Genomic DNA, 72,089 nt, shown 5'->3' on the forward strand with positions numbered 1-72,089 from the left:
TGCATTTAAAAAAAACTTTTTTTTTTCAATGTAATTTCATAGAGATCCTGGTAAAAATGACATTCCCTATTGGGTCATGGTCATTTGAAATTCTTGTTGTAAAGTAAGTTTTTACCTTTTCTTTCCGCAGACATTTTAGATCAAATACACTCGCTAGTACCATGTTGCTGTTATAATAAAACATCACATTCTAAGATAATTGTTTTGTATTACCAGAACAGTATTTCAATTCAACTACTATTGACATTGTTGAAACATTGAAAAACATGGTTTCCCGGCAGTAACTATCCTCCATGTGAAGTTAAATTCCACTTTAGCAGTTATGTGTGTGTAGGGGGGATGGTTACATGAGGTTTTTTTTCACTTATCTTTTCTTTTCTATATTTTCCAAGTTATCTATGATTTTAAAGAAAGAATCATTTTCATCAGATTCAAATATGCTTTTAAAAATGAAGGTATTTGTGTTAGAAGCTTGGAAAACTGGGCTTGGATCCTCCTTGGTCCTGACTAACTATCATTAAATGTCTTCCCCCTGGGTCTCAGGAGTCTCATCTGAATGTGGTTATGACAGTCTCTGTTCTACCTACTCCCAAAGACTTTTGGTGAGAATCAGACTAGGAGGTGAAGTAAAACCACTTACTATCAATAAAATTCATGAAGCCTATGCTGATGCTGAGATTATAATGAGAGAAATAAGGCAGGAGAAGGAAATTTGATCATCAACACAGACACTGGCCCATTGGATACTGGGGTTGACAATAGGTTATTTTTATTTATTTATTTATTTTACGGTACGTGGGCCTCTCACTGTTGTGGCCTCTCCCATTGCAGAGCACAGGCTCCGGACGCGCAGGCTCAGCGGCCATGGCTCACGGGCCCAGCCGCTCCGCGTCATGTGGGATCTTCCCGGACCGGGGCATGAACCCGTGTCCCCTGCATCGGCAGGCGGACTCTCAACCACTGCGCCACCAGGGAAGCCCGACAATAGGTTATTTTAAATTATGGCACTGAACTTTCCTTTCTTCTGGAAACAATTTTTGTGTATTCCTTGAAGGCAAGAGGTCAAAAACTGGAAACCAGTACATGTATTTGGATGATCCACTCACAGTTAACCTGTATAGTATTTTTTAAAATTCACCTCCTTAGTCAGTTAAAAAAAGGAAGATGAGGGACTTCCCTGGTGGTTCAGAGGTTAAGACTGCACTTCCACTGCACGGGGCATGGGTTGGATCCCTGGTGTGGGACCGCATGCCTGTGCAGCGTGGCAAGAAAAAAAAAAAAAAACAGAGGACGATGAGACAAGGAAGAGGGGGTGGTTCTTTGTAGTTCTTCATTCCTTGAGCTGGGAAAGCAGTTGTTCCCTTTTAATAGGCAGGCATGTTCTCTGGTTCTATCCCTGGACTGTAAAATCATTGATAAGACCTGCCAGATCCTGGTGGGCACTGAGCTTGGACTCTGTTGTAGATGTCTGAGATCAAGTTGTCTTTGCATGAAACTCCCCTTTAGCATCTTTCAGCACAATTACCAAGTTTTTGTAGGGCACTGGCCCCTCTGTTGACCATTACACTGTCGATAACTTTGTAGGCTCTTATCTTCTCTTAATAAAGAAGCCATGGGACATCCTAGGTGACGCAGTGTTTAAGAATCCACCTGCCAATGCAGGGGACACGGGTTCGAGCCTTGGTCTGGGAAGATCCCACATGCCGCAGAGCAACTAAGTCTGTGCGCCAACACTACTGAGCCCGCGAGCGACAACTACTGAGCCTGCGAGCCGCAACTACCGAAGCCTGCACGCCTAGAGCCCGTGCTCTGCAACAAGAGAAGCCACCGCAATGAGAAGCCTGCGCGCTGCAACAAAGAGTAGCCCCTGCTCGCCACAACTAGAGAAAGCCCACGCGCAGCAATGAAGACCCAAAGCAGCCAAAAATAAAGAAAGAAGCCACTTATATGTATTAGTTGAATATGTAGAATTGAGGGCTCTGTTGAAAAATAGGATACAATGCATATATGCATAAGACTAAATATTTTACCACTTCAATTTACCACTTCTATAACATGTTACTTTAAGAGCACTCCTATTTAAAAGGACACACTTGTCTTAGTCTGCTCGGGATGCTGTAACAAAAATACAATAGACTGGGTGGCTCAAACAATAGAAATTTATTTTCTTACAATTCTGGAGGCTGGAAATCCAAGATCAGAGTGCTCACATGGTTGGTTTCTGGTGAGGGTTCTCTCCTTGGCTTGCAGAGGAGCTCACACTAAAGACTGAATGTTTGTGCGCCCCAAACTCGTATGTTGAATCTTAATGCCCAGTGTATTTGGGTGGTATTTGGAAGTGGGGCCTTTGGAAGGTGATTACGTCATGGGTGTAGAGCCAACATGAATGGGTTTAGTGCCCTTATAAAAGAGAGTCTAAAGAGCTTCCTTGCCCCTTTCACCACGTGAGAACACAGAGAAAAGATGGCCCTATGTGAACCAGGAAGTGGGTTCTCACCAGACACCAAGTCTGTTGCTCCTTGATCTTGGACTTCTCTGCCCATGGACCAGTGAGAAATAAATGTTTGATGTTGATAAGCCACCCAGTCTTTGGTACTTTTGTTATAGCAGCCCAAATGGACTAAGAAAAGCTCACACGGACTTTCCTCGGTCTGTATTTGGAGAAAGGAATCAAGCTGTCTGGTGTCTCTTCTCACAAGGACAGTAATTCCATTAAACCGGGGCCCCACTCCTTTGACCTAATTACCTCCCAAAGGTGCCATCGCCAGATATTATCACATCGGGGCTTCAACATATGAAATTTGGGAAGATGCAAATATTTAGTCCATAGCACCACTTGAAATGTGTTTCTTGGCATCTACCACTTCTACACTGAATGGGCATTTCTGATCTTGCATATACTATGTTCCCCTCTCTTGTATGTGTCATAAATGATTCATGTACCACAATTTAAAACAGCACCTGAAATAAAATTGAGATTTTTCTAAAGTAAAATCATGGAGGTATTAACAGTTATTAATAGTTATTAATTAATAGTTATATGCGCTCTCACAAAAATGAGATTGGGAGGAAAATAACTGGTTTTATACAGTAAAAAGAGCCTAGCATTCTTTCCGGATTACCTGAAATAGTTAATAAATAAGTGCTTACCCGAAGTTCCCTCTTGACATATAACTGAATAATCAGAAGATGATTTTAATCAGGAGAAAAGTTATCAGGCAGTTTTTGGTTTGGTTTTCCCCTCAACTCGTTCCCTGCTCTTGCAAAAATAAGTAGCTCCTTACCCTGTGCTTTAGACAAAATCCTCCAGTAGAAGAATACAAAAGGCTAAAACTGTGTTTACTTACTTACCTCTCTCACTGTAATTATGGGTTGCTTTTTTTTTGTAGTTTCTTGCTTATAAGTGTAAGTAATGCTCTTTGGTTTTGTTTACATGAAAGAACCATGAGTTTCCAAGTAAGAAATGAAAGGAGGTTATTTCTAAATGCCGAAAATGCTTTTGTCTTTGTTTTCTTGGTGGTAGTGAGAGGTTGAGGGGGTCAGAAAAGTCTTCTTGTTTATTTAATTTTGTAAGTCTAGATTTGGTAATTGATATTGATAATTACCAAATATTGACAATATTTCATATTGATAATTTGGTCATTGACACCAAGTCTATTACTTGGTAATTGATAGAGAAAAGTAAACTGTAAGTAAGAAGCCACTGGTATTTATTTGTTGAATATGTAGAAACTCTATTGAAAACCTAGGATTTGGTATATGAAAGCATTTCTGACAGATTTTGCCCAGTGAAACAGCGGCCAAGCTGTTCTTATTTGCATCTCCAATCTTCTCTTAAAGGTTCCTTTAAAACATTTTTCTTTCATTGAGATTTTCCATGAATATTAGCTGGGAGTATAAAGATAAAAGGGCAGGAAAATACAGCCTCTTTTAAAAAAATGAGATGTAATTTGCTTACCATAAAATTCACCATTTTAAAGTCTACAATTCAGTGATTTCTAGTATATTTACAAGGTTGTGCAACCATCACCACAATCTAATTCTAGAATAGTCTCATCATTTTAAAAAGAAATCCCATGCCCTTTAGCAATCAATCTTCATCTTCCCCCAGTCCCCGGCAACTACTAATCCATTTTCTGTCTCTATGGATTTGCTTATTCTGAATAGTTCACATAAATGAAATCATAAAATATGTCACCTTTTGTGTCTAGCCTCTTTCACTTAGCATAACCCGCCTCCCCAACTCCGCAAAGTGCAGCTTGCAGCATCTTAGTTCCTTCCCTGACCAGGGATTAAACCTCCCAGGGCTCACGGTAGTGAAAGTTCCGAGTCCTAACCACTGGACCACCAGGGAACTGCCGAGCATGATGTTTTTAAGGTTCATCTATACCCTGCTAAACAGTAGCAATCTGATTTTACCAGGGAGGAAATGGAAACATATATTAACTTGCTCTTGGGTGTGAAAGTCACACATTCATTCAACAAATAAGTATGGAGCACTAATCTACCAGGTGAGGTTACAGCATTTGGGGGTGTTGCTGGTGTCACATAAACAAATAAATGGACATCTCATGCAGTATTAAATAGTAATAGGTACAATGGAGAGAAATAAAGCAAAATGAATAGATAGGGGTATTATTTTAGGTAAAGTGGTCAGGGAAGGGCTCTCTGAGGAGGTAACATTGGAGGTGAGACCTGAATGGAAGGAGGGGGCAAGGTTCCCTGAAATGAAATCATTTCAGGCAGAGGGAACAACAAATGCAAAGGCTCTGAGGCAAGAGTGTGTTTGGGGTGTTGGAGGGCGAGGAGAGGAGGGAGGAGAGGAGAGAGGTCAGAAAGTTAGCCTCAGGCAGGTGCAGGGCAGCCCATCTAATGTAAGGGAGTAAGGGAGGTGGAATATCAGGTAATGCCAGCTGGTAGATTTCGTGGTGGAAGAACAAGGAAGTTCTCTCCTGAATGTTTCCATTATCTCAGTGTAACAAAAAGAAAAGTGATAACTGAGAGTGAGGAGGGGGGTGGTGTCAAAATTAAGTTCAGAAAGGGAAGAGAATGAATGCACTGGGTTATTCAGTGGAGTTGTTTGGCAGCATCCAGGAACCACTTGAAGTCTGTGATGTTTTTCTCCAGTCACATTACGCCATTCAAGTATCAGTGCAAAGTATGTGGGAAAGTTAGTTTTAACCAGGGATTGGGGTTTTGCCAAATGAGTAGGACAATGGGAAAGAGGGACAAAAGAGTTGAGGATGTATGCTAGGGACTGATTATACGAAGACCATGCAATCTAAACTGGAAAAGCAAGAAGGGGAGTGATAGACTGGAGGGATAGTGGGATCAAAGTATTGTTGCAGGCAGTGCTATAGGGAGTGAGCTGGAAAACAGGAAGTGGTGTCTGAAGAGTTTGCAGTTATTGGTTATGACAAAGTCTAACATATGACTCTAGGACTGGGTGGCTGAAGTGGGTGAAGGACAAGATTATTAGAGAAGTTCAAGAAAACAATAGGCCAGGGTATTGGGTGGATCCTTTCTGTGAATAATGAAATCACCAAGAGTGATGACAAGAAAAATAGTGGAGAGAAATATTGAGGTAGATGTTAGCAGGAATGAAGGGGAAGTTGGTAGATGACTACAAAAGCAGAGGCAGCAGGTGGTATTTCAAAAGAGCTGTGGAATTTTAGAAGGAAGGGGAAATACTGATCTGGAATTGGCAAAGATGAGCAAAAGTTCACCATGATCAGTGGTTTTGGGGTATATGATTGACCAAATTAGGATTTGAACTAGTTCTATCAGATTTCAGATCATTTCCATTATACCACTCAGAGTTTGGAATTATATAGTTCTTGGACCTAGATTTCAACATTCTCTTGACATCCCTGCAGTGTATATTATTTGGCTGCCCTCAAAGTTGTATTGCTTTAAAACAGTTGCCAGGATCTATTTGAAAAGCTGGATTCCAATTAAAATTTTGAAAGTTCATACAGTGTAATTGGTTAATATGTTGAAGAAACTGGATCCTCTGACCTGTAGCTTCCCATAGTCTGGATTTTGTGATCACATTCCCATGGTGCTATCTAACATGTTTCTCTGTTCTCTGTAATTCCTGGAAATTGGTAATCAGATCTTGATCAGACTCAGGTTTCATTTTGGGTAAGAATACATCATAGGTGGAGTTGTGTACTGGATCAGAGGCCGTGTAGTGTCAGGTTGTCTCTTTCTCCCTTTGTGATGTTAGTAGTCATTGGTGACTTTTGCCTAGGTCTATTCCTAGAGCCCTTATTTCTTTAAGGTAAGAAATGTTGATATTGCATCAAATCTTGTTATTAGAATGACAACTCTGCAAAAGAGCAAATTCCCTTCAACTATGGGTTATCCTGAGGCACAAGTCATTTAGGAAAGACAGGCTATACCAGTTCGCTTTTCAAGGGGCTTATCTGAGGTCTCCTGTAGTTTTAAGGATGCATATATTTTGTCTTTAAAGTATTTAATTGTAGCTTGTCCTACTTTTCAAATTAGATGACACTTACAGGATGCAGTTTCACATTGTGGCTTAATATTTACAGTTAAATGGGAATACATTATAGGATTTAGTTCTAACACCCTTGAAGAGGACTGCACAGAGAAGTATTCCAAATGTTAAACAAGCAGCTTTCCAATGTTCAGCTGCATTTCACAAAAGCTCATAAAATATAAAATCTTTTCTGAAAGGTAACCAACTAAATAATTTATGAAAACAAAGGTTCAAGTCAGTGCAAGTAGAAAATGTCTGTTCTCTTTTTCTATACAAGGAAATATCCCAGGGCTGTAGTGGTTTTGGAATCAGATAGATGGGGTCTGAATTCCCCTTCACTTATTATGGTGACCTTGAGCAAGCTACTCTGCATATCCCAAATATGTAATAAGAGAAGCTGAAATAGTGAATATTCTAAAACATTATAAATTTCTAAATATTAGAAAATACATATGTACTTAGCAAAAGCCTCCTATTTATTACTTTGGTTGGAGGTGTGGGATGAGGTGAAGAATATTACCAATTGCCAGACACTGTTACGAGAAAACTAACAGAAAAAATTGCTCTATTGAGGACATGCCTTCTTTGATTCCCAGGGCAGTGGTGATGTGGTCAGCTTTAGGCTGAAGCACTTTTTATTCAATTATTTATGGAACTGCATGGCAGACCATGTAGGTCTACACCAGAGGATCCCCATAAGGCAGTTTAGAGAGAGAGAACTGGGCAAATGCCAAGTTAAACTTGCCTTTGGTTCCACTAAGAACCAAGAATGGAAGACTGAGTAGCAGTGAGAAATGCACCCTACATTGCCTAGAAAATAACCATAAGATACCTAGATATTTCCCTTCTACTGCTGTTAGACTTAGCCCTCTGCCTCAACCTGCCCTGCCTTTCCCGCCTTTTCCTAGATTCAGTATGACCCCATCTCTAGTTTACCTCCCTGCTTACTAGAGCCCTGTTATCCCATAGTTATTTTATCTTTGTGATAGTGCCGACACATAGTTGTTAATTCATGGGGCAACAGAATGATTTCCAAGTCACTGAGAAGCAAGTACAAACACTGGAAAATATATCCCTACCTCCTAGTTTTCATAGGAATCTGTTGATTAGAAACATATGAAAACTGAGGTAACTGTGGGAATAGGGTAGAAATTGTTAAAACACAAAAAGGATTTTACACAATATAGCTTATGTTCATATCTTGTCACTGTCTTAATTATATGCATATGTAAGTTTTGAGGGCACTGTCTTCTTAGAATTACATTTTTATAAACTTATTGAAGTGTTATGCACATACAGAAAAGTGGGATTTGCATTTCTAAAGTCATTAAATAGTGTCACATAGCTATGACTGCCTACATTGCTGTTGTGACCCAAAATACTTCTTAAAAATTGGGAATTTATGCGTTAGAACATTCTCAACTTTAAAGCAACTTTAAGTTCAGTTGTGCCGTACAGCATCAGACTTAGTTCTGAATCATTCTTAGAACATTGCATAATATTTTATACTGGCCAATGTTTTATAGTTCCTGAACTCAACAAGATGACAAGTTGAATTAAGGATGAAGTTCAACCAAGGCCTACCACCTTACATTTTTCTATTCATTTTAACATAGATATGCAACTTATGGTATTCTTAACAACTGTGTTAACTACAAAGAATAAAAAGATTTTGCAAACAAGAGTTGGAATGGAAACAATTTCTGAGATAGAGATCAAATTGTGTTTATAGACACCATTGGCAGCTTTATCATCAGCCATCTCCTGTGGGAATATTTCACTGGGACATAATTTTATGCCTTGACTATTCATTAAATAGCTTTGGTTCCACAGAATAAAAATAGTGTAGAACTATAAATAGTAATGTATGCAAATTGTAGTGTAACATTTCACTGTATTTTCCTAGATGAGAATTAAGATTATTTAACAAAGTATGTTCTTACACATCACTGAAAGAATTTTAAAACAACAATAGAGTATGGTCTAGTGGAGAGTCAGGCAATAGACTGGAAATTAGTCATTTGCTTCCTTCAAATTAAAGTTGACATTAGTTTTAAAATATTTATTCGTCATGTACAGTGTATAAGATGTTATACTCTATGAAGAATATAAAAGTCAAGTATAAATAGTCTCTGCCCTCAAGGAGTTTATGAATTTTCTTGTATGGGAGATAGGGTGCACCTTGTAAAAAACAAAAAATAATAAACATACTTTGAGTGGGTATGAATAAAGTACTATTGGAGTTTGGAGGAAGAGAGATCGTGTCCATGTGGAAGATCAGAGACGACTTCATGAAGAAAGCAGCTGAATGGAATCTTAGAGGATGGGTAAGATTTCTGCAAATAGAGATGCAGGTAAAATTACTCCAGGATGCAGAGACTAGGTACTAATAAAGGAAGTATAGGTCAAAGCACATTTAGAGGCTGGAGCCTTTGACTGATAGGAAAAAAAAAAAAAAAGGAACTTACATAGATATATATCGTTGAAAATAGGGTCAGTTAAATTCACTCATGCAAGCATTTGTTTATTCAACAAATATTTCTTGAGTACTTACTAGGTGCAAGTACTGTGCTAGGAGTTAGTAGTATACTTATGAGGTACTCGGACAAAGGCCCCTTCTAATACGTAAGCGCTAAAAAGTTTAACTCTGAAATCAGATTGATTCTTATCAACCACAAACAGGTCCACTGCTCTGTGGCAACACAAGGTATTTTACAAATGTTACACAGAACATGGAATTTAATGCTTTTGAGAGTTGGTATTTCCAAATAACATTGTTTCTCAGTTTCAACCCAATTGTTTTTCAACCCAGTTTTAATTAAAACAAAGTGTTAGGTTGACGGGGGAGGCTATATTTGCGCCTCCGTTTTACAAGTTTTGGTTTATGCTACAATTAATTTTGTGTTAGCATGCATTAACAGGAAGGAAGGAAGGAAGGAAGGAAGGGAGGGAGGGAGGGAGGAAGGAAGGAAGGAAGGAAGAAAAAAATAGACTTTAAAAAGAGACACCAGTGGTGATTTTTTTGGGCAGAAGGGTTCTTCCTAATTGAAAAGGAATCTCTGCAAATTTCCTTTAAATGGGCAGCTCCCTGTACAAATTAAAATGATTCGGAACGTTTCTAGAACACACTTCACTAAGTGAGATACACCTGTACTCATACCTTATCCGTCAAAACAATCTGTTTTCTCTCAAGCTAGGACTTGCACTATAGGACACGCCTCGTGCAGTGGTGGCAATGCGGAGGGTGGTGAAGGTGACTGAGTGGCAGCCAGGAGGGCACTTTCCCTTTCTCCGTCTCCCCAACCAGAACTTTGCAGCCTCCAGAGCAGACTCACCCTCCCGCTCCTTCTTTTTCCCGCCTCGACTCTTACTGCAACCCCCCACACCCCTCGGTACGCTCTCTCTGCATCCTTCGGTCTTCCTTAGCTCTCACCCACCTCCCTTCCCCGCCCTCCGCCTTGCCTCGCCCGACGCCCGCAGAGCAGCAGCCGGCAGCCCGCGCGCCCCGTTGCGGCCCGGGGCTCCGGGGCATGCGCTCTGCGGCGTCGCCACCCTCCCCCACCCGTCCCGCGGCAGAGTTATGCCAAGAATGTGAGGAGCCCGCGAGGGCCAGTGTCGGTCATGGGGAGCCGCCGCCGCGAGCGCGGCTTTCTCCCGAGCGGGACTCCGAGCTCTCCCCGCACCAGGGGCGAGCCTGGCTGCTGAGGCGGAGGGGGATGACGGACCCTTTGAGGAAGACGCTGTCCAGGCTCCGGGGGAGGCGGGGTCCTCGTGCCGCCGGGGGGCCCGGGCGCCGGGTGGCCACAGCAGCCACCGTGGCGGCCTCTTCGGCTGCCGAGGGAGATGCCGGGGGTGCTCCGGGCGGACCCCTACGCGAGCGCGCCGGCGGAGCCCGGCCGAGCCTGGAGCGACCGCCGCCGTCGCCTCAGGCGTGGGGTCCTGAGGCGCGGGTCCCGGGAGGGCGGCCGGAGAGGTCGGGGGCGCTCGGGCCTCGGCCGCGCGGCGGGAAGGAGGCCGCACCCTCGGGCCGCGGTCTCACTCGCGCCTCTCTGCACGCTCCGCCGGGGTCCGAGGGCAGCGTGGAGGACGACGCCGACTATTACGAAAACCTGCCCGGCGGCTCCCAGCCCGCGCCGGAGCCTGAGGGGGCGGAGGCGGAGCGGTGGCCCCCGCCTCCCCCGGCCGCTGGCTCCTCCCCAGGGGCGGAGGGCGGCCGTCTGGAGACAGGCAGGCTGCAGACCCAGTTGCGAGAGGCCTATTATCTGCTGATCCAGGCCATGCACGACCTGCCCCCTGACTCGGGCAGGCGGCAGGGCGACCGGGGCAGGGCGGATCGCGGCTGCCCTGCGGGAGCCCGGGCTCCGGGCCAGCCGCCTTACCCCTGCGGCGCGGCGGCCCGCCGAGCCAGCCCCCGAGACTGCGAGCGGGGAGGCGGCGACTGCCCTTGGCAGCAGGTGTCCCCGCCCCGGTCGCCTCCGAGGGAGTCGGGGGGAGGCCGCCCGCGGACTCCTCGGATGCGGCTGTCCTGCAGCAGAAGCCTCGACAGCCTCCGCGTGGGTGCCAAGCCGCCTTCCTTACAGCGGTGGCGGAGCGACAGCTGGATCAGGTGCGGCGCGCGCGGGGAACCGGACGAGCCCCCGCCACGTGGAGGCGGGATGGACGGCTGGAGCGGAGGCAGCTCCCGGGCCGCGGCGCCCTCCGGCCTCCGGCCTCCCAGCTCCGAGGACCCCCGCCGCTCCTCGGGAAGCCGCGGCAAAGAAGACGGACAGGAGGGGCTCCCCTTCCTCAAACCGCCCGCGGTGACAGTCAAGAAGCTGCAGAAGTGGATGTACAAAGGACGCCTGCTGTCTCTGGGAATGAAGGGTCGCGCTCGTAGGACACCCCCCGAAGTCACCCGAGCGCAGGCAACGTCTCCAAATCTGGGCGCTTTGAAAATGCGGGAAAGCCAAGTCGTCTCGGTGCCGCCAGACCAAAGAATTACGCTGACAGGTAGGATACCTTGCAATCAAAATGTGTTTACCGACCGGGCTTCTGTCTTAAGAGCGAAGAAGAAGGTATGGTTTTGCAGACTACGGTACGTGCTGGTGCCAAAGTGAGGGTCACGTCAGTGGCAGCCTAATGCCATTTCCAGGTTACCTAGTATAATGCCTTATCTCGGGTTTGTTTGTTTATTTGTTTGTTTTTTTAAGACAGTGGCATGAGGAACTTGGGGTTTTTGTTTTTTCTTCTCTAAGAACCAGTGTACCTAGTTCTAAGCGCAACAGTGAGTAAAGGTTAAGTTCACCACAGTTTGCTTTTCAGTCTCGGCTTAAGAGTTGGCCGGCGCTGCCTTGACTTTTATTCTTTGTAGCTCTGGGCTAATCTGTAGACTTTTGTGGAGTTTGTGAATTTGAATTTGATCCAAGTTAGACTTTATGGGCTTCATAAACTGTCATTTTACTCATTACACCTCCCGGTCAGAAGCGTTTGTGTACACAGATACACACAACCAAAACCCAAAACCAAACCAAACCGAAAAAACTATCATGGTAATACTTCTTTTTAGTCAGGTAGGATTTCACGTTTCTTCTCTTCACCTTTCCCTCCCCTCCCCCTCCCCCCTAAAAACATAACAATGTAGGTAATCTTATTATTGTGGAAAATGAAGGGCACTTGGGTTTTAATCAGAAGAAAAGTATGTCTTATGTACTTTTTAAGAAAGTGTAGGCAGTTAAAGGAATTTGTAAAAAGTATATTTGTCCTAATAATAGGATTTTACTCCCTATTTTATATGTGTGTGGTTTTTAGTTTTCACTGAAGGTTTAAGTTATCCATTCTAGAAATCTCTTACGTTGTAAATAGTAAAAGAATTCTCTTGTGAAAGAAGTACCTTTAAACTGAGCCAAAAACAACATGATCTTTCGGACTACACTTTTAAAGACTTTTAGTGAACATAATGACTTACATATCAGTAATACTTTAAAAAATATTAAATGCTGAAATGTAAAAGTATTCACAGTACTTGGCGGTTTCTCTGTTAAGAATTACAAATCCTACAGGACTAGGTTTGTACACATTAACTTTTTAAACCAATAAACACAAAACGGGGAGAAACAAAGTTCACAAAACTTTTTATTACACAATGAGGACAAATCAAATAATTCACTTCAAGTGTATACAAAATGAGAAGTTCTTTTGAATCTATAAATCTCTAACCCACACCTGTCAATTTCCCTCAAATTTATTCCATTCCACCTGAATAAAAAGATAGTAGAATGTAAATTTTTGTGAAGAGAGGTATACTTTATGCTGTTTATATTAAAATATGCATTTCCAGTAGTAAAGTATTTGTAATCATTTATTACGTTTTAGTGCTATTATATCTTTACCTCCACTGATTTGGGTTCAGTTAACTCTTTTTAAGACAGTTAATTTTTAGCCATAACAAAAATCTGTATAAAACTTCAGTAAAATATGTATTACCCTTTTGTTGCAAAGGTTAGACATTACTATCTGATGGCTTTTAACACCCTCAGTTGTTGTGTAAACATTGAAGTGTTTTAAAACTAATAATAACTGTAGTAACTCTTAGGAATGAATTCATTGATTTTTTCATTGAGAAACTAATTAAATGAAACCAATTTTAAAAGAAATTAAATGACACATTAGAATTATTATGTGATGGTATTTTAGATATTTTACAAGAAATCTAAACAAAAGCTTAGATAATCTCTGGTTTTAAAAACTTTCTCAGGTGTTATTTCCTTTCAAATCATAAGTTCATCTTTTAGGAAAGATAAAAATAATTTGTGCAATGCTTATATATCTAGTATAGATTTGAAGAGTTAATTTTTTTTAAACTGTTTTTTATGAAGGTTAGTTGAACTTATTAAAACCATTCTGAATGCTTTGTGGGGTTTTCATATAATCTTTATTACTTCCCTTCCCTCCCCCCTCCATGGAGGTATGACAGCTGTTATTGCACAACAACAGCAAAAGCAAAGAAGGGGTTAAGTAGTTTGCCCAAGGTCACTTAAACTAGTATTTGGTTTATGTATACTAGTATATAGATTCAAACTATTATGTGGATTCAAACTCAGGTCTTTATGACTCCAAAACTCCTATTTATATAAGGTCAAAGGGACTCTAAATTTCTTTAGAGGTTTGATCCAATTAATTCTATTAATTAATTGGAGATGGATGGAATTTCAACAAGGTTTAGAGGGGTAAGTAACTTCCTCAAAGTTGCAAAGAAGATGGGGGAATCCTAGAATAGGTTTAAAGTCTTTCTTTTAGTCAATTGCTTTATCCATCTTAAACCTTTACCTTTAAATGTTTAGTTCAAATTGGTTACTGGGATTCTACTTTTAATCATGTTTTCTAAAAAGTTAACTGGGCAGTCCCGATGAAGCAGTACATTCTTGGTTGTATAAAGATGTTAAATAGCTCAGAAGGGGACTTCCCTGGTGGCTCAGTGGTTAAGAATCTGCCTGCCAGTGTTGGGGACACAGATTCCAGCCCTGGTCCGGGAAGATCTCACATGCTGCGGAGCAATTAAGCCCGTGCGCCACAACTACTGAGCCTGTGCTCTAGAGCCCGCGAGCCACAACTACTGAGCCTGCCTGCCACAGTTACTGAAGCCCACACGCCTAGAGCCTGTGCTCCGCAACAAGAGAAGCCACCGCAGTGAGAAGCCCATGCACCGCAACGAAGAGTAGCCGCCTGCTCGCTACAACTAGAGAAAGCCCGCGCCAACAACGAAGACCCGATGCAGCCAAAAATAAATATAAATAAATAAATAAATGTATTAAAAAAAAACAGCTTAGAAGGTTTATATCACATTTTTCTGTACAATATTATTTGTGGCGATGTTTTCTTTCAAAATAGTTATAGTTAGAATTTATAACACAGAATAACTATGTAAGGAGATAGAAATACCTAATCTGCTTAGGTGTTTTGGAAATTTTTGAAGCCATATGACAAATGGAAGCCAAAATGATATTCAGTTTTGATTTCTGGCTCCTACTAAGAACCACTAAAACTTCTGATAGTATAATACTGCCAATGATTTGATGCAGTTGGGAATGTAGTGCTCACAGATTGACCAATTTGTTACTAATTGAGATGATTATTTAAGAAATCTAAAGTCATTACACATGGTAAATATTGTAAAGTTTCTTCAAGCCTTAAGGTTACAAAGGAATTTTAATCTATTTGCTGACTATACTTCATTATAACTCTTTATAAATAAGTTTTAATTAGCATATAGTACTCAAAAATAAATCGGAAAGCACTGGGTTGAGCTATTTTGGCCTTTTACTGTTTTAAAAATAATTAGCCTACTTTGACTCTACTCTTCTTGCTCTGTGATCTGTGAAAGAAAAAAAAATTGGGGCATGTAATATTCTGTTCAAAATCTTTAGACAGTTCTTTAAAGGTAGTATTAAATAGCTGGTGTGATCTTGTGCATTATATCTTAAAGTGAAGTTGACACTGTTAATGCAGATTTCTATCTATTCCCTTCTCAAGTATTTGTAGCTTCAATTTCTTAACTTTATGAGCTACATTATCTTTATGAATTTTTCCAACAAATTCTTTTATGCATTAGCCCTCTCAAGACTAGTAACTATAGGCAAATACTTTTTGAGTGTCTTCTAGCTCTAAATTCTTCTGTTAGAAATTCTGCCATCGTGGCCCCAGAAGCAAGTGAGTCCATTTCTTTGTTTTTGTTTTTTGTTTTGGGAAGAGTGCCATAAAACATTGGAGTTGCTGGTGGCAGGAAAACATTGAGAGTTACAGATTCAGCAGAAAATAGTGTTGTGTTGATTTTTGAAAGTCCTCCATTTCTAAGTGGTGTTTATGTTTTGAGAATCCTAAGGCTGTTTTCCAGACCTTTGCCACTCAACGTGTGGTTCGCAGTTATAGAGCAGAGCTTTTCAAACTTAATGTGTATATGAATTCTCTGAAAGTCTTGTTAAAATGAAGATTTAATATGTGTGGGGGTGGGACCTTGAGATTCTGCATTTTAACGAACTTGCAGTGTAGATGCTGCTGTTTGGTACACACTTTGAGTAGTAGGCTCTAGAATTCTCAGTATCTCAATCACCTATCTTGATACATTTTAAAAAGTTTTGAAAAAGCATTCTACTTTATTCTGATACTTGATACTTAAACTAACCCCTATTAGAGCAAAGCACTTGAGCTCTTTCTGCTTCAGTTTTATGTGTATGAATTTATACTTACTACTTATATATGCCAAGTTTAAGCAGATCCCTCCATGTTAGTCTCATCTTGCACCAACAAAAGTGAGATTTTAGAATCTGCAAGAGAGAATGCCATGTAGTGTAATGGCTAATAGAATAGAGATTCTGGGTTTCTGATCAAATCTACCACTTACCAGCCTTATGACCTTGGACAAGTTACTCAGCTCTGCATAGCCTCAGTCCTCAGGTTGCTGTGATGATGAAAAAAGATAATCCATTTGGTACCATGCCTGGCACTTAGCTGTTATCAAGAGAAAGGCAAGCAGGCTTTGTGAAAATATATTAGGATTCTGGATAGAGAGTGAAATGATCTGAAGTTGAGAAGGACTGCTTTAGGGAGCATTGGGAATTGAACTAGAGGACACCACTTTAGGAGCACTTATTTATTCTACTCATCTTTTCTTCTGTGCTTCTTTTCTCTTGTTCCTCCTCATTACTTTCAGGGAACTGAAAAGAGTCTCAAAGTTTCCTTCTCTACTTTCCTGTCCCCAAAGCTAGCACACAGCTTTTTTCTTAAGAGTTTTTATTGCTAGTCACAAGGGAGGAAAAATAAAAGATAGAAAAATACCTTTTTTCTTTTCATTGTACCCCTCTCCTCATTAAGATTTATCTGGGAAAGATAAAGACATACATATAAACACACTCATATGTAAACCTAAGGCTTAAGTTTATTTTAGTAATTTCATTTGGGCTGCCAAGCTTGACTCTATAAGCAGGGCTGCTTTTATTTATTTAAGCTCAAATACATTGTTCACAAGAATGCTTTTATTTAGGATTTTTAAAAGAGAAGTAAGCTAAAACAACAGTTTGTTTTTGCAGTAGAATGTTTTAAATGATGAAAAGATGTTGTAGATACTGTACATTTTCAATGAGGGCTGCAGTACATAATTTCCCAGAAAGTTTGCTGTTGATTTTGATCTGGGGCACTAGTTAAATGTTTAGTAATAGTAACTCACCTAGATTTATTATGAAATACGTAATAGTTGAGAACACAAAACTGGCTTGAGTAGTTCACCACTATGTAAATATTTTTCTGAGTGAAAAACTTTTAATTGCCACTTCCGCATTCTCTTACAGATTTTCAAGGAAAATGACTTTAATTAGAGTCTGATAGTTATACCATAACGTGTATAGTTGCAAGAGAATAAAGACTTTTTTGCCTTGCAACTTTGCACACTTATTTTTATATCTTTTTAACTTTTGTCTTCTTTCAACATATAAATATATAAATGTCAAAATATATATACACACACACACATATATATAAAATTTGAAGCTAAAGGTAACTTTTACATTTATGCCAGTAAGGTTTAACATTAATTTTAGCATAAATGGGGAGTGAAGAGAAGATGGTAAATAGCTTTCCATTTCTGTGTAACTTATATTCATATGCATCCATTTAATTAACTGAGATAAAAATGAAATGCTTTAAGTTATATATAAATAATTGCCCAAGTAAAATTTTCTACCTTGAATAATGTGTCGCTTATATTCAGTTTTAATAACGGAATAAATTTGGTTTTTATCAGAACGTATAATAATGTACCTCTTTATCTCTAAATTTAAACTTCAGCATTTTGTGTTTTTAAATATTCAGCAATAGCAAGCAGACTGTTTCATCTCAAGTTTATGTAGTTTCATGAAAAATAGTTGTATTGTGTTTCACGATGTAATTATTCCTTTTAATATTACATATTCATTACATATCAATAGATGTATCGGTTTAAATATGGGATACTGGTAGCTTTATTTTTCTCATTGTAGTTCCTTGGAATATAGTACAAGTAGAAGCATGTTTATTTCATTTACAATGTACATCAAAAAACTCTGAAAGGGGCTTCCCTGATGGCTCAGTGGTTGAGAGTCCGCCTGCCGATGCAGGGGACACGGGTTCGTGCCCTACGCTGGGAAGATCTCACATGTCGTGGAGTGGCTGGGCTCGTGAGCCATGGCTGCTGAGCCTGCGCGTCTGGAGCATCACGGGCCAAGCCGCAACGGGGCACGATCGAAATGTGGTTTTGTTTTAATTATCTATGTGTAGTGAGTTAGTTTATGATATATATTTATTTAGCTTATTGACTGTCATTGAAGCCGGGAAGCCGGCTTTATGTAACTCTTTGGAAGTGCAAAAAATTTTCCCCTTTATATGGAATTAATGTTACATATACATTTTTAGAGTCTTATCACGTTATATTAATACATACACATATCTAAGTATTTGACATCCTCCATTGGGCTATGAATTCCTTAAGAGCAGGGGCTATTTTGTTCATTCTTGTATTCTTGCTGCTCAAGTTTGTACCTGTCAATAATATAGCTGTGTTGTGCTTGTTGTGAGACAGGATACCTGGTCCTAATCAAGGGCCTCCTTACGGACTTTTATTTTTATTTTTGCCCTAGATATTTAGAACTTAAACTCTGCATAAGTTGCTACTGCACTATATGGTTAGGAAACATGTTATTTTGAAATTTTAATAATCAGTAAGACATTCAGTAATAAGTAAGGCACAATTGTTTTGAAAGATTTATTCGAAGTTAATCTTTGTATGAAAAGGTAGTAATCTTACTTGTGTTTGCCAAAGTCCTTGTAGCAGTGAGTTTAAAATTACTCAAATATTAATTAAAGGCATACTGTGTATAAAGCATTCTATACAAGCTTTTTATAAAGCGTGTTTTGCTTAGGGTAAAGCTTTTTTAGCCCTATGATATTTATAAAGGCAGTCTCAGAGATTGTTTATCCTTTTTCTTAGAATTCTTATGATACCTATACTAGCAGTCTGATATCTAAATAATAGAAATCATGTTTAGGTGGAAAATCCAAAATTTGTCTTGTTCAATTTTTGTCTCTGAATGTTATTAATATTACTTTTCTTTCTTTTTATCTTTTTAAAAATAGTATATATATATTTTTAAATAATTTTATTTATTTTTATTTTTGACTGCATTGGGTCTTCGTTGCTGCACGTGGGCTTTCTCTAGTTGCGGTGAGGGGGGCTACCCTTCGTTACGGTGTGGGAGCTTCTCATTGTCATGGCTTCTCTTGTTGCAGAGCACGGGCTCTAGCCACGTGGGCTTCAATAGATGTGGCACGCGGGCTCAGTAGTTGTGGTTTGCGGGCTCTAGAGCGCAGGCTCAGTAGTTGTGGTGCACGGGCTTAGTTGCTCCATGGCATGTGGGATCTTCCCGGACCAGGGCTCGAACCCGCATCCCCTGCATTGGCAGGTGGACCCTTAACCACTGCGCCACCAGGGAAGCCCCTAAAAATAGTATTTTAATAACTGGTCTTAAGTGACATGCCTTTCTTGGTATGCCAGGCATTATATTCTGCCTTCTTTTTTCTTTGAAACAGACTTATTTGAAAATGTCTATGAGTCTTCAATGAAGAGAAGAGAACTTGAAGATCTGAAGGATAATATTGGCTTCAGGGGTCATAAGCCACTTAATAGCATCACTGTGTCAAAGAAACGCAATTGGCTATATCAGAGTACTCTGAGATCTTTTAATTTGGAAGACGAAAATAAGAAATGCCAAGATATAAGTCATTTATCCATCTCACCCGTTTCTCTACCTAAACTGCAGCTGTCACGACCTTTCCTCAAATCATCTGAAGAATATTGTACGTATATGGTGTGTACTGCTACAAATTCTTCATTATCAAGAGACTGTTCATTAGACTTTAATGAGGAAAATGATGCAGATGATGAAGGAGAAATATGGTACAACCCCATTCCTGAGGATGATGACTTTGGTATTTCAAATGCCTTGAGTTTTGGGGAGGCAGACTCTGCTGTTCTGAAGTTTCCTGATGTCGGTTTGAGAGTATTATCTGGTAGTGACCTAATGAAAGAAGAGCAGCACACTGAAGACTTGCTGTGCTCTTCTGAACACACAGGCGATGTTCAGACCACACAGTCAAATGAAATAAATCCTATAGATTCCATCTATTCCACAGAGTTTGTGGAGCAGTACAAGCAAAGGCATGGACACAAGACACAAGAAGGTATAATAGTAGAGGAGAGTCCCACGTTGAAATCTCCTTTTGCAGGTAAAGATGATCATATATCTGCCTTCTTCCATTTTTCAATTCTTTGGCAGTATCTAAAACTAAATATAGATGTCTATTGTAGCTATGTACTTTTCCTTACAAAGTGAGTATATTTTCATGAAAATAAAACTGAAAAAGGTTTATAAACATTTTTATATACCTGGTGGTTTAATTATTCCTATTACAGACTTGGTTTTGTAAGGGGTGAAGGAGCTGGGGTAGTCCTACACCAACTTTTAGTGTGTATGGTGTGGTTTTAGTATGTCTATCCTTTGAGGCAGTAATTACTTTTCTCTTAGTTGAAAGAATGGAGTCACAGGGACTGGAAGAGATATATTCTTCATGTATGTCTTGTTTTGCTTCATTCATTTATTTATTCATTCATTCATTCACACCTGGTCTGGCCAAACATGAAAAATTGTATATTCAGTATACTAGCAGTCATTAGTTTTCACTTTTGTGCCTACATTTCCTCAGAAACAAAGGAAGGGAAGAAGAGAAAAAGAAAGGAGAGGTAGAAGTAAAGATCTTGCAAATAGGTGCTACAATAGATATGGAACCCAGAAAGGAAATAATTGAAGTTTGATATGTATTAGGTTGAACCATATGAAACTGCCAATATTTAACAGTTTTTGGTCTGAAAACAAAAACAAAAACAAAAACCTGGCAATTCATATAGTTCAACCTAATGGTGTTATTTTTCCTTGATTGCCTTGATTTCTGGTGTGCTTCTTTTTAAATTTAGTCCCAGACACACTACCCAAGAAAACACTACCTAAGCACTTTTAGTTGCAGTTATTAAATGTTGAATAGAAAGCAGTTCTATATAATGAGTCATTTTAATTTATAAAATTTCAAATGATACAGAGTAGTCAAAGATGTGGGGTATAGAAGACGCTGTTAGTACTTGTCCATATCCCTTGGGTTTTATTACTTATTTAAATGGAGGTAGCCTACTTCCAAAAATCAGTATCTGCATCTCTACTTGAGGACTCCTTCCAAAGTGTTAGAGAGTCTCCTGCAGGACATCCTGGGAGTGCCCCTCAACAAGTGACTGACAGGAGTTGGTATAGGCCTACCCCAGCTCCCTCCACACTTGGGTGGGATAATTGTATATTGTTTCCCAGAGTTTTCTCATGAAGTTAAGCTCCAGGTGCCCATAGTGGTAGCAGGCTTGATAATTCACCTTGAATTTTCTCCTGAATTTTCTCACTTTCTTGCTGATCTTTTTGTACTTTACAAGTAATCTACTTGCATTTGGATCCTTTTCACAGGGGTATGAGGAGAAGGAGTAAATATTATATTGATAAGAAAGAAAGTGAGTTAAAAAACAGTGTGAACTGTATGATGTCAATTTTGAAAGAAACAATGAAAAGCTGTCCTGGAACTGTTAATGCTTGACCCATCCTTACCCCCTGTGTTGGGATTAAAATTGTGTGTGTGCATTTCTAATTGTAGTCTGATTTTCCAGAGCAAATGTGTGTTTCTTTTGTAATATGGATGGGAAGAGGTATAAATAGTCTATAAAATAATAGTTTGGAACAGCGGTTGTGATCAGGATGGAGTGATGAGGAAGGCTTGCAGGAGTAGGGCAGACAGATAGTGATGGGTCTGGAATGGTGCAGAAAAGGCAAGAGGGCATAAGTATAAGAGCAACATTAGAGAGCCAGTGTCTGTAAAGTGATATACACTTTAAGTACTGTCTTTAAACTTTATTATTTTATGTTTGTGGCAAATTGTGAATCTGTAAAGACTGACAGACATTACCAAAAAAACAAAAAAACCACCCAAATTTGAAAGTACAGTAGGGCTGCCAATTATGTCTCCTTTCTTACTGTTATTCTTCTCTTAAGTATATTATTACAACAAGCACGTTCCTAAGTTGACCAAAGGAAGTATTTGGACAGTTCGTTTATATGTCATCTTTTTGCTTTAGTTTGATCAGAAAGGTCATTTACCTAAAGTGGTATGTTTTCTTTAGCAACATTGGCAGAAATCTGTTGAGAAATAGGCAAAGAGAGTGGTTGAATTTCAAAATAATTTTTTGTTTAAGAAATAAGAAAGTTTAAGTATTTTTAATATGAATGACATTTTTATGATCATCCTAACACAATTGTGACTTGTTTTTTCCCTTTTAACTTCTGGTTGTTTATGTATCTTTTACCTAGTTGCTGACATAGTGGACTATTTTTGGTTTTTGCTGATTTCACTTGCTATCTATATTTTGTGTTGTTACATGTAGATTAATCTTATGATTGTTTCCCTATTTTTAAAGTATTTAATTGAGTTGATGTGCCCTAATCTGTTTGACTGGTTCCTTAATGTTGGGTGTTAATAGACTCCACTACTGTTGCAGTGATCTTTATCATGATCTATTTTACTTCATTAGGATCCATTACTAGTATCTTTACTTGGTCTTTTTAGCTGGTAACTATTTTAGGTAATATCTATATTGTATTTCCTGAAAGGTTCACCAATGAATTTGGTTAATTCATTAATTCATTTATTCAATAAACACTGAGTTTCTGGTATGTGCCAGTTACTGCTCTAGATGCTGAAGGAGTGTGCCAGTTTCAATAGATTCAAGCCTGGTTCATAAATTTATATTTAAAGATTTTCATTTTATGTTTTCCCCTTATAAGCTGTAGCTAATCTGTGATTTGGTTGGTATAATTTTGGTTTAATTTTAAGTGATTGTTCAAATTGGTCATATTTCAGCTCTTGGATTTTATAAAAACAAAGCATTAAAAAAAAATAAATTCAGTCTTGTCTGCAGTAGAAATTGCTAACAAATACAGTATTTCATTTTAATAATTAGGTAAGGACTTCAGTAGGAGATATTTAATGCATAATATGTAAAAAAGTCAGTATGTTAGATTAACTCTTTATTGATTTAATAAAACCTAGAGCAATTTCATATACTGAGTAGCTTTTTTTAGGCCATGACAAAATAGATTGTAGACTACAGTAGGACTCTGACTACTATAGAATGTTTTAGACCAGGAAACCAGTAGAATTGTACTACAATTTACAGTACAAGGGAACGCTTTGTCTAGTTTATCAAACACTCCATTGCTTATTAGTTGCTTACCAGAAAAGCCCAGCAGGCATACTTAAAATAGTCCTTTCTCTACAAAGAAACTACTTTGTCAATAGGACACATTGAAGGGTGGGGGGAGAATACTATATTAATACTTTAAAGAAAGGTCATTTAATCTACTGATTTTTGAAATGAATAAACACTTTTTTCTCATTTTAGTTGTCAAATGTAGTATTACATAGAGTAACCTCTGATATTAGGGTCATTAAGGATCTTTATAAGGAATTATTAAATAAAGTATGAACAATTAGTTTAAATTTTAAATAATTGGGATAATACCAACAGAGTTTTAGAAGTTATTTTCACTTTGTTCTATTAATTTGAAAACGTACTAGGAACAGGTTCAGATTTTTAAATGAAATTGATTAGTCTTTACATTCTTTTTTTTGGGGGGGGGATTGAAAGTTTAAGGTTAAATGGAATATTTTAACTTCTTAATAATAGTTGAGAAAAGGTATCTGAAAATCAGTTTGATGTATATGTATGGACAGAAAATTGTTTAAAAGGATGGAGAGACTGAAAGCGTAGTACTTTAGAGCATAGATTCTGAAAGCCTGTGTTTAGGTTTGAGTCCTGATTCTTCCACTTACCAGCTTTGTGATCTTAGACAAATTAGCTCATGCATGAGGTTCCTTACCTGGAGAATGGGGTGGTAATGGTATCTTAACTCTGAAGGTTATTATGAGAGTTAAATGAGGGTCTGCCCATACTAATTATTAAATTAATTTTTCACACTTTGTCTAGCTCAGTAAATGTTGGCTGGTATTAATTTTAATAATAACTAAATATTAATAATTTAATAATAACAATAGAAACTACTTTTAATATTATTTTCACCACAGTATTTACCATCATTAATCTCCTGGTAGTGCGGTTTTACAGTGGTTAATCTCTTGGCAATGTGGGCTATTATTTACTTTATTTGTACTTTTTTGAATTTTTAAAAAACGTTTTATTGTAAACCTGAGTAATTTTGACATTTAGGAAAAAATAAAACTATTTTTATGTGGAGAAGAATTCGAAAGAATTTTAACACTTTACTCTTTATGAAAATTGAAAATTATAAGAAAACATACTTTATCTCTGTACTGTCATTTAATATATTACAATAGCAAAGAAACGCCCTAATTTAGCTTTTGAAGTTCTACGGAATTATTGCATAAAGATAATACAAGAAAGAAAATGTCTATACATTTAAAAAATTATTCAGGTAGGTTTATGATATTCATTATTCAGTTATTCTTGATTAACTAGAGTTCATTCTATATAATCTTTGGTGATATGTTCTAATACAATTTTTTTGGGTACATGGGCCTCTCGCTGTTGTGGCCTCTCCCGTTGTGGAGCACGGGCTCTGGATGCGCAGGCTCAGCGGCCATGGCTCACGGGCCCAGCCGCTCTGCGGCATGTTGTATCTTCCCGGACCGGGGCACGAACCCGTGTTCCCTGCATCGGCAGGCAGACTCTCAACCACTGCGCCACCAGGGAAGCCCGTTCTAATAGAATTTTAGAGCCAATTAAGTTGGCTCTTGGTTGTCAAAATTATACACTTGTTTGGTTTTTAACTTTTTTTTTAACCAGCAATGCTATGTGATGAAATTTAGTTTTTAGAGTATTGTAAATATAGAGGAATCATTCTTATATTAGGTAGAATTTATAAATAAACATATTAAAATAGGAAACATGTTGAAATTAATGTTTTAATATGTTAAAATGAACATATTAAAATAGGAAGCTTTCCTAGTTTTCTCTGATATTCACTGTTTACAGTTATAAACACATGCTCACTGAAGTATATTGCAGTGAGAAAGATTTAAAAGGAACCTGTATTACCTTTCCTCCAAAGCGTCAGAATAGAAGGGCAGATGGAGAGGGAGATATTTCTTTCCACCGGAAGCCATTTGTAGATCTTGATATTCTGCTTGAACATGGTAGTGGAGATTCATCTAAACTTTTGACTAAATCTCACCCTTAAGATGAGACAGGAAAGAATTTGTGTCCATGTGAGAGCTTGTTAAGTTGGTGTTTTATAAAGTAAAAATAAAAGTAGGAATCAAAACATTTCACCTTATAATGTCTTTTATTTTCAAGGTCCTGGGATAGTAGCTGCTACAAATAAGCCTGATTTGGGAGTTACAGGACCATCTTCTCCAAGCCATAGCCCTGTGAAAAAAGGCAGTTCAATTCATTGGTCTTTCCCGGATAAAATAAAATCTCCACGAACTGTGAGGAAACTTTCCATGAGAATGAAAAGGTTGCCAGAACTTAGCCGGAAACTAAGTGTTAAAGGAAACTTGAATTATGGAAACAGTCCGGATAATACTCCTTCCTTGTCTAAATGTAACTGGCAAGAAATTCATCATGCTGTTATTCTACCTTCTGGGAACACAACCACAGCTGCTAAGAGGAATGTTATAAGCCGGTACCATCTTGATACTAGTGTGTCTTCTCAGCACAGCTACCAGAAGAAAACCTCTGTGAGTTCTAAGTATTCCTGCAAAAGTGGTTACCTCAGTGATGGAGATTCTCCTGAACTTATAGCTAAATCTAGCAAACATGGATGTGAAAACAAATTTGCAAAAGGAAAAGAAATAATTCCAAATAGTTGTAGCAAGAATGAAATAGACATTGATGCTTTTAGACATTATAGCTTTTCTGATCAACCTAAGTGTTCTCAGTACATATCTGGGCTCATGAATGTGCATTTCTATGGTGCTGAGGATTTAAAACCACCTCGGATAGATTCAAAAGATGTCTTTTGTGCAATTCAGGTAGATTCAGTAAACAAAGCCAGAACAGCTTTGCTCACATGTCGGACAACGTTTTTAGACATGGATCACACTTTCAACATAGAAATTGAAAATGCACAGCATTTGAAATTAGTAGTATTCAGTTGGGAACCCACTCCAAGAAAAAATCGAGTGTGTTGTCATGGAACTGTTGTTCTTCCCACCTTATTCAGAGTGACAAAGACACATCTGTTGGCTGTCAAACTTGAACCTAGAGGTCTTATTTATGTGAAAGTGACTCTTTTGGAACAGTGGGAGAATTCACTTCATGGACTAGATATAAATCGAGAACCAGTAATATTTGGTGTTGATATTCGAAAAGTTGTAGAGAAAGAAAATATAGGCTTGATGGTACCACTCCTGATTCAGAAATGTATTATGGAAATTGAAAAGAGAGGCTGTCAGGTATTATTTTACTGTGTTTCTCTACTGCCCCCTTATTTGTCTATTTGAGTAATAATTAAATTTATTTATAGTAAGTCTTGGGGGAAGGAGTTCAAGGTAAGTTAAAAAAAATCCAATTTAGACTTTTTCTCATTCCGATTCTTTATTTTTATTCCATTGCTGTTTAGGATGTAATTTATGCCTTAACCTATGTTGTCAGTGATTGAAAGCGTGCTAGATGGTTCCATAATTTATGTTGTGATGCAGAGCTGCATGGTCTTATACTTAAAGATGAAGATTGCTTTACAATGGCATTCCTAGCAAAAGCCAGAGCTGATAACATAGGCTAAGCCTAATTCATTTAAGGAATGTTTCTGAATGTTTTGACGTTCTTTTGGTAGAGAGTTCGACAGTGAATATTATAACCCTGTTTCACTCCTAAAATTAACTCCCTGCCCTTATTCCCTGTTCTCCCTCAGTTCCACTCTTTGGAAAGCATAAGCTTATCCATGTCTTACCTTTGGGATAGCATGGAGGATAAGGAGAGGTCCTACTAATAAAAGCACATCTCATTCTCTTTTCCTTTTAAAGAAGGTAAAAGCAGTTCATTAGAACAAACAAAAAACCTGGTGTTATTTGTAACAAGATATGTAAATGTTAACTAGTTAGTAGACCTTATCTTTATTTTCATTTATACATGTAGACTATGACAATGAGAAACAGTGTATGACTGAGGATATTAATGAGGTATAAGTAATTATTTATACTAATTTTTTGCAATACAAAATAAGCCTAAGCATCATTATGTTCTGAAGTATTTTGCTTTAGTGCTATCAGAATTTATAACATTCATTAAAAAATATCGAGAATAAATACCACAAAATCTGAAATATGATTTCTTTATAAGAATGTAGATGCAAACTTAAAATAATCTACCTTGAATTTAACATGGAAATGATAGAAATTGCATAAGTTAGTGGAGTTTTGTATAAAGGTACAAGAGACTTGGATTCTGGTTTCTCATCCATCATTGGCTGTGTGATGTTGGGCAAGTCACTTAATCTCTGTGGGTCTTTTTTGCTTATATTAAATAAAAATAGATGCAGTAGCTTCCTGAAGCTGAGAGGTAGGACATTTGAATTTTTGAAACCTCTTTTCAGATATGTGATTCCATCAAGTCAAGTTTACGTTGTCTGGGTGGAAGTGAGGCCTTCAGTTTCCAATCCAACTTTTGGTCTAGTTACTTTTTTCTTAAGATCCTCTGTTTTTCCTGTATTTTTTTTTTCCATGCAGCATGTAGGGAGGCCAGAGATTAGGCAGACTTTAAAGCTAATTATTTAAACAGAAACTTTTACAATTGTATATTAAAATAAGTAACTCAAATAACGCTGTACTTTTGCAGTCTATTTTCTGAAAATATTTTATAAAGAGCAAGTATATAAGACTGTAATAACTGATTTTAAATGTCAAGAAAATATTTTTAGCAATGCTTTTTATTTCTATACTTAAAGTTTAGAAAGTTTTATTTTAATAAAGATTATTTCCTGTGAAATAAAAAGTAAAAAAAAAATTTACAGTTGTATGTTTGGAGCTGTACTTTTTCAACACCTTTTCTTGTTTTGTTTCTTGTGCTTCTCCCTGTTGCACCCCAACACACGCACAGAAAGAGGCTGATTGTGCCTGCAGTTTACAGAGCAGCATACTGCTTAAATTTTGTTTACCTCTCTAGTCAGTAATTATTCTTGTTTTTTTACAATGAACATCAGGTTTTGATAGTCAAACAAAAAATGGTTTGTGATATCTTCGAAATATTTTGAAGGCTACTACTGCCTGTCTCCTGCTTCCAATAGGAAAAATTAGTATAGAAATCATCCTCATGGTCCATCCAGTTCAGATTCTGTCCTCAATAGAGGCATCAAGCATGTACTTCAAGTGTTTGATTCAAGAAGTCAGCCTCTGAAGGTAGGGATATATCCTAAAATATCCCTGCCTGACATATCTATATTAGCTCTTCCTTCTTTTATTCACCTTTAAAACTATATTTGTAATTGCAGCTTTTGGGATAACATGTTCCATTAATTTATTACTTGCTATTGAAGTATTGCTTTCTTTAATTTGTTCTAGGTTCATCTCTTTCTCAAGTTTAAGAGGATACATCCTTATGAAATTTTGTGACACTTAAGTGTGCATACACCAGAAGGGCTGTACTCAAGTTAGTTTCTTCTCGTGTGGTAGCATTTCCTTTGATCCTGTTTAATATTTTAGTTTCATTGCCTGGATCATCTACCGTTCTACTTTTCTTTCTTGTGATGATGTGAATGTAACATGAATGTGGATAAGGACAGGAAATTTGAATTTTCTTTCCAGTACCTTCCCGATTTCCCATATCATGTTGATTCTTTTGAATGCAGCAGCACCTTGAATTACCTTTTCTTAGAAATAGTTGTAGGTTCTTTACTATCTTTCAATTAATACTTAATTAATTAATACTTAATGCTTGTCATCGCAAGTATTTTGGATAACATTTCCATGTATCCATTACTGACGCTTTCCTATGTTGAGACCCACTTTCTGTAGTGTATTCTATCAGTTATTTAAAAACTCAGAAGAGGTTGTCATAAGTAAACCGGGAAATTTCATTTGCATTCTCCCTCTAGATCACTTTTAGCATTTTAAAGTGATTCCTAGTTCAAATCCTTGGGGATTGCACTGTGTGTTTTCACTTTATTTCTGTCTTGAAATAATTTCTTTATCTGTAACTTCTTTCAATTCAAGGTGATTAAACTTCCTAAATAGTCTTTGATGTGGAAGTATAGGTGACAACCGCTTTCCTGAATTTTCTTGAAGGTTTATCATTTTAAAAAACTCCAATTGCTTAATCAGGCATGTTTTCTCTTTAAGATACCATGTTGATTTCCTCTTAGTGAATTTATACTGAACTAACAGTGTTTAAAAAACAAATATTTTTAATGTAGGTTGAAGGGAGAGTGAGTGGTGTCTTTGCATCTTATATACATTTTGAACTAGAAGTTTTATTTTACCTTTAATGTATAATTTTAATTGAATTTCCTTCATTGCTTTATAATCAATTAATTTGATAAGTTAAAAAGTCCTAGATTTATTTCTTCCTCAGAAACTTTTTTTTTTTTTTAAAGATAACTTTACACAAATAGTATACTGGAACCTTATTTCAAAAATATACTTTTTTCGAGTTTTAAAGAGATTAAGTAACTTGCTCAAATTCACCAAGCAAGGAGTGATAGTGTGGGGCTTTATGAATCCAAAACCCTAGTTTAACTGCTGTGCTGTATTACTTCAGTCTAGAGCAAAAGATGTGAAAGGGCAACATCTTGGGGCATAGAGATATTGTTTGAGCATGTAAAACTAAAGGGTAAGGATTGTATCTTTGCTTAAGATATGATAGGCAGCATTACAGAAATCACAGTATATTGTTCAAATTTAAAGGAAAGAATATAATTTTTTATTAAACTATATAACTATAACTATAATCAGTATAGTCTATGGTGAGATTTCAAAAGCTATGTTTGAGATATTTTTAATTAAATGCCATCAGAACATATTAATTGCCAAGTTCATGTGATTTATACATACTGCACTATAATATTTTCTAGTGTTTCTAGTGTTTCTAATGTGGCCATAATTTTATTTCTAGGTAGTAGGCCTGTACCGATTATGTGGCTCGGCAGCAGTCAAGAAAGAACTTCGAGAGGCTTTTGAGAGGGATAGCAAAGCTGTTGGTCTGTGTGAAAGCCAATACCCAGATATAAATGTAATAACAGGTAATAAATAGATGTTATTTTTATGTACACATTCTGGAAAGACTACATCTGCACGAAAGAGAATTGAAATACTATTTTGTAGCCTAAATTTAATTTGGTTTTATTCTGCAGTCTTAATTTCCTTCTTTTACAAACACTACTGTGTTATTTTCTGTGGGGAGATACCAAGATATGGTCCCTGTCCTCAAACAGCCAACAAGTGTTGGGAGGAAGAGACCTACATTAAATTAACTGTAGTAGCTAACAGAAGGAAAAGGGCACCTTTTCTTCATAGAGAGATAAATAAAATGTCATCAGAGTTCAGTTTAACTGGAGCTGACATAATATAAGGGGCATTGACTATCTGGTTAGAGAATTTAGATTTATTTACTAGGCAGAGGGGATCCATCAACGATTTTTGAGCAGGGGAGTGAAATCTTTAGAGATAGTCTTCAGGAATATTTATCTGGCAAGTCTGTGTGATGGACTGAAATTAGAAGATACAAGAGGAAGGAAAACCAGTTAGGAAGCCTTGGCAATAGTCTCAGCAAGGAGTTAATGAGATTGGATGGCATCTGGCAGCAGCAGCAACAGCAGGAAGAAATAGAATTGAAAGTATTTGAAGAAAGGGAGGGCCCAGACAATCCTGACTTTGACACCTGGTTGATTGGGTTCCATTAGCAGAAGTAAGAAAGCTGAGAGGAAAGCTACTGCTTTCGGTGGAGAAATGTAGAAAAAGATTATGAATTGGGTTTCTTTTTCAAACTTACATATTGAATTTGATGTACTAGTAGGAGATCTCAGTGGATATATCAAGGATATATCTCCTACAGCTAAAGAGAGGATGTAAGTAGAATGTGAGGGATCTGCTGTTGACCCAGGTGATGAATGCAATCCAATGTATAGCATTGTAAATACACTTCTAATACCCCGACTGGTGGGGGTAGAAAACGGCAATTTGATGGTCATTGGCACTAGTTGTAATTAACGCCTTGCAGTTGTCTATAGAGTTTGAAAAGACAAGAACTTTGAGGATCTCCAAACTTTGGAGGCAGGCAAAGAAAGAAGAAACAGCTAAAGAGATTGAGAGGAAAGGAGTCAGAAAGTATGGGAAACAAGAGACTACAGAGTGTTAAGGAAAGGTGTGATGCACTGTCATTCTGAGAGATCATATAAAATGAGAACAGAAAAAAGGCCTTTGAATTTGGCCATTAGGACATTTTTCATAACTAATCGATATTCGAGGCCTATTGGCTTATAATTCCATGTTTGTTTTTTGTTGTTGTTTTACTTTTTATTAGCAAACTTTTCAAGCATATACACAAGTAGAGAGAATACTATGATAAACCTTCTTTATCCATCACCTGGCTTCCATAATCAACACATGACCAAACCTGTCTCATTTATACCCCTCATTTGATTCTCCCCAAACTTGGATTATTTTGAACCATATCTCAGCTATCACATCCTTTCACCTACAGATGCTTTGTTATGTATTTCTAGATCATCTATGTATTTTGATAGTCTTTCTCTTCTCTCTACTGTCAACTACCGTTTTTTTTTCTTGCTGTAATAGTTTTTGTTTTTCTCTTCTAATTTGCTTTCTTATTTTACACACAATTAATTGTCTAGGTGAGAATTTGAGGAAGGTTCAACTTGCACATATTCAAGAGATTTTTATTAGTTGAAATCCTTAAAGCTAACTGTTAGGATTGAGGCTTTCCAGATAACTGAGCTTCCTAATCTCTGAACTCTGAATGACTGTATTTCATAGAATATTTAATATTATATTCTTGGATAACTAAAACTTCGATCCCAAGCATTTTAATTCGGAGAGGGAGCAAACTAAAGCACTTTTTCTTTCTCTTAAGTTTTAGCAAACCAGAAATAATGGTTACTTTTATTTTATAAAGGAAGAAGGCATATTATTTCTACTAAAAAATGGGTCATTTCTACAAAAAAGTAGAATTTTTCCCTTAATAATGTGTAATTAACAAAATCAGCAAAGGACTCATTTTATGAATTTATTAAAGAAAAATTTTATAAATAGCAATCCTCAGAAAATTACACTCTATAACTAAATAAAAGGAGATTTTGTCTTGGTTGAAGACTTTCTTGGAGATAAAAATTATGTCAAATGTGTATAATTTAAAAAGATGAAGTGATGTGGTTTGACTTGATTATTTGTTATAAGAGAAGGTCCTTAGTTGGAAATTTGCAGCATATGCAGAAGGTATGACAATAGGTCAATGAAACATTTATAGAAGCATTCTTTTCTAAAATTGAGAGTTTACATAATTTATGAATTAGGTATTTCTTGGCTTTATTCTTTGTATATTCCATTTCAGTAAACCTGTTTTTCAGAAGAACCTAGAGCTGTTTTCATTCTTGATAAAAAGCCAATGGGATGACTTAAGATTTGCCTGAGAAATATCATTGGAATTACAATAAAATATACACAAGGGCTCATCGTGACTCAAAGTAAAGGGTATTGTTGATTTGGGGAACCGGCCAGTAATAGTGTTGCCTCATGTGTTTGTTCCACGTGAACTCACATTTCAAGTAAACTTTAAAATATAATTAACTGTTAAGTAGGTCTAAAAGAAGAGATATTAATGGAGTGAATGATAGAGTTTACTCACAATTTAATGCATTCTTAGTAGTTGGCTTGTCTGGAATACAGAATGAAGTGCTCCAGACAAACCAGATTTTTTTCAGTCAGGTGCAAAATTTAAGGTATAAAATCTATTCATAGTACAAGAGAAGAAATTAGAAAAGTCGACATTATTTATTTAGTGATTATTAGAGTTTTAGGCAGAGAGAACAGGGTGAATTTTGTGATTGAGCATTAATAAAATATAGGTACTTCAAACCAGCCTCTGAGAAGAAGTAGTTTTAGAGATTAGAATGACTTGTTTTTAGTGTAGTGATACGTATATCCCACCATGGGGATGAGTAGAATTTCTCTGTGTAGTTGGTCCTGTGCCTGAATGAGGGTGAGAGGCATATGGTTTCATAGTATCTAACTATTACAGGGCAGCTTAAGAGATGTAACTAGAACCAGCTCTTTATTTATCAATAATTGCCTGCTTCAAGTACATGATAAAAGTTTTACTGTGTTGCATTAAATAAACTTCATCATAAATTCTCCCCAAGTCTTTTTTTAAGTAGCTCCTGTCACATTAAAGATTGTCACCACAAATTTATTATCTTACGGTTTTTATGTCCCAAAGTGTTTGAAAGATGTTAAGGCAATATGGCTTTAAGATGCTCCTGCCTATCACTAAGTTTCTGGGATAAGGCCATATAGCTAATTTCTAGACTGATGAGTAGTCATATCATACATGTTACAACGCACTATGAATACCATCTCTCTGTTTCATTTTATAAAATCTTTTGATCATTTTTCCTGTGACGTTTGTCTGCTTATAGAAAAGCAACTATAATTTTTACTTCATTGAACATAATGTTCATTGAGCATACTTTAAGTGCTTAATATTTGTTATAATAATTCTCTCTTATTTGCCCTCAAATTATAGTGAAGCAAGTAATCTTGAACTTGGGTTAATTTAAAATTCCATTTATATTAATAGTTGTTTAGCATATTAATCATATAAAGGATAATGATATTTGAAATACATGTTTCACTAAGGTATAAAGTTATCTTTTCTGGAGATCTTTTAGGTTTTGATTTAATATAATTGCATTACAGGGCAAGTCTCAAGCTACCAGGGCATATTGAGTTTTATAAGAACTAACAAGTCTTGCTTTGTCAAGGAACAACTATGGAACCTTTAAAAAAGATTATGCCCTAAAGGGTTAGTAGTGTCTTTATTTGGCAGCTACAGAAAATTGCATTTTCACTTTCTAATTGTAACTCAATGCTCTTTACACTGAATGTTGCAATTCATTGTAGGAAACTAACGATAGTAGTAAAGATCACATGATATAAGTTAAGGAATGTGAATAAACAATTGTTGCATGCGTACTGTGTACAAAATGCTTTATCATTATCATCACTGTATGTCTAACATGTATTGATTATTATTATATGCCAAGCACTTTATATATGTTGTATCTCTTTGTATATATCGAAGAAAAAGTTTGGGGCTTCCCTGGTGGTGCAGTGGTTGAGAATCCATCTGCCAATGCGGGGGACGCGGGTTCGAACTCTGGTCCAGGAAGATCCCACATGCCGCAGAGCAGCTGGGCCCGTGTGCTGCAACTGCTGAGCCTGCGCTCTGGGGCCCGCGAGCCACAGCTGTTGAGCCCACGTGCCTAGAGCCCGTGCTCTGTAACAAGAGAAGCCACCACAGTGAGAAGCCCGCACACCGCAACGAGGAGTAGCCCCTGCTCGCCGCAACTAGAGAAAGCCTGTGCACAGCGATGAAGACCCAACGCAGCTAAAAAATAAATACATAAAATAAATAAATTAAAAAAAAAGAAGTTTGGTCAATATCCTCTTGGCTCCTTAGTGCTATTTCCAGGTTATTACCTTTTTACTATTGAGTAGGAACTTATGCTCAATGAAGGAATAAGGCTTTTTGGAGGCTCATGGCACACTCTTGCACCACCTCTGCCTTTCGTATTTAACATCACCTACAGAACTCTTGGGCATTCCCATTTATTCAGTGAAGACTTTGATACCTCGCCTATGGTTAGATTTCCAACTGGAGTCCTGCCATCATCCTGAATGATTTTAACATACAAATGACCAATCCAGAACACTCTTCTTATCTAACCTAACTCTTATCGGGTATCAACTGCTACCTTAAACTCTTGAAACGTTCTTTCCTTGGCTTCCTTGCAGCGTATTTGCCTGTCTCACCCCCACCCCCATCCTGCCTCTTCTTACCACTCATACTCCTTTAGCCATTCTTCCTACTGATGTTCTTCATGGCCTTCTCTTATCACTAGGCCTTCTCGTATCATGCTGTATGCTGCCCTGATTATCGCAGTCATTCCCAAGTTTCCAGTTATCATCTTTAAGTTGATCATTCTCAGATCTGTGTCTCCAGCCATCTCTTTCCTGAGCCTCAGATTTTTATATCCAGTAGGCTTGAATGTCCCGTAGATACCTTAAGCTTAATACGTTCAAAATGAAACTCCTTCCTGTACCCTAAAACATGGTTTTCCTCCTTCTTCTCCTATTTCAAGTAATAGCACTGTTATTCACCTAGATGCTGAAGCCCCAGACCTAGGAAATATCCTTACACATCCTTTTCCCTCAAAATGATAAATGTATTTTTGACCCAGTGGTCCTGTTTTGGGAATTCGTCCTGCCAACATACCTGCATACATACAAAGTAATGATGTGCAGGTTATTCATTGTAGCATGTTTTGAAATAACAAAAGATTAGAAAGAACCTAAGTAGCTGTCTACTGTAACTGACTAGATCAAATTATGGGACATCCATACATCGGAAAACTGTGATGTGGCTATACAAATGTTTGAAGAAAATCTCTGTGTACTGAAAATATGGCAAGGATGTGATGTTAAATGAAAAGGCAGGAAACAGAACAGGACATATATGCTATCTTTTATGTAATAAAGGGAAACAAATTGTAATATATTATTTATATTTGCATAAGCAAATACTGGAAGGATGCATAAGAAACTAATGAACCATGGTCTATCAAATTTAAAAGATTTATTAGATGGGAAACTTCCTTTATGATCATGTTTAAATTCAAATTAAGCTCTCAAACTAAATTCTTGGCTAAGCTGAGAGCATTTTCTAAATCAATATTGTCTCTATTAAGGTTTTTGGTGTCAGAAATATCTTCTATATTTCCTTGTGATCACATTCTAGCCTTTAGCTAGAATCTTACCTACCTTCCTTATATGTTAACAACCATTAATTACTCTTTCCTGTTTCCTCTAGGTATATCATCTCTTAGTTCATAACTACTTGTGGTGTGTTTGAAATTGACTCAGCCTCATTCTTACTATTCTTACTATAGTGACAAGTCTGATGTTTTCTGTTCTTGGCTTTTGGTTTCATTTGTTTGGTTTTAGGAATGATTTTTTCCTTCCATAGTATAGCATTAGAGATTATCCAGACTATCCAGTATGTATGTTTAAGCCATATCTTCTGTATTAAAGAGGAAATATATTTATATAGCTCACTTATTTGCATGGGCTTATGAAAAGCCTAGAAATTAAAAATTCACATAAATGGAATAATTTAAAATTAATATTAGTATGCCTTATTTTCTTTTACATGCACTTAGAGGAGCTTTTTATAAGGGATTTACTTTATGAACAAACCTAATATGTATGATAATTGGCTATTATGTGTGTACATTATTAGCATGGTTTCAAAACAAGTCAATTAGTGAAGCAATTTCTAAGGATACAAATTGCTATTGTTTTGTTATAATACTTCTTTTTACATTGTTGCTTTTATTGTTTTCAGAGTGTTAAAAGTTCGCTGTAACAATTCTTTGAAAAAAAATTCACCACAGTTTTTTATTTCCCTCTAAAGACTAATTGCCATCTGTCTCTGGTTTGTTTTCTGAAGGTGTTCTTAAGGATTATTTAAGAGAACTTCCTTCTCCTCTGATAACAAAGCAGCTTTATGAGGCTGTATTAGATGCAATGGCAAAATATCCTTTGAAAATGTCATCAAATGGTTGTGAGAATGATCCAAGTGATTCTAAGTACACTGTTGACCTGCTGGATTGTCTGCCTGACGTCGAGAAGGTAAGCACAGTTGATATGCATTGAAGGTAAGCACAGTTGATATGCATTGAAGGTAAGCACAGTTGATATGCATTGAAGGTAAGCACAATTGGTATGCATTGAAGGTAAGCACAATTGGTATGCATTCTTTCTGGAAGCCAGCTAATGAATTGTATACTTAGCTCCAGAGCTACAAATAATTATTTAGATATTTGACATTCGTAGCACTCATGAGTTTTAGCTCTGCCTTTGCCAAAGGCTACTTAAACAGCATAAATCTAGAAACTGCTTCTTAAACAGAATAAATCTAGAAAATAATTTTATCTTTTCTGTATATGATTTTAGCCTAGGCATGAATACTCCCTATAAGTTTTAAAAGAGTATTGTTATTATTAAAATGATATATGTTTATTATAGAAAATTTAGGAAGATATAGAAAAGAAGAATGGAAATTATAATTATCAATATCTAAGGGCAACGATACTTAACATTTTGGTGTAGTTCCTTTTAGTATTTAAAAAATATGGTACCTGATTGGTATACATGGATTAGCCTCAAGACTTAAACAACCCTCACCACCACCATTTCCTTCCTCCTTGTCTCTTTCCATTTGCCCCCTCCCCACAATCTGAATCTTGGGACCAGTATCTTCAGGTATGCCTGCAGGAGAGATAGGATGCCTGAGTCTGCAGAACTAGTTTTAGCCTAACTTTAGCTCTTGTTCCTTAGAACAAAAGGGAAAATAAGGGAAAGAAATGTGGCCAGGCTTATCCAGATGAGGCTGGCTTTGCCTATGTTTCTTTCTTTTTAAAATTTATTTATTTATTTATTTGGCTGTGTGGGGTCTTCGTTGCGGCGTGTGGGATCTAGTCCCTTGACCAGGGATCGAACCTGTGACCCTTGCATTGGGAGCACGGAGTCTCAGCCACTGGACCACTGGGGAAGTCCCTATATTTCTTATCATATGAGAACAGAAAGTCCAAGAGTGAGTGGGTAGAAATGTTTTAAGCCCAATACCTTAATTCACTAGTTGATTGTAGTCATCTGAATGGCCTGTACTCTGTCTGGTTAGATTAGCAATTACTTCTCCTTTGAGTGGGGAAGGGGAGCAGCTACAAAGGTAGACAGAAGCAGAAGGGTGGGGTGTGGGGTAGAAATATCCCTTCACCAATATAAGGTAAAGTTATACGTGTCATTTTACTTATAAGTGAAGATTTGAGTGTCAGGGAATGTAAATCACTTGCCCAAGAGTATATAGCTTTTTTGAGTGTTGTAGTCTATCATATGAATTTAGGTCTTTCTGGCCTTAAAGTTCATGCTGTTAATATTCTTTCTAAAAAGGCTGCATAATATTCCATTGAGTAGATCTGACGATTTATCACCATTCTGTTTTGTGTAATATTTAGGGTTTGAACCTATTTGTATATATTTGTCCACAGATTTCTTTTCAGTTAGAATTACTTATTTGGAATAGAATTTCAGAGTGGAATTGCTGATTTAAATAATGTGAACATTTTGAGGCTCTTAATACATTTTTCATATTACTTTTCAAAAGGGACACAACAAGTACATTTTTTGGCTGATCTTATTTCGTAGACAAAAAAAAAAAGATTTCTTATTTTAGGTTGTGTTTCTTGGCTTGCTATTGAGATTGAACCTAATGTATTTAACCAGTTGTGTGTGTGTGTTTGTGTGTGTGTGTTTGTGTGTGTGTGTTTGTGTGTGTGTGTTTGTGTGTGTGTGTGTGTGTGTGTGTTAACTGTGTTAATCAATGTGTGACTGGTTTTGATTTCAAAATATCAGTCTAGTCTACTCTAGATCCATTTTGATTTCAAAATATCAATCTAGTCTACCCTAGATCCAATTTTCCCCTCATTCCTTCCCTTCACAACCAAACATTGAGCAAACGTTTATTCTGGTGGTTATCACTTCTTCACCACTCATTTACTACTCAGAATATTGTCATCTGGCTTCCTGCTCCACCTCTGTGGACCTGTTCTTGCTAAGGTTACTAATTACCTTCTAATCATCAAATCCAGTTGTCACTTTGACTCCAGAAATGTCATTTTGATTTTTTTTCTTTCTTTAATAATTTTTAAAAATTACAGATTATAGTTGGCACTTATTTCTGCAACACAATTATGAAGAAGAAATTACACACTTTGTTAAATGATTGATCATATGCTAGTATATCAAAAAACATCATTCCTTTCCATAACTGCTTAAACCTAAATAACCATCCTAACTTCTTGAACAAACTCCTCTTACTAGTTTTTTCAAGGATTAAAAAAAATATTTTTCAATCAATTTTTTTTCATTTCTAATTATACTATTCTTCCCTTTTCCATGGTTTGTCTACTTAAAATATTTATTAGCTAAGAAGCACATTGACCTTTTTCCTAACTGGATCACAATAGAACCTAGCCATGGTTGGCTCCCTAGATTTTAGGATGTTGGTCCCTACTTACGACTACAGGATTTATCTGAACTTAAAAATAAACATTCTCACCCTAATCCCCTTTCCATTGTTGCCTTTGCTGTTATCTTTTTAGAGGAGGGAAGAGAGGAAAAAGTTGATGGTATATTTTCCCAGGGACTCCAGCTGAAATTTGGAATGCATTCATGAGCACTTTATAGAATGTATATTTTAACCATTTAATGAATCAGATTATGTCACTGAAACCTAAGGGCCCTGTGTAACATTTCTATAAGAAAATATATTTCAAGTTCCAAACATCCAACTTACAATCAAATCTTTGAACCAACCTTTTAAAAAGTGATAGTATGCCCATCTATATTTTCTGCTATAAATTGTGTCCTTGAATTTGCCCCTGTGTGACTGTGTTAAGTGAAATTTAATTTAATTCAATTTAGGCAACCCTAATGATGTTGTTGGATCATTTGAAATTGGTGGCTTCTTATCGTGACGTGAATAAGATGACTTGCCAGAATTTGGCTGTGTGCTTTGGACCCGTATTATTAAGTCAGAGGCAAGAGACTTCCAGCCATAACAACAGAGTCTTTATTGATTCAGAAGAACTTGCAAGTGCTTTGGATTTTAAAAAACATATTGAAGTTCTTCATTACTTACTTCAACTCTGGCCAGGTAAATGATTCTATGGAAATATTTTTCTCTTTCAATGATAGGGTGTTTGAATTAGCTAATCATTAAATATGCCCATGTATGATTGAAGAAAATCTTTTCTAGATTTTGCTTTTTAAAATAGTTATGAATTGATACCTGCCCTTTAGATTTCTCCATTAAAATTTTCTGCTTTTGCTGATATTATTGTAGACATAGAGATAGATCAATGTATACATTCTGGATTTGGTCAGCTCTGGATTTGAATCCTGGTTGTGTCACTTATTAGCAGTCTGACCTTGGACAAGTTCTTTAACATCATAGAGCCTCAGTATCATCTTTTGTCATGTGGATTAGTAATATGTTTATAGAATTTATAGGAGGATTAAATAAAGAATTATGTGTGTAAGGTGCTCAGCACAGCTCTTAGCACATAATAGGTACTCAGTAAAATATTAATTCCTTTACCCTTCTCGTTTTTATTTCAACTGATATAAAGCAGAATTCATTTTTCTCCTTAAATCAGTTCTTCCTCCTGATGTCTGTACTGTATTCATGGTCATTCTTCAAGTTATCCAGCCTTGAGCTGACAGTTACCTGCAATCTTTCCATCTTTCTTATCCATCCCCATTCTACTCAATAACAAAAGGCTGACAGTTATTTTTCTAATACATCTCTTATGTAGTTTCAGAGCTAAAAGGAATATGTATTTAGTTAGATGTTTTATAAAGGATCCTGTATTTAGGTTCCAAAAATTTCTAACGTGGTAGTAGCCCCTGCTTCCCTCCCCGCCCCTGCGTAGTACCAAGTGTGAAAGTACTTAGATGCTTATGGTAGTGCACAGTGGTAGAAGTGCTTGGGCCCTGTAGTCGGGCTTAGATTCGGATCCGACTGTGGCACTCACCAACAGTGTGGACTCAGGCAAACACTAGTTTTCCTAGGCCTCAGTTTGCTTCTCTATAAATAGTGCCTACCTCAGGGTTTTTGTGAAGATTGAGATAAAGCATCTAAGGAAATGAGCAGAGAGTTTAGCATAAAGTTAGCCCTCAGGAAATGTGCGGTGTTACTCTTTTATTAATGTATATGAGAAGAATATACCAAAGTACAAAGGATTGCTTGATTTAGTCTTTTAAAAAATCTAATGAATTTTTAAAAATGAATTAAAAATTAAGCTAATAAAAATTTTCAACTTTTAAATTTGTAGAGTTAACATTTTTGCCTTCTTTTAAACACAGGCTTAAAAAAATCATTTCTAATTTATATTTTACCTGAGTTAGTATGTGTTACTTATTATTTAAAAGTCCTGAATGAAGATGCTCTGGTTAATTGGTCTGATTTCTGCACTTGGTGCCCAACATAAGAAATCACTCAGGTTCAAGTTTTAAATGTGTGTTTCTTAGCTTTTCCTAGAACTGCTTTAATTTTAATAAACATGAGGAATTGGGAAAGGAGCCATCTTATTCTAATCACAAATGAAAACTTGTTTGCCTGGAGATACTAAGTTTACTATCAGTACCTGAGTTTTTTATCATTAATTCTGTACCAGTGGTTAATATCATTTCATTGTTTTGTAATAGTCATCTTAGTCTTGGGTTTAGGAGCAAAAACTTAACTTGTATGTTATAGAAAAAGGGCAGGTTCAGACTTGAGATTCACTGTACAGTATTTCAATGACAACCTTAAGCAATTGTCTCCTAATGTACAGTTCCTTATTCCAAAGGTTTGTGTGATTGGATTTAAAAATAACTGCCCCATCGTCTATAACCTGTTACTTTTCTTTAGTTATAATACCTCAAACAAAGGACAGAACAGGGCAGAAAGATAAGAGGAAACAGCAGTTAGTTTTGCCCTCTAACATCACTTGCTTTTGGATTCAAGAGGCAGAAATCAAGTAGATATAGTGCACTTACTGAGCCTGAGAAAATTGATGGTGATGTAGAGACTGGGCCACACCATATTAACTTGGTGAGTGCTCATCTCTATGCATTCAGTGGAAGGTTTTAGCTCCCTTGCTATCTGTATCCTACTTATTTTTCTTTTCGGAACTTCCCCTACTCCAGAGGTAAAAAGAATTGGTTCCACCCTTTCCTGCCCACCTGCCTTTTTACTTCCTTAACTTTTTATTTTGTTCTGTGTTATTTTTAAATTTTGGGCAAGAATATAATTTTCTTTGAGCTTTCTACTTGAAAAATCTGTCTTCATTCAAAGTGATCAGTTAGAACCCTGGCATATTGGTACTGGAAGGTAAAAGTCAGCCTGCCAATTGCTTTTCAGATTGTCTTCTGCCAAAGCCCTAAGTTCTTTAGAAGCAGCCTTGAGGCCAGATTGGCAACAGGTGAGGGAGCAAAATGGAAACATATTTCCCTTTTGACCAAAACAGTCTTCTTTTCATCTTTCTTATGTACTGGGTTTTTACAAAGTAGTTGCTTTTTAAAAATGGGGTTGCTGTTTTAAGAGTATTGGAAATTAATGATAGGCTACCCTTTCACTTTATAGATGGGAAAATAGCTTTAGAGAGTGTGTAACTCTTAGACCAGCTGTTTGGTGTTTCACATATTTTATGATGAATAGATTCGGCATAGGGCTTTCTTTTTATTTTTCTTTTGGAAAAGCTATCAATTTTCCCTAATTCTTTTGTTTCATTTTTCTCACTAGACTAAGCTTCATGAGGTCAGGGACTATATTTTGCTTACCCTTATATTTCCAGGTCCTAACAGAATACTTGGCACTAACTAGACACCCAATATATTGTGTTAAATAAGGTAATTATACTATAGATAAAAAGCTAATAAAGTGGTGACTAAAAATATAAATCTATTGGAAGAAAATCTATGTTTGGAAAAATTTTCAGCAAATTTATAGACTGCATGTTCATTTTATCCTGTTGAAGGTAAGTAGTCAACAGTGCTAAGAAAACCAGAAGGTTAAAATTAGCCATTTTATCTACATATTTAATAGGAAACCATTTCACCATCAGTAGTTTAAAAAGCTAGTAAAGTGGACTTTGTAGAAATTGAAGTTGTAGTCTAAAAGGTGTAAAATATTATAATTGTTTCTTAAATATTTTCCAAGAAAATATACAAAAATAATGTTTGGATAGGAACTTGGTTAAACAACTTTAAGCACCTGACAGTAAAATGAATGTGGGCTTTGCAGGTGAATGTCGGAAAATGCAGACAAAATAAGACAAGCTTAACACAGAATCAAAAATGTTTTACTTTGGTTGGATCACAAACCAGGTGACCTCAAGGTTAGCAGAGTACTGTAATGGGTTGGCAAAAACAATAGGCATGACACTTAAGCACTAAGAAGAACAGGAAAAGCACAGAAAATGAAGGGAGGAAAGCAAGGAGATTTAGAGGAGAGAAGCAGTTTCAACAGAAGAAGGAATATGAATAATTAAACAGTGGAAAAATTCAGATATCAATTCTGCAATTACATCAGTTAATGGCATAGGACATTCTATATTAATATTGTTATTAAATATCAAGGTAAAGTAATTATCAGAACTTTATTTTCTAGAAAACTTTAGATCAAGAGCTTTTAGCTGTCATAATGATCTGTAATAACCATCATAAAAATGCAGATAAACAAAAATGTTAAAGACATACCTATACAAAGTTATCAAGTATTTTAATAAAATAAGTTAAAAAATTATGCAATCTCTGAAAATGTTATAAAATCACTGTATGTCTGGAAAACTAGAACCATATACATGTTTGTATTATTCTTCAATTATTTTACAGTAGGAAACAAGTATTTATTAGATGTTGGAGAGTGTAAAGTTGGTGCGTTATCACTGATTATATGTCCCCTTTATCTTAGTGAAGGGAAGTATTAATGGAGTGTAAACAAGCAGAAAGGGAAAGGTATTATGGACAGTTTTTAATAGCCGTGCCTCAACATTTAAATTAAGTCCATTCGACAAGTGTTTTGTTCAATACACACAAAAGAATAAGCTGTAAAGCCTCGGTTTGTTGTGAAATAATGTGTCTCCATGGTAATATATTTGGCCAGTGCAATGCATACTAATAGGGGAAATAGTCTTAATATGAGGAATGCTATTTGAGATTGTTAGATTCCTAACCAGAATGGGAAAATAAAATATCTGTACTATTTTCAGGCAATAAATGAAGACTCTTAGTAGCTAATGCCGTATAATCAAGCTCAGGTAACAAGTGGACAAGTCTAGATTTCGTTCATTTTATCAAAGTGAAATTTGGGCTGCTTAAAGTAAATTATGACACTGCTGCTAATAGAATTGCAAAAAAACACAAAGGTTAGAACTTTTAGAGTGAGCACTTTAGATGCCTTGGCCTCATTTAGATGTTTGCAGATGAAGGAACTTTTGTTTCGTTTGTACTCCAACATGCCTTGCCTGCTTTTTGCTGTAGCTTTTAATTTAGAAGAAGCTACCAGCTTAGCTACTGTTTGAATTACATCTAGATAATAATTAACTTGCACAGAAAGTTAATCAACATTGGAAATTTATTTGGGGATGTTGTGATATAGCATGAATTAGCACCACTGAACACTCTACTGGCTTCTGTCCCTAATCTTGATTATGTCTGATGATAGAAAAAATAATTATGGAATGCTTTGTTTTGGTAGTGTGCATGTGTTTGTTTTAATGCATGTTTATAGTTGATTATTAAATGGCTTATATTTAGCTCTGTGTTTTTAAATTGGATTCAGTTGGATTACTGTCGCTAAAGCAAATTTATTGTTTGTTTCTAGTGCAACGTTTAACTATCAAAGAATCAGCAAACAATTTGTTCCCAGAGCAGAAGTCTTCTCTAAATTATTTGAGGCGGAAGAAAGAACGACCTTACCTGTTAAATTTGAGTGGTACTGATTCATCAAGAGTACTTAGGCCAAGGCAAACCAGATTAGACAGTCCACTAAGTAATCGTTATGCAGGAGACTGGAGCAGCTGTGGAGATAACTACTTTTTAAATATGAAAGAAAATTTAAATGATGTGGACTATGACGATGTGCCTTCAGAAGACAGAGAAAATGGGGAAAACTGTAGCAAAATGTATGAACCAGATATCATGATTGAACAGCCAACTCCCACATCCAAAGAGTGCACATTTCAGACATATTTGACAATGCAGGCTATTGAGTCTAGGGACCGAAAAGTCAATCTCAAAGACCTACAAGAAAGTATCGATACTTTGATTGGAAATCTGGAGCGTGAACTCAACAAAAACAAGCTTAATATGAGTGTTTGAGGTTGAGAGGTTTTTTTTTTAATAATGTCTTAAGTTTCACATCAATCTTCGTCACTTTCTTGTATCCCTCACAGTGATGTTTTAAATTTTTTACTCTTGAAAGCTTCAGTTACTTTCTAACAGGTTCATGTGATTCAATTAAAAACATCATTCATTAACATAATTTTTACTTATTTCATTAGAAAATTTTTCTTGAGGTAAAAAGATAACCTGGACTTCTTGTGGATATTTGTTTAAATCTTGCCAATTCTATGGATATAACTTTAAAATGCACTTCTAAGATTCACATAAGTTATTAGCCCCTCAAGATTTTTGTACTTTATAGGAACTGCTTTTCTGAAACAGATGTTCCTTCTAGAAGAATGCTGTGGCTGCTTAGTCTGATTTGCAGTATGAGTCCATGCACACTGCAATCATTCAATCACATTTCATTTGCAATGCAAATGCTGCTATAAGAAAACCTTTTTATAAATAAAAGTAAAATTATACAAATATTAATGTATTCTGTATTAACATTCAGTAATTATTTAAATATAAAATTAAATATTTTTATAATCCCAAAAATATGTATATATTTATAAGGGCATATATATATAGGTATTAGAATGAGGGGAGGGATTGGCTGCAGAATCACGTGTATCTTTAAAATATATGTCATGAGGCCAAAATCATTAGCTTAAAAATGTCCTTTTCAGGGAAATAACATTTAAGTTAAAGGAGGAGTTGCATAGAAACACTTGAACCAAAACACTAGAAACATCTAAATATAGAAAAAATAGACTTTCCTTTTTTGATTCACAGAAAGTCAAAATATCCCCAGTGAGAAGTCATCCTTTAAATTGAAATCTTCTAATTTTTTAAGGGATTAAGTTTCGAGATTTCTGCACTGGTGACTTAAATTTAAAATTCTTCACCTAATCTATGTGTTTTTATCTTCTGCTTTTTAAAACAAAGTAATTATACTTAGAACATATTTATTTGTAATACATATATAACTTTGACTTTATAATTACCTTCATTTGTTTCTAAAGAAATCTTGCCAGCATACTACATGTTATTGATTTTTAAAAAATTAACTTATTTTGGCTAATTATATCTTCAAGATAGTCATTATAGCAATCACAACAGTGTTTGAAAATGTAAATTTAGAAGTTTTTTTATTAAATCGGAATGTATTTTTTTAAACTTTTATACCTACAGAATGTGTAATTTAAAATTATTAATAAAATTTGAGTTATCAACTTAAAGATGTAGCAACCATTAAAAAAACTGACTCCTTGATGTTTTTCTAAATATTAAAGTATTTAACTATTTCTATGCAATATACATTGATAAGTGGAACACCTTGTTATTTAATTTGAAAAGTTACTTGTTAAAAAACCAGATAAATAACTATTTTTATATGAAATTTTCATTTTTAAAGCTTTGTATAACAATTCAGAAGAATCCCAAAAGAATATGTGACAGATATATATATATTGAGTAAACAGTCAATAGAAATGTACCTAAATATTTTGTAAGAAGACTGTCAGTCTTCTTCCTTTTGTTTGCTATATCATGTATATTGTATGAATTACTCAGTTGTTCCAGAAATGTAAAAGCTTTATTAAAATATATAACCTTGGTGTCATGCTATTAATTATTATAATGATTTTTAAGGGTCACTTATTTTAAAGTCATTCTTTTAAAGCGAACATGTTAAAGTATTGGACCATCATATATTATCCATAAAAATATGTAATAACGTTTTTTTGTCCAAAATTGAGTTTTCCAGAATCTGCAGTACTTTAAGGGCCACACTTATTTTGTTACATTATTTTGAATGGGAATAGTTTTAAAGTTAATCTCTGCCATCTTAAGTAGAAAATACTAAACGTTGTTTAAGTCACTGTCATAATAAACCTCTTTTTTTTAAATTTTTTAAATTAATTAATGAATTTATTTATTTTTGGCCGTGTTGGGTCTTCATTGTTGTGTGCGGGCTTCTCATTGTGGCTTCTCTTGTTGCAGAGCACGGGCTCTAGGCACGTGGGCTTCAGTAGTTGTGGCACGTGGGCTCAGTGGCTGTGGCTTGTGGGCTCTAGAGCTCAGTCTCAGTAGTTGTGGCGCATGGGCTTAGTTTCTCCGCAGCATGTGGGATCTTCCCGGGCCAGGGCTGGAACCTGTGTCCCCTGCATTGGCAGGCGGATTCTTAACCACTGCGCAACCAGGGAAGCCCAATAAATCTTTTTTTTTTTTTTAAAAGAAATGAAATGAAAGGGACTCTCACTGTTGTGGCCTCTCCCGTTGCGGAGAACAGGCTCCGGATGCGCAGGGTCAGCGGCCATGGCTCACGGGCCCAGGCGCTCCGCGGCATGTGGGATCTTCCCGGACCGGGGCACGAACCCGTGTCCCCTGCATCGGCAGGCAGACTCTCAACCACTGAGCCACCAGGGAAGCCCCCCAATAAATCTTTTATTGACTCTGCTGTATTCAGAAGTGCTCAATAGGTAGATGCCTTTATTTAATGTGGCCTTTTACTTCAAATCTATTTTGAGCTTCTATACCTCCTTTTTGTAATCTCGTGGGATCTTCCTGTACTGTTAGACAGTCAACTCTCATTCCCGACTAAGCCTGCCAGCCCTAATGGTTTTTAGGATTAAAAACAATTTTAGTTTTAGTTCATGTACCTGAACAAAAATTTTAAAAAATTCAGGTAGATGGAAAATAAAAACTAAAAGTGTTCCTCTCTGACATCCACATCAATCCCACTTCTCAGAGGAAACAATCACTTTTTATTCTTTAGGTAGCTTCCTCTGTTACTCTAGGTTTACTGCTGCTGTTTATTGATTTGTCATTTAAGCGATATCTGTTGGTTGTCCATTATGAGTGATAAGCAATTTATCTCACTCCATTCCTCCTCCCCATTTATTCTTTTAGTTTTCCTTTTGGTTTCCTCTATAACTTTGTTATTCCTTGATCCATCAGTTTTAAACAGTATCTCTTGACTCCATACCATTGTGGAAATGACCAACCCTGTACTTACTTTCCAAATCATTACTGCCCTTTACCTCCAACTTCCATAAGTTATACTATTAGTTTGTATAATCAATCATTAATAGATGTGTATTGTTTTGGGGAACTATACTTGACGTATGTTTTTCCTTTATATATTGATGCTAAAAACTATAAATCAATAACTAGCAGTTGTGCTAGATTGTGCAGAAATATTAATGGGTAAACCAGGTGATTCTACAATATCTCTAATCTTATATTCTTAAGTCTATCTACTGATTTAAGCAGAATACAAACTAAAGGTCAAATGGATTATTTTACCTTATAGCCATCAATTTCTCCAAATCATACTGTGTGTTACTTGCTTCATAATTGGGTCATGGCTTTTGAAAATTTTAATTTTTCCTGGAGTAAGAAATTACCTTTTTTTTTGGGACAGAAGAAAAATACTTCCTTTACTATAATACTTGCTTTATCATTGAATTACCACATTTGTTCAGAGTGCTTTTAGCTCTCATCCTGAAGTGTATTATTGCCTTTATTTTCTTTGACAGAAGAAAAATATTTTCTTTACTATAAACCCTGAGATCATTTTAAGCTTCTTAATCAGCTTTATCACACTTGGGCAAAGTGATTTTTAGCTGTTATCTTGGGATGTATTTTCTTTGCACTCCTATGTGCTACTTTTTTTGTTTCCTATTGTTTCATGACTTTTTTTTTTTCTTTTGGTCTTGCCACGTGTCATGTGGGATCTTAGTTCACCGACCAGGGATCGAACCCGTGCCCCCTGCCGTGGAAGTGTGTAGTCTTACCCACTGGACCTCCAGGGAAGTCCCTCCTATTCTTTCTTGTTTTCATTTTTTTTTGTTTTGTTTGCTGAAGTATATTTATAAGTAACCCCCCCCACACACACACACAAACCTCCCAAAACAGGGCGCATGGGAGATAAACTTTGAGTCCTTACCTGTCTGACAAGGCCTTTATTTCTTCCCCATACTTCACTTTGATTGGACTTGCAGTTCTAGGTTCAGACTCATTTACCTTTAAAACTTTGAAGACATCTCTCTATTATCTTCTAGCCTCCAGCTTTGCAGTAATCCAGGCAAGAAAGAAGGTGATTCAGACCAGGGAGGAAACAATAGAAGTGATTGTATTTTCAATACTTTTTGAAGTAGGAGCCAAAGAAACCTGCCAGTGCACTGTGAGAGAAAAGAGTAAGACCTGAGCAACTGAAGGATGGAGTCACTATCAAATGGGACTGACATGACTCTACTGTATTTTTTTAAATGAGTTCCTTGTAATGGATGTTGCTATTATGAATACAGTGGTTATGGAAATGCCTTATAAAGTCCTGTTAACTATAAGTACTAATGCTTCTGTACCTGGTGATGATGCCCATAGAGTCACTTCAAGAATAAAAAAGCAAGAAGACTTCATATATATCTAAGCAAAGTCCCACATCATAACTGTCTTTGGAAATTTTCAGATTGTGTAGCTTTATATTAGGGATCCTAAAGAAACAGGTTTGGGAGTAATACGGTTCCTGGAAAGAATTTAGTTCCAAACCACAGAATGACTTTGAGGCTTAGGATTTTATAACTTTAAAGCATCAATTTTTAGCTACTTGGATAGTGATAAAGTTGTAGTATGTTTAATAATCAACAGCAAGTCCTAATTTGGGTCTTGCTGACCTGAGGAATCTGGTACAAAGAGGAATGCCCTTTTCTCTTTTCCCTGTCCAGTGTTCACTTTGAATTCAGTAAGGCTCATACGTGATTAAACATTGAAGTGCTATCATTCCTGATTCAAAGTCTGTGACAAAAACATCAGATTGTGCCCCAGCTTCCAGGAGTCAGACAGCAATTAGTCAGCATCGTTTCTCTGAAACTTACACAAAGGTAAATTCTATGAAAATAAAAGAGATTTAGAGGCTGAGCAGTGACAAATGTCCACAACAGTTCCCTAGGCTTCATCTCGCCCTGTTGCCCCAAACTTGCAGTCTTTCTCTTACCCCTTATACACAACCTGTCAGCAGTTCTGACTACGATATCTCCTGAACTGTGCACTTAAGATTGTCACTACTAACACCCTAGTCCAAGCCACCATCATTTCTCAATCGCTTCCTATTTCATCTCTTTGCTATCACTCTCTGCTCTCCACACCCACAATCCATTCCATCTATTGAAGCTAAAGTAATCTTTAAAAAAGATAAACCACATCCTTTCCTGGGCTTTTCCCCTTGCTCTCTGTGCTTCAGCAATACTGCAGACCTCATTTCTGTCTTAGGATCTTTGCACTTGCCATTCCCAGTGTCTGGAAAGCTCCTTATCTAGATCTTACTTGGGTGGCTTTTTTGTCATCTCACATCTCTGCTTAAATGTCAACCCAATCAGTAACTGCTTTGAGAATTGGGGGAGGAAGAAGATGGAGATTTCTGTTTCTTGTAACAAGTATAAAATAGGCTATTAAATGATTAAACTATAGACATTTATAACTTTGGAAAATGTTTCCTGCCTTATTTTTATCAAGACGTGTATCAATATCTGAAATTACCTTGTTTATTTGATTATTATCTGTGTCCACCCTTCTTGAATGTAATTTCCGTGGCAGTAGGGACCTTGTATATCTAGTTCATTGTCATAGGCCTAGGACTTTTAACATAGAAGATGTTCAGTTAATTATTAATAAATGAATGAACTAAAAGGGATTCTTAGAGAATACTTAAAGAATGCTTATCTTTTTTATAAAATTTATTTATTTAATTTATTTGTTTTTGTCTGTGTTGGGTCTTTGTTGCTGCACGCAGGCTTTCTCTAGTTGTGGCGAGCACAGGCTGCTCTTCGTTGCGGTGCAAGGGTTTCTCATTGCAGTGGCTTCTCTTGTTGCGGAGCACAGGCTCTAGACTCACGGGCTTCAATAGTTGTGGCACATGGGCTTAGTTGCTCCACAGCATGTAGGATCTTCCCAGACCAGGGCTTGAACCCGTGTCCCCTGCATTGGCAGGCAGATTCTTAAACACTGCACCACCAGGGAAGCCCTGAGAATGCTTATCTTCTGTCAGGAAAAGACGAAGGACTATGTGATGCAGTGTCTCTGTAATATTTCAAATATTCACTCCTGAGCAATAAATCATTTGTGGTTAAGAAAGTAATGCCTTCTCTCTCTTTCTTTCTTCCTTTCTCTCTTTCTTTCTTTTCTTTCTTTCTTTTTCTTTCTTCTTTCTTTCATCTCTCTCTTTTTAAAATAATTTATGTTTCTTTTGGAACTAGAGTGGCATTGGGGAAATTAGTGACTTAAAGTTAGTGGATTGGTAATTTGGGGTAATTTTTTGTAGTAATTTTTTGCTGCAGAGCTCAGTAGAACCAATTATTTAAATGATGTGTGAAAAAGTACATCTCACCATAAGAAAGGAAGGTTTCTAAGAAAGCTTTTGCTAAAATGCATCATTTATTTCTTTACAGAAATCATGGTGAACAACATCCTCTTAATTTTTGTGCACTTTTTACTAGAACTAGAAAAACCTATTCATTTTATTAAAAAATATTTTCATAAAGTTGAATGAACCCTATAAATATTTAGAATTCCTTTTCTTTAATTAGAGAGAATAGCAGAGACCACTCTGCTTTAATGTTTTTATTTTTCTCAAACAAGTGCTTGTTTTAACTAAGTGAAAAAATGCCTAAATATTGCCCCTGAGTTGGGTTAACCTAATCCTTATTTGTTTGATAAGGCCATTGGCATGCTTTTAAGTCAGTTGAGTTAATCTTTCTTTTTTGGCTTAATGGAAGTATTATGTAGTGAAAACTTCGTGTTGGCCTCAATATTCTACATATTTCTTTGACTGGAAATTCTACTCTTCAAAATAAACTCTTCCAACGAGAGTTTAAGATTCCAACTTTAGAAAAGTACAACGGATATTAAATCAAGAAAAGGGAAAGTTATTTGCATTCAAGGTGTTTGTGAAAGTGATGAGCCTGCAGCTCACATTTTTTCACAGCAACAAGATACTGAACAGTGACCCCTTGTTCCTGACCTTTGTTCAAGAAAAGGGATCTCTTTGCATCTCTTCTTGCCTGACTTTCCCCCCTGTCGCCAGTGTAAAGCCCACATTTTAACCCAAGAGCAAGTTTGAATCATCAGGTAAGTGAAAACAGCTTGTCTAAACCAGGTAGATGAGAAATGTCAGAGCATGAAGTGCCATCTGTCCTAGGTTATGAATCTGTGTTTGATCTGTACATGATGTCAAAAGTCACCTGTAAAGTCAATCAATCTACACATAAAAGAAGGCACATTAATATCTTTTCCCATCAACATTTTATTATGAACATTTAAAGTATAAAGAAAAGTTTTAAATTATACAGTGAACACATATCTATCATCTAGAGTCTATAATTGTAAGCATTTTGATGTATTTGCTTGATCAAATATCCATGTATCCACCATTATCTCTCTTAATTTTTGGTACATTTTACAGTAAGTCACAGAATTCCTGTACATGTCACAATGTGTCATTTTGGACGCCACAAAAAATTGAATCGGAGATCAACTTTGTGTGATTATAATTAACCTCTAAAAGAGTCATGGAATATGTGAATTCACTGCAAATCCTAGGTTTCATCATCATTAGAAAGATCAATTGCTATGAAAATCCTCTAAAAAGTAATGCGTACTTTGGATGTCTTGTGTTCCTTTCCACATTACTTTTAGCTATCCCAGACTTCCATCATTCACAGACAACCTCTACAATTTCTGCCATATTCACGTACCATGTGTAATATTATTTTCTAATTTTCTCTAAAATTTTTTTCAATTAAATTTATTATTAAAGTAAAACTTCATATTGCTACCATAAATGGAAAACCAGTATCATTTGTCATAAACAAGTTAACTACATATATTTTTTCAATACACTAAAACAAATTCATAATGTACACCTTGGCATGCATACCACACTTAGGGCAATACTGAATTATAGTCCCTGTTCTATCCAATTTTCCTACCACAAATATTGGGACACGCAAAGTCAAAGTTGAATTGGAAGTTGGACACACAGATGACACCAGGCTGTTCTCTTTTTGAGGGACAAAAGCACCACATGCAGATTTGCCCGAATCTCACCTTGAGCTGGCAATGAGAGGGGTGAAGGGTTTCCTAGCAGGGCTAGGAAGGATCTGTCTGCAGCCTGTCTGACATACGACCCAAGCAGGATCCATTCTTCATGAGCCCTATGCTGTCAACCCCAGTGGTCCGACAGTACCCACACCAGCAGGAACAGAGCTAAAGTCCAATCCTTGCAGCCTGAGTTCCTACTCTGGGGACTTCTCAGCGCTGTGGCCCTGACCACATTTTCCATTTTGTTTCCTCTTACACGTTTAGCCCTCTCCTGCCAGCACACCTTCCTCTCGACTACCTCTGCTAACATAGGTGAGGTAGGAGACCGTCAACATGCCTATCTTTCCCTCCTGAAATTAGAGCCCATCAGATTCACTACTGATAAAGGCAAACTGGACAATGTGACTTGGGTCTATGGTGAACTGGGCTTCTTTCTACATCCCTGTGATCTGATTGTCCCCACCAGTCACTGGCAGCATTGGTTAAAATCAAGCCTCCCCTGGCAGAGGTAGAGATATAAAAACAAGTGCATATTACCGACAGGCTGGCTCTGAGCATGAGGGAACAGGGAAGCACCCAGCCAAGGAGGCTCGTGTCTTGCTCCACTCCCCACTCGGATAAGTCCATCTTCTTGTGACTTGGGGAACAGTAAATGAGGGGCAGAGAGAAGCTGAAGAGTTCCTCCCGTACTCTTTCCCCTTGAGAGGTGGGGAAGTTCCCTCCCTTTTATGGAAACAGGAGAAGAACAGGATGTTATCGCCCAACAATTACCTCCTATTGCTTCCTCCTCCAGTGACCAAATGTCACAGGATGAACTTGGGGACCCTTGGTCAAATGGAGCAGGAAATAGAAACTCCGAACTGCATGTTGGCAGCCAAAAACAACATGTAAAGATTTTCCGGGTAATGGCTAGGAAGTTGCTGCCATTCAGCACCCTGGTTAATCTGCACAGTGGCCGAAATTCGGCATATTCTCGCCTCTCTTGATCAGTCCTTTTCTCCTCAAGGCCCTGAGGCCGTGTGCCAGCTCCGGAGCCTCGAGCCCCAGGGGCCCAAGCAGTCTTGCCCTTCCCCCCTGTGCCCAGAAGAATCTGGTTCCCCCTCCTGCTCTGCCTCCAGGGAAAAGTCACCTTCCATCTGGTCCTACAGGCTCACCTGGAAGTATGCAGTCTCCTCGACTGAGTAAAACACTAGGGTGTTGATGACAGGGTTTAATCTGTACTTTATTTTAAAATGACAGCGGGGGAATTCCCTGGTGGCCCGTGGTTAGAACTTGGCACTTTCACTGCTGAGGGCGAGGGTTCAATCCCTGGTCAGGGAACTAAGATCCTGCAAACCACAGGGGGTTGCAAAAAAAAAAAGACACTACTGACTGTAAAATGAGAGCTTACTAAGCCCCTTTTTAAACAATATGTATAAGAAAATATCAGAGGAACTCTTTTATTTTCTCTCAGTTCTTTCTGTTGACTGTGGGCTCCCTTGCTGCTGCTGTTACGCTTCCAATGTCACATTCACTTCTGGAAGATTGTCAGCTTTTGTATGAGCCGTCTCCCTTTCCCATATCTACTTACATCCTCAGCCATCACAGAAGAGTACTTAAGCCACTATCAGCTCTATCCTTAATGCATTTATACAGGGCCCAAGTCACAAAGGGCTTGGGTTTCTAGCAAATCACTTAATGGAAATTTTATGAAAGTCAGAATTGCATATGTAAATTAACATATGAAGGTCTAGGCTAGCCAAAACAACATTGAAAAAAAAAAGAACAATGCTGGAAAACCAATACTACCTGATTTTAAGATGACTTATAAAGTGATAGTAATCAAGACAGTATAGTATTGGCATCAGGATAGATGAATAAATCCATGAAACATAATAGAGAGTTCAGAAACAGACTCATACATATATGGACAACTGATTTTTGGCAAAGGGAATCCATGGGAGAAAGGATAGGTTTTTTAACAAGTGTTGTTGAAACAACTGGACATTCATATGCAAAAAAAAAATCCCACCTTCAATAATATATACAAAAATCAGCTAGAAAAGTATCATATATCTAAATGCAAAGCCTAAAAGTATAAAACTTCTAGAAAAAAATCTTGGGTTATGCAAAAATTTCTCAGGTCACCGAAAACATGATCCATTAAAATAAACTCAAATTGCTCAACTGAAATTCATCAAAATTAAAAACTTCTGCCCCTTGAAAAACACTGTTAGAATGATAAGATAAACCAGAGTGGGAGTAAATGTTTGCATGTATTTGGTGAAGGACTTGTATACAGAAAACTCCCAAACCTGAATAGAAAAAGAAAAGAATAAGCAAACTATGTGGACAAACATTTCATGAAAGAAGATATGTGGACGGAAAAGAAACACATGAAAATAAGCTCAGCAGCATTAGTCATTAGGGAAATGCAAATTAAAACTACAGTGAGATACCACTACATCCTAATTAGAATGGCTAATTTTACAAGACTGACCACGCTGGTGAGAAAGTACAGGAACTAGAACTCCCATCACTGCTGGCGGCAGTGTAAAATTGTTTGGAAACATTTGGCAATATCTTAAAAAGTTATATCTATCCACACCATATGATCCAGACATTCTACTCCTGGATATTTATCTAAGAGAAAAAAAAAGCATATGTCCATAAAAAGGCTTGGATAGGAATGATTGTAGGAGAATAATTTGTAATGGACCCAAAGAGGAAACAACCAATCCAAATGTTCATCAAACAAATTGTGGTATATCCATATAATTGAATACAATTCAGCAATGAAAAGTAATGAACTATTGATACACACACATGGATGAATCTCAAAAGTGAAAGAATAAGACAAAATAAGTATATACCATACAATTCGATTTATATAAAGTTCTAGGAAAATACAAGTTAACCTATAGTAATAGAAATAGCAGATGAGCTGGGAACTGAGGGGAAGATGCTAGAGGGAGCTATTAAAAAGGAGCATGAGGAAACTTTTGGGTTGATGGATGTTTATTTCTTGATTTTGGTGATAATTTCATGCGTGTATACATACGTCAAAACCTAACCAGTTGTATATTTTAAATATATACAGTGTGTTTCATGTAAATTATACCTTAGTAACACTGTTAAAAGTGTGTATGTGTATATTTGTGTATTGTACATATGAGATTCAAGTAGCACAGTATTCTGAGATTCACAGCGTAATATGGCCTGTGAGAGCAGGAACTCTGGAGCCAGTCTTGGTTTGTGCCTCATATATCTTGGAACAGTAACTTGATTTTTCTATGTCTCAGTTTTCTTGACTGTAAAATGGGGATGGTACCCACTACTTCACAGAATCGTTGAGGGGATTAAAATATATTAAAGCATTTAGGGGTTTCCCGGGTGACGCAGTGGTTGGGAGTCCGCCTGCCAATGAGGGTGACACGTGTTTGAGCCCTGGTCCGGGGGGAACCCACATGCCGCGGAGCAACTAAGCCTGTGGGCCACAGCTGCTGAGGCCTGCGCGCCTGGAGCCCGTGCTCTGCAACAAGAGAGGCCATGGTGATGAGGGGTCCACGCGCCGCAGCGAACAGTGGCCCCCGCTCGCTGCAACTAGAGGGGGCCCGCGCACAGCAGTGAGGACCCAACGCAGCCATAAATAAATAAATAATAAAAATAAAGTGTACAATTCAATGGTGTTTATTAAAAAATAAAGCATTTAGGAGCGTTTAGTAAGGGTTCATGAGATGTTAGCTATCGTTCTTAGTAGGGTGGCATCAATGAACAGTTTCAGCAGTCTTTTAATTTGACAACCACTGTCAAATCATAAAGGCCCTTTATAAAATATTCAAGTGATACAGACCTCTTAAAAAATGCCCCTTTGCTTCAAAAAATCTCGAGTGACGGGTATAATGGATTCAAGGAGATGAGCCATGTAGCCATTAATGAAGATTAGCTGTCTTCGTTAAAGCGGAATGCTCACCCACTTCTCCTCGTCTCCTGTTCCACCCCTGAGAAAGATTTGGGATGGGGAGATGTCCCTGGATTATCCAGATGCACCCTAAATCTATAAACACAAGTGTCCTTATAAAAGGCCAAGGGAGGTCTGACCACAGAAGAGGTGAAGGGCAGTGAAGGTGGAAGCAGAGCTGAGTGACGAGCTGTGAAGGAGGGATGCCAGGAGGAGGAGAAGCAGGGTCTCCACTGCCTCCAGAAGAAAGCCGTCCTGCGAGACCCAGTTCGGACTTCTGGCCTCTAGAACCGTAAAAGAACAAATTTCTATTGCTTTAAGCTGCTAAGTGTGTGGTAATTTGTTAGGAAACCAACACAGAAGTCTACTTCGCAGTCTTTTGCGATTAAGTTTTGCTATTTTTAAAATTTGTTACTTGTTAATTGTTTTGGTTAGCTGTTTTTCTCTCAATGAATGTTTTGCAGACTTCAGAGCAAAATTGTATGTTGAAAAATGTGATGAAAATAGGAGTTTATCATGGCGTTTTATGACATAGGTAGTGGCTCCCTTACCTCCTAAACTCACCTGCTTCTTGCCTTCCCTGTCCCCACTCTCCCTGCACCAAGCTGCTGGGGCGTTGCTTCACTTCGGTCCTACATCTCTGCAGTGAAGTTCCCGCTCCAGAGAACTCCCTGCTTCCCTTCTAGCCCAGTGGTTCTTGGGATGAGAGGTGCCAGTTTTGCCCGCACTTCCCCCACAGGGACAGTTGCAATAACTGGAGACATTTTTGTTGTCACAACTGAAGAAATGTTATTTGCATCTAGTGAGTAGAGGGATACTGCCAGACCTCCCATAATACAGATGACAGCCCCTCACAGCAAGGAATTATTCAACCCCAGATGACAACAGTGCAAAGGTTGAGAAACCCTGTTCAGCTCCTCCATCCCAGCTCCCCTTCACCTGCCTAACTCTTCAGGCCTAAATTCAGAAGGGGCTTCCTCAGAAGCAGCTAGAATAGATGCCTTCCTGTGATTGCTTGGTTCTCCTATGTCTGCTGCTTTTGACCAGTGATTCTTAACCCTGCCTGAGCATCTGTCCTTTTATAGTCACCGCAGGTCATTCTCACATGCAAGCCAGGCTGAGAACCCCTGCTCTAGGCTGGGGTTCTTCGGGCTAGTTGGTGGCAAAAATAAAGCAACCTGGGCATGTCCAAGCTTAGAATGCTGTTTTGCAAATACTTGCAGGTATTCATTCCTTTCTAAGGCACATTTTGCTTGAGCAAGAGTTTTGATACTACAAAATAAAGTATTCAAAGTCATCAGAAATATTTCTCTAATATCTTTTATTCTTGCATGATTTTGTTTAAAGCTAATAGATTTTTTAAAAGCTGGCTTTGGGCTTCCCTGGTGGCTCAGTGGTTGAGAGTTCGCCTGCTGATTCAGGGGACACGGGTTCGTGCCCCGGTCCGGGAGGATCCCACATGCCGTGGAGTGGCTAGGCCCGTGAGCCATGGTCGCTGAGACTGCGTATCTGGAGCCTGTGCTCCGCAACGGGAGAGGCCACAACAGTGAGAGGCCTGCGTCCTGCAAAAAAAAAAAAAAAAAAGCCGGCTTTGTTTCTTTTTAATAAGAACAGTTTGCTTTTAAAAATTCAGACAGTATGAAAAGTACAAAGATGAAAGTAAAAATTATCTGAACATCCGAAATATGGATTGGTTACATGTCGGTGACTATACTTTCAGACAACTCACAGTCCATGTAATAGTTATGTAGTGACATATATGACATCTTACAAAACTGGGACCATATATGTACTGTTCTATACGTATTTTTTAACTCAGTGTCGTATTCTGTGTATCTTTCCTGGTCGATAAATATAGTTATACATCATCTCAACATTGAGAAGAGTGGTTCCTCTGCTGTCTTCTTCTTTTACAAAACTGTTTGGGCTAGCTGTTTTAACCATATTAGCTTGGGTGAGGTATGGTGAGGGCAGACACAGATCAAGAGAGAAAAAACACAAAGAGTTTCACCATTGTTACGCTCACAGTTCCGGGGAGTGAGGGGTGAGGCTGGGGGATGCAGCTACCACGCACGGCCGCTCAGTGGAAGCACTGGGGTAGGTTGTGAGACCCGTGGGCAAGAGCCTTTATTGTGATTCCTGCTGGAGGAGTGGGTGAGATGGGGTAGGCTGGCTTAGGACTGGCTAGGTGCATTTGAAAGTGGCACCCTGCAAAATTTGTGTTCACTGTGACTGTTAGAGCCTATTGTTCAGAGCTATCTCAAATATCCTGATATTTTGGGGTGGACCAGGGTTTACCTGGGAACAACTGGTAGCCATTTTGTAGATGTCAAAGCATCAATTTACAGAAGTTAAAAGTATAATTAATACACTATCCCAGAGTCTTTCCCTTATGATATAAACTTTAGAATAAGCTTGTCTATGTCTACAAAGAAGCTAGCTGGAATTTTGATAGGAATTGCATTAAATCTGTATATCATTTGGGGGAGAACTGACATCTTTACTATGCAGGGTCTTCCAATTTATAAACGTAAGCCTATTTGTCTTCTTTGATTTATTTAATCAGTACTTTGTAATTTTCAGCATAGAGACCTCCACATTAGAGAGCAATTGTAAATGGAAATCATTTAAAAATACATCCTGTCAAACTGCTTTCCACTCCTCTGCTGTGCTGCTTTCTCTAAAACTTCACCAATACTGGGAATTATTAATCTTTCTTTCCTAACCAATGTACAGGCAAAGAAGTACATTTAAAAACAAAATTTTTACATTTAAAACCAAAATTTTAAAAAAATGTACTTCTTTTATTTGTTTTTTGGCCATTTGTATTTCTACATTTATAAATTGCCAATTTTCTACTTAGACATTGTTTTCTTATGAATTTATAAGTTATTTGTGTTTTAGAGGTACTGATCCACTGTCTAGTTTGTGTTGCAAATAATTTGTTTTGTTTTTTTTTTTTTTTTTTTTTTTTTTTTGCGGTACGCGGGCCTCTCACTGTTGTGGCCTCTCCCGTTGCGGAGCACAGGCTCCGGACACGCAGGCTCATAGGCCGTGGCTCACAGGCACAGCCTCTCCGCGGCATGTGGGATCTTCCCGGACCGGGGCACGAACCCGTGTCCCCTGCATCGGCAGGCGGACTCTCAACCACTGTGCCACCAGGGAAGCCCTTTTTTTTTTCTTTAAATAATTTTTCAAATTAAAAGATGCTTATTGAACTAATGCATGCTTGGGTAATTGTTACATAATTACACGGGAGTATACACAACTAAAAACAAAGTCAGCTGCATGCTTACAATTTGTGCACTCTACTGTATGTAACACTTCAGTAAAAGGAGGATAGTAAGTAAAGAAATGCATGTTTCCTGTAGTAATTCCAACAATACAGAGGAATATGCCGTTGAAAGAATATTCGTGTATGCACCTCTTTCCCCTCTTTTTTTTTTTTTTTTTCGCGGTATGCGGGCCTCTCACTGTTGCGGAGCACAGGCTCCGGACGCGCAGGCTCAGCCGCTCTGCGGTATGTGGGATCTTCCCAGACCGGGGCACGAACCCGTGTCCCCAGCATCGGCAGGCAGACTCTCAACCACTGTGCCACCAGGGAAGCCCTCTTTCCCCTCTTTACTTGCTTAAAAGTAATCCTACTCACCAGAGGTTTGCACTACTTATAGTTTGATATTTATTAAGGACATTTATCAAATTTTAAGGTACCTAGCACTTATTTCATTCTGTTTTCTATTGTAGTCATTTGAGTATATAGTTAATAGTCTTACTAGATTATATGTATTAAAAGCAGAGACACTATATACTATGCTTCTTATAACCCTTCCTTGAACAAAGTAGGGATAGAAATAAATAAATATACTATTTTGGAATAATTTCCATAATTACTGACACATTATAGGAAACTAACATTATTGAGGATCTACTATGCTTTGGACACTGTACTAGGAATTTTTTATGTTTTATCTCATTTAATCATCACAAGAGCCATATAAGGCGGTTCTTCCCGTTATCTGTAGCTATGTAACAAACCACACCAAAACTTAACAGCTTAACGTAGTGACAGTGTTTACTTTGCTCAAAAATCTGGTCTCTGGCAGATCTCGGCAAGGATAACTCCTCTCTCTTCTATGCAGCATCAGCTGCGGTAGTTCGTCGGCTCAGGGCTAGGATCATCTGAAGTCTCATACATTCACATGCATGGTGGTTGACGCTGGCCTTTGGGTGAAACTTTACCTGGGGTTGTTGACTAGAACATCTACATGTGCCTTCTCCATGTAGCCTGGACATCCTCACAACATGGTGGCTGGGTTCTGAGAGTGAGTGTCCGTCCAGTGAGAGTGGGCCAGATGGAAGCTATATCCGTGTTGCCCTGTATGACCTGGCCTCAGAAGTCATGCAGTATCATTTTTGCTGCATTCTATTCTTTGAGGCAACCACAAAGCCCCACCCAGTTTCAAGGGGAGGGGAAATAGAGTCTATCTTTTTTTTTTTTTTTTTGTGGTACATGGGCCTCTCACTGCTGTGGCCTCTCCCGTTGTGGAGCACAGGCTACGGCCGCGCAGGCTCAGTGGCCATGGCTCACGGGCCCAGCCGCTCCGCGGCATGTGGGATCTTCCCGGACCGGGGCACGAACCCGTGTCCCCTGCATCGGCAGGCGGACTCTCAACCACTGCGCCACCAGGGAAGCCCCATTTTAGAGCATTTTTGAATTCTTGGTAGCTTTTTATCCGTGGAAGGGGAATAGCATTTTCCAGGAAGCTGAGGTAAGAGAGAGCACAGCACTTGTGGAGAACAGCATGGATTGCAATGTCTGGAGGGGAAGTGAGGGAAGGCAAACCTGTAAGATTGAAAAAGCAAGCAGGCTGTGTCATTAGCAGGCAAAGAACTTAGACCCTATCCCGAAGCCAATGAGGGCCAGCCATTGAAAGGTCTTAAGTGGGCAAGTGATGGGGCTCAGATTTGATTTTTAAATGACCACTTTGGCTTTAGTGTTGAGTACTTAAAACAGGAGATTTGGAGTAATATGTAAATCCCAATTCACCCACTTACTGAATAAGTTGGACTTTGCTTGGAATATAGTGTACTCTTTCAACCCACAGACCCAGGTAATTTCCAATTTAAGACAGTTTTCTTTCTTTTGACATCTTTAGTTATGGCTTTTTAAATTTTCCTAGTGTCTTATTAAATGTGCACAGATTTAAGCCCAGTTCCTGATTTCCAACTAACAGTTATGCACATGTGTTCTAATGAGACTGTCCTCTCATTCATCTGACTTCATCAGGATGGGCTAGGCTATGAAGGGGTAACAAATAAACCCTGATGTCTTGGTGGTTTGATACAATAAAGGTTTATTTCCTGCCTGTGGGAAGTCCGAAACAGGTTGAGAGACTTTTCTCTATTTTATAAATATGGCGTCTGATACACGTAACAGGGGAAGGTACAGTCAGAGGATTTCATGAGATGAGTTAAAGCAAAGCCTGGAAGTGGCTTCTACCATTTCTACCCACATCCTGTTGCTCAGAATTCAGTCATAGCCCCAACCTAACTGCAAAGGAAGCTGGAAAATATAAAGGTGCATGTGGATGTTTGACAAGCACTGGTGGTGTCTGTCACCCGTTTCCCGCCCAGATGACTATGAATCAATTAAAATTAAGATTCTCATAATGAACTGGTGCAGAATCTATTTGTTTCAAACTCTGTCTACAGTGTGTCATTTCTGGGGACTAGACCCCTCTGGATGCACAGCCGCACCACCAGGGCTCCCTAGTTAGAGCCCGGGTGTTTTTCTGGGGTTTGCTCACTCTTGAGGCTGGAGAAGGGCAGACAAAGAAAATTCTGATAGTCTCAAAAAATAAAACCCATGCAACTGAGTGATTGGCGACATGGTTCTCTGGTTGACGTGGATGGGGTTGAGAGGCACATACAAAATGTCTTCTGACCTCTTAAACAGGTAGCTCTCTTTCCTAAGATGATGTCTAATTTCCCCCTAAGTTTCAGACTTTAAGACCCATTTAATTTTTAAGCCAAATCAACTGGCTACTAATACAGATAAATTGATTATATTTGGTGGGGTAAGAGAATGGAACATCTTGGTTAGCTAAATATTAATTAAACACTATCAGGAATTATAATGTAATAAAAATATACTACAGTAAACATAAGTAAACTTGTTTGATGAGTCACAAAATCACCTTACAATTCTGAAATAGTTCACTATCTATTATTATTATTGTACATATTTACGTTTAAAGCAATTAGATTTTACAAGGAACTTTCATATGTTTTATCTAACTATAATCTTCATGATAATTCTGTGCAGTGGGAATTATTATCCTTATTTACTAGATGAAGAAATGGAGGATCAGAAAGATTATTTGCCCAACATTACAAAGGTTGAGAGCGGCTGAGCTTAAACTCTACTTGGCTGTCTCTATACTAATGACCATCAGAAATGATTGTTCGGGCTTCCCTGGTGGCGCAGTGGTTGAGAGTCCGCCTGCTGATGCAGGGGACGGGGGTTCGTGCCCCGGTCCGGGAAGATCCCACATGCCACGGAGCGGCTGGGCCCGTGAGCCATGGCCGCTGAGCCTGCGCGTCCAGAGCCTGTGCTCTGCAACAGGAGAGGCCACAACAGTGAGAGGCCAGCGTACTGCCAAAAAAAAAAAAAAAAAAAAAAAAAAATGAAAAAAAAAAAAAAAAAAAAAATTTGTTGGGGGGGCAAAAAAAAAAAAAAAAAAAAGAAATGATTGTTCAGGGGACTTCGCTGGTGGTCCATTGGTAAAGAATCCGCCTTCCAATGCAGGGGATGCGGGTTTAATCCCTGGTCGGGAAACTAGGTTCCCACATGGGGGTGGAGGGGCGGGCAGCTAAGCCCACACGCCACGACAACTGATCTCTCTCACGCACCTCAGCTAGAGAGCCCGCGTGCCGCAAACTACAGATTCCACGCACTCTGGAGCCTGCGTGTCACAACTAGAGAGAGAAAACCGGCACGCCACAGCTAGGGAGAAGCCCACGCAAAGAGCCCATGCGCCGAAACGGAAGATCCCGCATGCCACAGCTAAGACCCGACGAAGCCAAAAATATAGAATAAATTTTAAAAATATATATTAAAAAAAAAAAGAAATTATTGTTCTGTCCTGCAGACATGACTGTCTGAATCCTACTGATATTTGCATGGACCCTGAAATTGGTCGCTAATAAAAAATACCTAATAATAAGACATTTTTTGTGTGTTTTGTTGTCAGAAGTGTTCATTGCCAAACTAGAACACATTGAAGTTCTAGTTACTGGTTAGGTTTCTGGATAATTGGGATAATGTATTCTGTTTTTTTTTTTTTTTTAATTTGTTATATTTAGATCCATACAATCAAGAAACTTCATTAAAAGTGAAAAATTGGGCTTCCCTGGTGGCGCAGTGGTTAAGAGTCCGCCTGCCGATGCAGGGGACACGGGTTCGTGCCCCGGTCCGGGAAGATCCCACATGCCGCGGAGTGGCTGGGCCTGTGAGCCATGGCCGCTGAGCCTGTGCGTCCGGAGCCTGTGCTCTGCAGCGGGAGAGGCGACAACGGCGAGTCCCACGTACCGAAAAAAAAAAAAAATAGTGAAAAATTATTATCAGTTTCAGTGGTTAATTTAGCTTGTTTATTCAGGCTGAAATAAAGCAGATACCTGCCATATATTAGATTCAATTTAGAGTTGTTTTCTTTTTTTAGAGTGTTTTTTTAAAAAGAGAACTATTCTTCTTAAAAATATGGCTTCTAAAAAGGACTGGAAGATGTATCTTTAGTTGACAGGGAAGAATATGAAATCTATTTCATATCTTCTTTCCTTCTCCTCTTTAATAAAAGTATAAAAACAGTCTAGAATATCACATGTACAGGTGACTTAGAGAAACCTTATTTTCTGTCAAGTTTAGAATGTTGGCATTATTGCAGAGAAACACAACCTATATTATTTACCATACTCGCTGCATATATTTTTAGTGTCATATTTGTGAAAAAGAAAGCATTTGGAAGCAATTACACAATTTTTTTAAACCATCAATTGTCCGGTAGATTTCCATGGCTGGTTTCTTTGATGTTTGGGATTCTACTCTGATGGTGCAAAGTTGTTTTACATGAGCCTGTGACCCTCAAACAGTTCACCAGCCATGGAAGGAGTGAATTTATCACACAGGGTTTAATTTGCCCTTCACTGAGATATTTAATTTCTGTCGCGGGGGGCCGTGCTCAGTTACATAGTATCTGACCTGGCAATGGCAGCCTAGCAACTGGGTGCAGAGAAGCTACCCCAAGCAGGCTCTGGGGTGCAGGGCACAGGGAGATGTTAATTACTTACAGTGGTGGATTAGTGAGGCTGTGGAAGTGTGGCGGGGCCAATGTGTGCTAGAGTCAATGGCCTTTTCCTCCAAAGCGCACACACACAATGTGTTTATCTGAGGGCCTGAAAATACACTGGTTTAATTATGCAACATTTCTTGGTGGGTAAAAAGCAGTTTGTACAGCTGAATGAATTAAATTTAGGCTAAATAAATCAAGTCTTATTAGAATGATTAATTTTCAGAATAGTCATAAGCATTTTAGTTCTACAAAAAAGAAAGCTACCATTCAGATTTTAAATACTATGTCTAACATGTCTCGTGCTAAAATGATCATAGGCTAATATTAAACGAGGTGTGCAGAGCCCCCGCTTAGGTCATATTTGGGAGTGAGAGACATTCTCATTATGGTTAATAATAACAAAAATGGGGACTTCCCTGTGGTCCAGTGGTTAAGACTCTGCACTTCCACTGCAGGGGGCAAGGGATCAATCCCTGGTAGGGGAACTAAGATCCCACATGCTGCGCTGTGCGGCCAAAAAGTAAAATAATAATAACAAAAATGTGAAAATGAGAGATTATTACATAGGACAAAGAGGAAACACTATGGTTTCTCTGGTGTGTGAGTGTGTACACCTGACACCAAGCAAGAAAAAGAGGCACCATTTATTGAGTACCAACTATATGCCAGATGTTTTATATACATTTTTGTTGTAGGAAGTAGGTATGATTATTATCCCCATTTTACAGATAATGTAAACAAGACTTGGGGGACAGAACAGTTCGCTTAGGGTGAAGAAGCTGGGATTAGCACTCAGTTCTGCTAGGATCTCAAGACCCCTTTCTTTTCACTATACTGTACACCAGACCAAAAGACTTAAGCGCAGACAAAGAAGACTGGGTTGACCCACAATGCAGTAGGGAAAACGGCTAGAGCTGTGGGAATTGAAAGGAGACACAACTCTGTTTTCATTCACACCCAATATTCCTACACTTTCAGCCAGAGCTTCCCAGCTTGAGTCTCAACTGTGTTCTCTGCTAGGTTCAGCAGGTCTGACCTTGTCTGCCAAATGGAGGATCCAAGCCAGAGAAAAAGGCATTTTTGGAGGAGCTGAAGAGCCTTGGAGAAACTCATCCCAGGGAAGGAGGAGGCAGCACAGTGAGTGTGCCCAAATTCCAAAGCCTCAGTGAGCATGCTGGGTGGTCTGAGACTCACCCTACCCAGTTCTCTTTCCTCCCCTCTCTCCTTCCATGGGTAACAGACCTGCATTGAGGTCTGAAGGCTCTCCCTGGCATCTCCTGCTCAGTCTCCCAGTAAATCTCTTGCACATCTAGTCCTGCCTTGGTGTTCGCTTCTTGCTGGAACTTAACTAACACAGAGGCACTGACCCAGAACCTTCCTCCATGTCACAGGCCATTAGCATCTCTAGCACATTGGGAAAAGGGAGTCTTGAGTGCCTGGTGGTTGTGGGCTTGTTTTTAAACATATGACTGTACTTTCATTCCTGGGACTACAGGACATACCTGGAGGGGCTTTGCAGAAGGATGAGATACCTGTTAAGCAGGGGGGGCAAGATTCCATGAAACATGGGCTATGGCTATGTGACTCCATTGGGTGCCATAGGCTGGTGAGATGACGAGACCTGGAAAAACTGAGGTTATAAACACACAATAAAAATATCACACTGAACTGATAATAACTGCTATCATAGGCAAGATGAACCCTACGTTTAGTTTCTATGGCAAGAATATTATAATAATATTGTGTTTATAAATTAGATAAAATAGTAGCAAAACATATTTACTGCTTGCTATATGCCAGACCATGCTAAGTTCTTTACTTGATAACCCTAAGGGAGATGCTTATTCAATATCTTCTATGCTAAGAAAACCTTGATTTTGTTTGAGACAACAATGCACCAGCCCCAGGTAACTCCTGTTCTCTGTAGTCCCACCTTCTTTTGCACTAAGAGGTGGCCACATCTCTGTCCAGGAGACCGAAGCAGAAGTCTGCTGGGGTTGGGAGGTGGGGGGCTGGGTTAGGAAACATGCTTCTCCTAGAAGATGACAGGGCAAAACTCCTTACCTTCTTCAGGTCTTTGCTCCAATGTCACCTTCCCAGTATGACCTGCCCTGAACACTCTGTTCAACTATATACTTCAATTAAAAAAATAATAATAATAGGGCTTCCCTGGTGGCGCAGTGGTTGGGAGTCCGCCTGCTGATGCAGGTGACACGGGTTCGTGCCCCGGTCCGGGAAGATCCCACATGCCGCGGAGTGGCTGGGCCCGTGAGCCATGGCCGCTGGGCCTGCGCGTCTGGAGCCTGTGCTCCGCAACGGGAGAGGCCACAGCAGTGAGAGACTCGTGTACCGCAAAAAAAAAAAAAAAAAAATTATAGAGCCTGGTACATAGCAGGTACTCAAAACATTTTTTCTCTTTACCTTTGAGGGAACACGTGAAAATAAAACAGGGAAAATTGCTGGAGAAAGCACAGACCAGCAAGCACAAATGCCCTGGGACAGAAACATGCCTGGCATGTTGGGTACGTAGGAGTCTGGCATGATGGGTGGTGCGATGAGAGGAGGAGAAGGGGAGATGAAACCAGGATGACAGCGGGGAGGCTGACCACATGAGGGCTTGCAGGCCCAGGAAAGCTTTTGGCTTCTACTCTTACTCCAAGTGAGCTGAGAAGCCCAGGAGGAGCTCTGAGCAGAATGACAGCCTCTGGCTTCCATTTAAAACCACCACCTGGCTGCTGTTGAGAGAGACTGAAGGAAGAACCGTCAGGCCACTGTGAAAATCCGAGCTGTCGATGGTGGTGGCTTGGACCACGGTGGTAACAGTAAGGAAGGAGAGACATGCTCAGGTTCTGGGTGTATTTTGAAGATGTAGTCAACAGAATTTGCTCACAGATTGGGCGTGGATTGTGAGAGAAAGAGAGAAATGAAGGATGACAACAAGGTTTTTGCCCAAGCAACTAGAAGCAAGGTGATTGGGAGGATTGCAGGAAGCATGGGTTTTGGAGGGAAATTCAGGCACTCAATTTTGGACGTGTTTAAATATGAGATGCATATTATACACCCAAGGAGAGACATTAAGTACTCATATGAATATACAGTGCTTGATTTTACGGGAAAAGCCCAGGCCAGGGATAGAGGTAGTATATAAAGCTATGAGACTGGATGGATTCACCTAAGCCATGGGTGTGGATTTAAAAAAAAAATAAGGAAAGAAAAAAAAAGTTCAAATACAAGGATGAGCCATGGGACATTCCAGTAATGACAGTGACATGTGCGGGGCACCACCACCTTACATGCAGGTGCTCATTTGCCCTTATAAAATGTTACAAGGTAAACACTCTCAACCTGACTCCATAGACAGGGAATGTTTTACAGCTATGTGTCATCTGTCCAAAGGCACACAGATGGTTAAGAGCTACTACCTACCTGACTTCTGTGTACATAGCCTTTTTTTTTTTTTTTTTAATTTTTACTTATTTGGCTGCGCTGGGTCTTAGTTGTGGCACGCGGGATCTTCTTTGCTGCATGCAGGATCTTCAGTTACGGCATGTGAAGTCTTAGCTGCGGCATGTGGGCTCTAGTTCCCTGACCAGGGATCGAACCCGGGTCCCCTGCACTGGGAGCGTGGAGTCTTAGCCACTGGAACACATTTTACCTCCTCTAGCAACGTATAAACCTTGGCATCATCCTTTGTCTTCCCTTCCCCACCCAATCAGCCTTTCATTTTTTATTTGCACATTAAGCTTCAGGACAGGGTGCCCTAATCTTTTACCTTGAACTATTACAACTGTCTCCTAATAGGATTTCCTGCCTTGAGACTCTCCCACTCTAATCCGTTCCTTATCTTCCTGAGTATAAAGCTGATCGTGGGGCTTCCCTGGTGGCGCAGTGGTTGAGAGTCCGCCTGCCGATGCAGGGGACACGGGTTCGTTCCCTGGTCTGGGAGGATCCCACATGCTGCGGAGCGGCTGGGCCCGTGAGCCGTGGCCGCTGAGCCTGCGCGTCCGGAGCCTGTGCTCCGCAGCGGGAGGGGCCACAGCGGCGAGAGGCCCGCGTACCGCAAAAAAAAAAAAAAAAAAAAAAAAAAAAAGCTGATCGTGTCACCTTCCTGCTTAGCCCTTTCATTAATTCCCCAGTATCTGCAAGCTCTAATCCAGCTTCTTTAGTTTGGTTTCCGGGAGCCTTACCATCTGGCTCCAAGCTGCTTCTCCAGTCTCATCTCCTGCCACTCTCCCCACCACCCACCTCTCACGCTAGTCACTTTCCTGTGACGTTGAATCTGTTACTGAGGTACATCAGGCTCCTTCACAACTCAGTTTCATACGCTCTTTCCTTTTTGTGTCCACACTGGTTAAACCTTCAGTACAATATTGACTAGAAGACACGACAGTGGGCACCATCTCGTTCCACACTTCTGAGGAAAACTTCCAGCTTTTCACCATTAAGTATAACGTTTGTTGTAGGATTGTTTTAGCTACCCTGCATCCGATTAAGGAAGTTTCCTTCTTTTTGTAATTGCAAAGAATTTATTAGCATGAGTGGATGTTGACTTTTAAGGAATGTTTTTCTGCATTTTTTTGGTATCATAAATTCCCTCCTTTAATCAAACATCGATTTATTTTCTATGTGTTATCCATTTCTATGCGTATATTTCTGGATTCCATCAGCTAGTATTTTGTTGAGCACATGGCCTGACGATCTGTGCAGGGGCCCAGTGGGAGCACTTTCTGGTGAGGTGACCAAAAGCAACCTGATAATTAGGAGCAAAGTTTGAGCTCCACTCCTATCTGGGATTAGGGGCTCTGAATGGATGTCAGGTGAGGACTGAGGGTGGATGTCTGAAGCTCTGTATTATTACAGGAAAGTGAAAATTTCATTATCAATAGCTTTTATATTCAGTACAAAGTTTAGTACATATTCAGTCCAAAAACGGAAACAGATCTTACTGTTTAATTCAAAAGTTTTAATAGCAGTGAAATAAAAGCTTGATATGCGTAAGTAAACCTTTTTCACATTTAGTTTTGCTAGTTCACCTTACATAAAAAATGATGAGTAAAGAAAAGCCCCACAAAGCCCTCAAAACACCCCTACAGAAAGCTTTTCTATATCATTTCCATGTTTGACATTGTCTCTTCCACTTTGATCAGACCAAGATTGATGAGGATGTTCTTTTCCAGTTCCAAATAACTCTCGTAGTCCATTTTCAATTTGGCTTCCAATTGTTCTTTTGACTTCTGATACGTTTCCTAGGGGGGGAAAAAGCAAGTCATTCGTATAAAACTCTGGCAGCTAGAGATACCAAAGGCTGGGAAGGGGCTATTTTTGAAAGTCTGGCCTGGCTGCTGTTCTCTGGAAGGGCTGTGAGGGGCAGAGGGCAGGGGGGCATCTCTTGCACAGTCAGGGAGAGAGGCTGCTGGCTCTGAAGGGGAGGGGCAGAGATGAGCGGAGAGGTGTGTGCGGACTCCAGGCGCCTCCTGGTGGTGGGGCTGACCCAGTCTGCTGATGGACTGGATGTGGGCTCTCGGGGGCAGGGGCAATCCAGGCTGGCCTACGAGCTCCTGCCACTGATGCAGGGAGGAGCACATTGAGAGGGGAGAGAATAACAATGAAGGGCATTTATTCAGCTAATTTACCCAACACCACTTGCTGAATAATCTGAGTCATCTGTTTTGTTCTTTGATCTGTCAGTGTTCACCTGAGTACTGCTCTGGTTTAACAATTGGGACATTTTAATTTATTGTAGTATATGCTGGGGCAGTCATTACGATTTTTAAGATTTTGTTTTTTCTCATCTGTGTCTTCTTTCAGAGGAACTTTAGGGTCACTTCATCTTGGTGTATCATCCTGTGTTGCTTTTGTTTTCTCTCCTCTTGTCCTGTCCCAATCCTAATGTCTTCCTGTGCCTTCTGATGCCTTGTCACAAAGCCCTGTCTTTGTGGATTCCATCAAAGGGACCGGAACTATATGTTATTCTAGTTTCTTTAGAGAATAATTTGCAAGAGGTATTTTCCTCTTTTGAATATTTACAATGACTGATGTTCTCTTCCCCTTCCTCTGCCATATTCTTTCCATATGTTTGCTTTTTCCCCCTCTCTTAATATCTCTGCTTTCTCAGATTCCTCATGTCTAATCATTATAACTCCTTCATAGCACGGTGAGGATTAAATGAATTATTAAATATGGCAGGTCCTCAGAATGGTACATGCACCCAGTAAGCACTTGTTAGCTACAATAACCAATTCACAAAAAGAGCACGACTTGATAAGGTGAGAGTAGAAAAGTGTTATTCTTCTAACCTTTGTCCTTTACAACATATGTGACAGATTCCATAGCACTTCCTATCATTTTTAGGTATTAGAAATAGTGTCGTTTTCAGGTATTTGAAGACTCAGGCCAGTCCAATATCCAAGTGAAGGCTGCCCCTTGTGGCCCCCACTGCAATGCCCCCCCTGTGCACCTCCAGGCTCTCTCTGTAGATTGCCTCACCTCACTTAGAAAGTCCTTTGGGACACCTGATTTGAGCCTAGCTACTTTCAAGTTTCCACCTGGCCCCAGGAAAACTTACCACCCTCACTCTGCCATCAGTACAAGTTCATTGCCCCTGGTCCTCTCTCCACCCATCTGTCAGAGCAGTTTAATCCAATCTTTTGCCTGCAGACTTTCCAACCATAGGAGTCAGGTCCCTGTCCCTGAGTTTCCTAAATTCTCCCTGGACATTCTGCTCTGGTCCCTTGGTAACTCCTAGCTCTTGGATTTCTGTGGCTCAGGAAGCCTCCTGCCAGGTGTACTAGGCCAATGGTCCATCCTGGCCAGCAACCTATCTCTAGCAGTGCTTCTCTTGAAGGTCTCC

At 38.4% G+C, this 72,089-nt stretch overlaps 2 protein-coding genes across 2 annotated transcripts in view; one reads left to right on the forward strand and one right to left on the reverse strand.

Annotated features, from left to right (window-relative positions):
- Nucleotides 1-10,767: 10,767 nt before the first annotated feature.
- Nucleotides 10,768-46,470, forward strand: SYDE2 (synapse defective Rho GTPase homolog 2). The gene is made up of 7 exons (XM_024767891.1): nucleotides 10,768-11,494; nucleotides 19,097-19,792; nucleotides 24,984-26,086; nucleotides 29,739-29,865; nucleotides 36,369-36,550; nucleotides 39,404-39,635; nucleotides 44,349-46,470. The coding sequence occupies exons 1-7, from the start codon at nucleotides 10,783-10,785 to the stop codon at nucleotides 44,843-44,845; spliced, it is 3,549 nt and encodes a 1,182-aa protein (XP_024623659.1). The 5' UTR covers nucleotides 10,768-10,782; the 3' UTR covers nucleotides 44,846-46,470.
- Nucleotides 46,471-70,217: 23,747 nt separating this feature from the next.
- The window catches only part of DNAI3 (dynein axonemal intermediate chain 3), a 95,032-nt gene continuing 93,160 nt past the window's right edge, over nucleotides 70,218-72,089 (reverse strand). Inside the window, exon 22 of the mRNA XM_024767886.1 lies at nucleotides 70,218-70,485. Coding sequence (XP_024623654.1) covers nucleotides 70,342-70,485 — 144 coding nt within the window. The 3' untranslated portion in view covers nucleotides 70,218-70,341. The remainder of the gene's footprint in view (nucleotides 70,486-72,089) is intronic.

This window comes from Neophocaena asiaeorientalis, unplaced genomic scaffold (genome assembly GCF_003031525.2).
Source record: "Neophocaena asiaeorientalis asiaeorientalis breed wild unplaced genomic scaffold, Neophocaena_asiaeorientalis_V1.1 scaffold546, whole genome shotgun sequence".
Taxonomy (NCBI): Eukaryota; Metazoa; Chordata; class Mammalia; order Artiodactyla; family Phocoenidae; genus Neophocaena; species Neophocaena asiaeorientalis.

Excerpts from the sequence above, each read along its gene's own strand:
- SYDE2 (XM_024767891.1), top strand. The coding sequence starts at position 10,783 with ATGCACGACCTGCCCCCTGACTCGGGCAGGCGGCAGGGCGACCGGGGC. Across the intron at positions 26,087-29,738 it reads TTGAAAAGAGAGGCTGTCAG|GTAGTAGGCCTGTACCGATT; the intron begins GTATTATTTTAC and ends TTTTATTTCTAG. Across the intron at positions 39,636-44,348 it reads CTTACTTCAACTCTGGCCAG|TGCAACGTTTAACTATCAAA; the intron begins GTAAATGATTCT and ends GTTTGTTTCTAG.